At 44.7% G+C, this 72,089-nt stretch overlaps 1 protein-coding gene across 1 annotated transcript; it reads right to left on the reverse strand.

Annotated features, from left to right (window-relative positions):
* Positions 1 to 30,921: 30,921 nt before the first annotated feature.
* BCDIN3D (BCDIN3 domain containing RNA methyltransferase) lies at positions 30,922 to 46,467 on the reverse strand. The gene is made up of 2 exons (XM_069230666.1): positions 46,229 to 46,467; positions 30,922 to 43,228 (listed from the first exon to the last, which is right to left on the reverse strand). The coding sequence occupies exons 1-2, from the start codon at positions 46,448 to 46,450 to the stop codon at positions 42,647 to 42,649; spliced, it is 804 nt and encodes a 267-aa protein (XP_069086767.1). The 5' UTR covers positions 46,451 to 46,467; the 3' UTR covers positions 30,922 to 42,646.
* Positions 46,468 to 72,089: the final 25,622 nt, after the last annotated feature.

Consider the following 72,089-nt stretch of genomic DNA (forward strand, 5'->3'; position numbering starts at 1 on the left):
CAACTCTATGACTATAGACTTTACAACACTCTCCTCCAAGGTACTGTACAAAACTTCGACATAACTCACCACTTGCCACACTGGACTCTATGACATGAAACACATTTTTATTCAAATTTAAGAAAAAATGAAATTTAATTAACAAACCAAAGGTTAAATCTTGGCTATAGTTAGGAAAGCCTATTTTTCCTAAACAAGGTTTAAACTACACAAACTTTTAAAATTCTAAACATATAATTATAACTTTAATTTACAATTTATTCACCACCTTCAAATTATTGTAAGTAGCAGACCTCGTTACATGCTCTTTTCAGCTCACTAACCAGACAACACTAACTATAACTTGCCACTCTACCATGCACTGTGCTCTCACAAATAATGATCCTCCACTGTACAACACTACACTGCAAGACTCTCCGCCAATCTACTGCATGACACTACATGCGACAATTATATGACAATCTACTACACTGAACTGCACTCTATGCCGCTTCACCCTGCAGCTTTCTGCTACACTCTGTGCCACTCTACTTGAGAACACTCCAGTACACTCCATTTCATGGCATTCAAGTCGACTACACTCCACTGTTCGCTACTGCCATGTACTAAACGCTTCTCCACTCAACAATATTTCACTCCACAATACGACAAACCATGCCACTCCACTGTATAACACTTTATTCCACTGTACACTATGCCACTCTACAATACTCCACTCTATTACACTAGACACTACACACTTCCCTTCACTGTACTCCACTTTACGACACTCCAACCAATGACACTCAACACTGACATCTTCAACATATTTTTATAAAAAAATAAAAAACATTAACATACAATGATGAAAACAAAGGTTAAGGATAATTTATAGCTAGAAATGCCTTATGCATTATTTCTATACAAACCCAACTTAAAATACACAAACATTAAAAACATTGCAAAGTTACAGTTATAACTTCAATTCATGATTTACGCACCACTTTCAAATTAGTGTAAGTCGCGCACTTCAGAACAATCTTGTCACATCACTCGTCAGTCTACATTTACTATAACTCATGCCTTTCCATGCACTGTTTACACCCTTGCATACTACATCACTTAAAGCATGTGCTATCGTAGCATTCATAACAACACTTAACTTCTTATCTTTAGGAATTTTAAAGTTTGTGTAGGGCAAACTTGGTTTGAATAGGGAAAATAAGCTTTCTTAACTATAATTAAGCTTTAAGCCTTATTTTTTTCTTTCATTGAATATTGTTTTTTTTAACAAAAAACAGCTTTGCGCTGATTTTTTTCAAGCCTATACCGTTTGTTGTTTTATTATAACTTACAAAAGTAAGGACTTGGTTTAAAGCAAGAACTATCTATATTTACCATGTTTTAGCACCATCTGATGTCCAAAATACAAACTGAGGCATGTGAGGAAAAAATAAATAATCTGTGACTTTTGGTTAAAACTGTTCAGCTGATCGGAGCATCGCCAGGGTTTTCTCATTGGTTTACAACATTTTCCAAAAAGCCTATAAAAACTAATAACCTCCTTACTCAGGTAAAAAAAAAACTCTCTGGTTGTGGTGTTTTTGCATTTAATGTTTCTATTCATCACTGCCAGGTTTTCCTTGGCAGTGACAGGCACAAAAAAAAAAAGACATCACAACGTCTGCTCTAAATAGGGTGGGAAATTTATGCCCATACTCTGATGGAAAGCACTCCGTCAAGGTATCAGAGTAAATTTACTGCTAACAAGGGCACTGCTGATGGAAAGCTGATGGTCAAACCAACTTAATCACATTAGGTCAGGTGGACTGAGAGACTGGCAGACAAGGTACTCCATCACATTTGTGACTGAGTACCCTGTCTGCCAAACTCTAAATCAAGCCTGATGTATACTATGAGGGTTCTCTACAGAGAAATCAGTTTTAGGCTGTTAGACTTTTCATCCTTGGCATGGTCTCCCTTAACTTTTTGCCTCTGTTCCCCAGGTTGTTGATGTGTGCCGGACTCTGATTTTGCTGTTTTTGTTACTCTGGGCACTTAACCACTGCTAACCAGTGCTAACGTGCAAGTGCTCCTTTACAAAATGTGTATGTAATTGGCTTATCCAGGATTGGCATATTTGATTTACTAGTAAGTCCCTAGTAAAGTGCACTGGAGGTGCCAGGGCCTGTAAATCAAATGCTACTAGTCAGCCTGCAGCACTGGTTGTGCCACCCACATAAGTAGCTCTGTAATCATGTTTCAGACCTGCCATTGCAGTGTCTGTGTGTGCAGTTTTAACTGTAAATTCGACTTGGCAAGTGTACCCACTTGCCAGGCCTAAACCATCCCTTTTTGTACACGTCAGACAACCCTAAGGTAGGCCCTAGGTAGCGCAAAGGGCAGGGTGCAGTGTATGGTTAAGGTAGAACATATGGGGCCTGATTTTAACCTTGGCGGACGGCGGAGGCCGTCCGCCAAGGTTCCGCCGCCAAATGACCGCACCGCGGTCACAAGACCGCGGCGGCCATTCTAACATTTCCTCTGGGCCGGCGGGCGCTCTCCAAAAGAGCGCCCGCCGGCCCAGAGGAAATGCCCCTGCAACAAGGACGCCGGCTCAGAATTGAGCCGGCGTAGTTGCAGGGGTGCGACGGGTGCAGTTTGCACCCGTCGCGTATTTCAGTGTCTGCATGGCAGACACTGAAATACTTTGCGGGGCCCTCTTACGGGGGCCCCGCAGCACCCCCTACCGCCATCCTGTTCCTGGCGGGAGACCCGCCAGGAACAGGATGGCGGTAGGGGGTGTCAGAATCCCCATGGCTGCGGAGCGCGCTCCGCAGCCATGGAGGATTCCCCCGAGCGAAAGGAGAAACGATGCAAGGTCCCGCTTTTGAGTGTAATCATCACATCGCAAGCCCTTTTTAATGCGCACTCGCCCGTGCGGGTTATTTTTGACGCACCCAAGGTACTTTTTCACGCTAACAGTGTTAGTGTGTGTTTAAAACCACTTAAAAACTCTTTTTGATTTTTAATTGTTAACTTGACTTGTGTATTGTGGATTTTTGTCATTTTAGTCTTGTTTTGTTTAGATAAATATTTCCTATTTTTCTAAACCTGTGTTGTGTCATTTTGCAGTGTTTTCATTAAGTTACTATGTGTGTTTTGGTACAAATACTTTACACCTAGCACTCTGAAGTTAAGCCTACTGCTCTGCCAAGCTACTAAGGCGGTAAGCAGGGGTTAGCTGAGGGTGTTTCTCTTTTACTCTGACTAGAGTGAGGGTCCTTGCTTGGACAGGGGGTAACCTGACTGCCAACCAAAGACCCAATTTTTAACATTGGTGATCCGCGGTTGGGATTTGGACTTGTTTTTGTACTTGACATACAGTGATTAAGTGTACACTACCATTTTGAGTGCAGACCGCTACGTGACCAGATACTACTGGCTTGGTGATCTTTAGATTTTTTCTCTTTGGGACTGTTTTTTTCTACTTCCATTTTTTCGCTGATTCCTTGATTGACTTTCTTTGGAACTTCATTTGGGAACTTGTTTTTCTGCCTTTGGAACTTTGCACTTGTTTTTGAATATTCATCGTGTCCCAAGCTGGAGATGCATCAGTTGAGCTGACTTTGACCTTGAGAAATTGGAGAGTTATACCAAGGCTCAGCTAAAGCAGTTCTGTAAAAGTTTTGACTGTCCCATTAAGAGCGCATCCAGAAAGGAGGAGCTGCAAAAGGCACTGAGGGCCTTGGTGACAGCCAAGGGCACTGAAGGGCACACAGAGGATGAGGGAGATGAGGAGGAGGAGGAAGAGAGTTCCGTACACAATGGTATTGTGGGTGGGCCTGTTATGTCCAGGGAGAAGGTCTCCAGGGCAGGTAGCAGTGTCTCATCTAAGGGTCTGAGACCTGAGGAGTTATGGGACAGACATGCAGAAAGGGAGTACCAATTGGAGCAGAGAAGGCTAGCCCTTGAGGAGGGGAAGTTAGCAATGGCTCATGAGCTTAGCTTGAGAGAGATGGATCATAAAATCAGTCCAGTAGAGATGGTGGCAGCAACCCTACAGTGCAGCCTGAGAGAAGGGTGCACATTCCTAAAGACCTTGTGAAATATTACAAGAGGGAGAATGACATATACTTGTGGTTCAAGGGGTACGAGTCTGCTCTCCACATGAATCTGGTCCCTGAAGCTCATTGGGGGGCGGGTCTGTGGAAGCACTTTGCGGTAGAGGGGAGGGATACACTGACAGCCTTAGGGGATGCTCAGAATATCACCTACTCTAGCATGAAGGATGCCTTGCTTACAAGGTATGGTCTTACACCTGAGCATTAAAAGGATAAGTTTAGGTCCTACAAGAAGAAAGAAGGAATCCCAAACATGGTTGGAATGTGTTGATTCTTATTGCAGGTCACTGGGTGGTTGGGTGAAGGGCTGTAAGGTAACTACGTATGAGGGGCTTTACAATATGATGGCTTGGGAGCACTTGTACAGTTTATGTTTTCTGGAGCTGCGCCAGCAACTGATTGACAGCAAGCTGACTGACCCCAGGAAGCGGACCGCTGGGAGAGTACCAGGGTCCAGAAGAGGTATGGGGGAGGAAACGCTAAGGGTGGGCAGAGTCCCTCTCAGAAGGGGGGGGGAGGTAAGGGTAAACAGGGGGAGTTTTCTAAAGGGCCCCAAACTGATTGCCAGGGTAAGGATTCCCAACCCCCCCAGTGAAAAGAAGCCATGGTTCTCCAAAGGGAAGCCAGTGGCAGGTGGTCCCCCACGTAAGTGTTATGCATGTGACCAGGTGGGTCATGTGAGAGGGGGGGGGGACCAAATGCCCCAAAAGTACACTGGCACCCACTGGTGAGCCGTCCCAGGGTTTGGTCAGTGTAGCGCTTGGGGAGGAGTTGGTTTCAGGTGGGTGGGAACCAGCGGAGATGACCCTTGTCTCACTAGGGGACAGTGAGATGGTCCAGAGAACCCTAGTGCCTGAAAGCACTAAGAAGTACAAGCAGTGGGTGACCATTAATGGACAGATGGTGGAGGCTCTGAGAGACACAGGAGCCAGCGTGACTTCAGTGAGGAGTCAGCTGGTGTCTGAAGATCAGATAGATCCCCGTGTACTTCACCAAGTAGTTGCAGTGGACAACTCAGAGCGCCTGTGACAAGTGGTGCAGGTTCCCTTTGATTGGGGGGGGGGGGGGAGGGGGGGTCTCAAGTTCCTTGATGGTAGCTGTGAGTCCAACCATGCCTCTTGATTGTTTGCTAGGCAATGACCTGGAGGATTCCCCTTGAAAGGAGGTGGAATACAGGTCTCACTTGGAGATGTTGGGTCTGCCTGGGTGGGTATGCGTATCCACCCAGTCAATGGCAGCCCGTCAGGGTAATCAAGAGCCCCTGGATCCTGAAACCGCCCCCAGAAGTTCCCATGGTCCAGGAGGAGGCAGAGCCTGAGGGTGACGCCTCAGAGCCTACAGGGGAACAGGTGGCTGAACTGGGGGAGGTCCCTGAGCTGTTGCAGTGGCAGCAAGAAGGGGGGCCTACCAGGGAAGCATTCTGTGCAGCAAAGAAGACATGCCCTACTTAGGAGGGTTTGAGGCAGCAGGCTGCAGACCAGGCGGCTGGCAAGGAGCCAGGATCACACCTGATCTATTGGGAGGATGACCTCCTGTATAGCAAGCCTAAGGTTCCTGAGCATGGGTCAGCCTGTGTGCTGGTGGTACCCCAGTGCTTCAGGGCCTTCCTACTGGGGTTGGCTCATGATGTGCCTTTAGCTAGACATTTGGGGCAGGACAAGACCCTTGAGAGGCTTGTCACCTACTTTTACTGGCCCCTAATGCACAGGCACTCAGATGCACATTGCAGGTCTTATCAGACATGTCAGGCAAGTGGCAAGAGTGGGAGGAAATGTAAGGCTCCCCTCCAGCCTTTGCCTGCTGTCAGTACTCCCTTTGAGAGGGTAGGTATTGACATTGTGGGGCCTCTGGATCTCAAGACAGCCATGGGCAACAGGTTTATCCTGGTCTTGGTGGACCATGCCACCCGGTACCCAGAAGCCATTCTGTTGAGATCAATCACTTCCCCTGTGGTGGGTCGTGCTTTGATGGGGGTTTTTACCCGTATGGGGTTTCAAAAGGAAGTGGTATCCGATAAGGCTACCAACTTCATATCCACGTATACGAAGTCTGTGGAAGGAGAGTGGGGTAACCTACAAGTTCACCACCCCTTTCCACCCCCAAAGTAATGGTCTGGTTTAGTGATTCAACCACACCTTGAAAGGCATGATCATGGGCCTGTCAGAGACCTTCAGGCGGAAGTGGGAAGTCCTCTTGCCATGCCTTCTGTTCGCCTACAGGGAGGTGCCTCAAAAGGGACTTGGGTTTAGTCCCTTTGAGCTGATTTATGGCCACCCTGAGAGAGGATCTTTGAGTCTGGTTAAAGAAGCTTTGGAGAAAGCTCCTAGTAAACCCCCCCAGGATGTATTCAGTTACATGCTGCCCGCTTCAGGAGTCTCGCTCAGGAGAAATTGGAAGCAAGCCAGGGGGTCATGAAGCGTTGGTATGACCAGAATGCCACTCTGGTCGAGTTTCAACCTGGATAAAAAGTGTGGGTGATGGCACCAGTGGAGCCTAAGGCGCTCCAGGATAAGTGGACTGTGCCATTTGAGGTGGTGGAGCGCAAGAGTGAAGTCACCTACCTGGTGGACTTACGGTCTCCAAGGAGCCCTTTAAGGGTCTTGCATGTCAACGCATCAAGCCACACTTTGAGCGGACTGAGCTGTCAATGCTCCTTGCAACAGATGATGGTGTAGAGGAGGAGAGCGAGCCTCTTCCTGACCTCCTGTCTGCAGGAGAAAAAGATGGGTCAGTGGAGGGAGTGATCCTCTCACCCTCCACTGACTGAGGAGCAGCAAGGTGACTGTCGCCACGTGTTGGGACAATTTTCCTCACTGTTTTCCCTGATCCCAGGAGTCACATACTTGTGCACACATGATGTGGACACTGCGGACAGTACACATATTAAACAGAAGCTTTACAGGGTGACTGACAGGGTCAGGGCATGCATTAAGGATGAGGTATCGAAAATGCTTGCCCTAGGGGTAATTGAGAACTCCAGCAGTCCTTGGGCCAGCCCAGTGGTATTGGTCCCAAAGGTTGCTGCACACGGTGCCACTCCAGAACTCTGGTTCTGTGTGGACTACCGGGGACTCAATGCGGTCAGCAAGACTGACGCACACCCCATCCCCGAGCTGATGAGCTCATTGACCGGTTGGGAGCTGCCAAGTATCTCAGTACGTTTGATTTAACATCTGTGTACTAGCAGATTGCCTTAACTGAGGGGGCCAAGGAGAGGTCAGCATTCTCGAAGCCAGATGGACACTTTCAATTTAAAGTTATGCCATTTGGGATGAAGAATGCCCCTGCCACCTTTCAGAGGTTGGTCAACCAAGTGTTGGCAGGACTGGATGAATTCAGTGCTGCCTACCTGGATGACATTGCTGTGTTGAGTTCCACATGGGAGGAACACCTGCAACACCTCTGGAGAGTGTTAGAGGCTCTGCAGAAGGCAGGACTCACTATTAAGGCGAGCAAGTGCCAAATAGGGCAGGGGTCAGGTGGGGAGTGGCCAGGTGGCACCCCTACAGCCAAACATTGATACAATTCTGGCTTGGGAGCCTACCAAGACCCAGACTGAAGTGAGAGCCTTTTTAGGTCTCACAGGATATTACAGGAGGTTTGTTAAGGGATATGGTACCATTGTTACCCCCTTAACCAAGTTGACTTCTAAGAAGCAACCCAGGAAAGTGATCTGGACAGAGGCTTGCCAGAACGCTTTTGATGCCCTGAAGGCTGCCATGTGCACAGCACCTGTGCTGAAGGCACCTGACTACTCCAAGGAGTTTGTTGTGCAAACAGACGCCTCAGAGCATGGTATTGGAGCAGTACTCTCACAGCTTAATGAAGAGGGCCAAGATCAACCCGTAGCCTTCATTAGAAGGATGTTACTACCCAGGGAACATAGGTGTAGTGCCATTGAACGTGAATCGTTTGCTGTGGTCTGGGCACTGAAGAAGCTAAGACCCTACTTGTTTGGGACTCACTTCTGAGTTCTGACCGACCACAGGCCCCTAGGATGGTTAATGCAGATGAGGGGGGAGAATCCAAAACTGTTGAGGTGGTCCATTTCCCTACAGGGGATGGACTTTACGGTGGAACACCATCCTGGTACAGAGCACCCAGTGCTGATGGTCTGTCCAGGTTCTTCCACCTTAGTGCTGAAAACTCCCATGAGGTTAGGTAGTTGCTCCCCACTTTCAGCTGGGTGGGACACGTGCTAGACTTTTCTTCCTTGGCGTGGTCTCACTTAACTTTTTGCCTCTGTTCCCCAAGTTGTTGATGTGTGCTGGACTCTGATTTTGCTGTTTTTCTTAATCTGGGCACTGTACCAGTGCTAAAGTGCAAGTGCTACTTTACAAAATGTGTATGTAATTGGCTCATCCATGATTGGCATATTTGATTTACTAGTAAGTCCCTAGTAAAGTGCACTGGAGGTGTCAGGGCCTGTAAATCAAATGCTACTAGTGGGCCTGCAGCACTGGTTGTTCCACCCACATAAGTAGCTCTGTAATCATGTCTCAGACCTGCCATTGCAGTGCCTGTGTGTGCAGTTTTAACTGTAAATTTGACTCGGCAAGTATACCCACTTGCCCTAAACATTCACTTTTCTTACATATCAGACACCCCTAAGATAGGCCCTAGGTAGCCCCAAGGGCAGGGTGCAGTGTATGGTTAAGGTAGGACATATAGTAATGTGTTTTATTTGTCCTGACAGTGAAATATTGCTAAATTCGTTTTTCACTGTTGCAAGGCCTGTCCCTCTCATAGGTTAACATGGGGGCTACCTTTAATCTGATTAAAGTGTATATTCCCTTCGGGAGCGGATGGACATGTAGAGTTTGGGGCCTCTGAGCTCACAATGTAAAAATACATCTTTTAGTAAAGTTGATTTTAAGATTGTGTGTTTGAAAATGCCACTTTTAGCAAGTGAGCATTTTCTTGCTTATACCATTTCTGTGACTCTGCCTGTTTGTGAATTCCCTGTCTGGGTCAGTTTGACACTTGGGCTGGTTGCACCTCACACTAGACAGTGACACAAAGGGAGCTGGGGTGTAGCCTGCATATCCTGATGAGCCATCTGTGCTAGGAGGGAGGGGAGGAGTGGACCCTCACACCTGAAAGGGATGTGCCTGCCCTCACACAATGCAGTCTCCAACCCCCTGGTGAGGGTCTGGGGCCGGGCCTGGGCAAGGCAGGATTTCACATTCTAAAGAGACTTTACTTTGAAGTAGGCCTACTTCACAGGGGAAATTGGGTATAAGAAGGGCACCCAAAACCACAGACTTTAGAAGCGCTTCTGGAAACAAGAGGAACCTCTGCCTGGAGAAAAGCTGAGGAAGAAGAGCTGCCCTGCCTGTGCTTTTTGGAGCTATCCTGCAGTTGCTGCTTCTTCCAGAATAAGAGGGCAAAGACTGGACTTTGTGTGCTTTCCATCTTGAGAAGAATTTTCCAAGGGCTTGATTTAGAGCTTGCCTCCTGTTGTTTGAAGTCTCCGGGACAGCAAAGGCTTCTCTCTGCCAGCACCTGGAGTCTCTGGAGAGACTCCTAATCTGCCCTGTGGTGCCCATCCAGTTCCTGGGACCCTGAAAGGAGAAGCTGGCAGCCTAAAGACAAGGAAATCCACGCACAGAGCGCCGTGCGGGGAAAAGATCGACACAACTCTGACCTGCGCCTGAAGAAACAACGAGCTGCCGGTTCCGCAACTGGAAATTGACGCTCACCAAAAAACGCGACCGAAGAATTGATGCAGAGAGCAGGAGAAATGACGCACAGCATCGCTGACGGAGGATGGGAGTTTGTAACCAGCGCTGCATGGTTTTCGGATCATCCTGCAGCTGGATTTCCGACTCAAGTACCGATGGGTGTGTAAAAACAACGCAAGGCCTGTCCGGACCCGAAAGTGCTGACCGGATTGACGCATCGCTCTCCTGCAGAAAGAAGAAACTACGCGCCCGACCCGGCGAAAGGAGAAACAACACAAGGTCCCGCTTTTGAGTGGAATCAACACATCGCAAGTCCTTTTTGATGTGCACTCGCCCGTGAGGGGTTATTTTTGACGCACCCAAGGTACTTTTTCACGCTAACAGTGTTAGTCTGTGTTTAAAACTACTTAAAGACTCTTTTTGATTTTTAATTGTTAACTTGACTTGTGTATTGTGGATTTTTGTTGTTTTAGTCTTGTTTTGTTTAGATAAATATTTCCTAGTTTTCTAAACATGTGTTGTGTCATTTTGTAGTATTTTCATTATGTTACCATGTGTGTTTTGGTACAAATACTTTATACCTAGCAACCTGAAGTTAAACCTACTGCTCTGCCAAGCTACCAAGGGGGTAAGCAGGGGTTAGCTGAGGGTGATTCTCGTTTACCCTGAATAGAGTGAGGGCCCTTGCGTGGACAGGGGGTAACCTGACTGCCAACCAAAGACCCCATTTCTAACATAGGCTCCCTATTGGAGCAGGCGAGCAGCTTCACTTTACCACAACTTAAGTGAGATTGAATCTTAGCATATAACCCCACTTAAAGAAAACGGTCAAGTAAAGCTCACAGTCAGTGTTTAGTTTCGTCAATGGTTTTACCCTTGATGTCAGGTGCTTATTACACTGAAGCGCGAGCTTGAGGACTGCTGCCTCACAGATGGGTAGACGCATCTACTCTGATCTGGCAGGTCCGGCGCACCCCCAGAGGTATGTTCCTGCCCTGTGGTGGGGTCACGGACTTTGTGTGTAGATGGTAAAGACAGTAATATGTCCATTAGACTCTTCTAATGGTGAATGCTGGAGCATGCACATAGAGGGATTGAAGGGTATAACTCTATGAACAGTCTTGTTATTTTCTTTGTGACAGAGATCTGAAATGTCTCGCAGTTGGTCAGCATTGTGACGCAAGGAGCTTGAGGGACCGCTTCCACAGCGCCTTAGAATGCATGGCGCAGCAACCCTTGTACGTCTTGCATTGTGATTGCACTCCAGACACCAAAGGTCAACCAAGTGTGGGTCAGTCACCGACATCTGACAGTGACAGGCATCACATGGTTTAAAACCTGCCGTTGTTTATCCTCATACCAGGAGACAAAGGGAGTCATTACCAGTGCAGCGTTCTTAAGACTGCCACACTCGTGGTGGCAGTCAGGACCTCCACGGATGATTCGATCCGACTGCCACATTACAACCCTGGCGGTTAGACCACCAGCTCCACCAAAATCATAGATCACAGCGGCCTGGTAGTGGCAGCTTTCCAGACAGTGAATATTGCGAGGGTGCTGGTGCACCCTGCTGGCTACAGCATTGCCGCCAGCTTGATTACGAGCATGAGACAATGTTGTAGTCTGTTGCCCGCTAGGCTAGCAGGCGGAAACTCAGGTTTACGTCCACCGACCAAGTGGGAAACTTATGACTACCGCGGGGGAGGTCGACACATAGGCGTCGGCCACCCTGTCTGGAGTTTGGCAGACAGGCTTCCCCATCTGCCAAATTCAAAATGAGGCCCAAAGGCTTGAAAAAAGTATTTGAGAAAAGGTTGAAAAAGGGTCAGTCAAAAAATTACTAGGGGTTGCTCTCTCCAGATCTGTACTGACTGGCGCAGAAAGAAAATAATTGACTTCAGCACACTGTGGTGGACCCTATATAGGCACCACACACATCATTTCAGTGTAAAAATACTTTTGGTTGCCATGGATCTATGAAGAATTAACATAGTAAGTGGGGGGGGGGGGTTGAGGGATGGTTATGCATGTGACAGATCCAGGCAAACCATGGGTGAGGGTGTGTTTAGATTTCATTGTACCCATGAACTGCTTACAGCATAATTTAAGGTCTGCCTTGGTCGTAGTTGATGTCTTTATGACATGGAAGTTAAGATTATGAGTGTAATAACAAATTTCATGATAAGAGTTCTCAGGAAGATATTTGCAAGGGAAGTCATTCTAACTTATTTGGTTACAGATCACGGTACAGAGTTGACCCCTAAGCAGATTGATGAGTTTTTGATGCATAATGTTGGCAAATAGTGTAAAATGGTGGTCTATAATCCCTATTAAATGGGATGGCAGAAAAAGCAAATCAACTTATTAAAAGAGTCATAGAAATGGCTATGAAAGGTAGATTGGATGCAGCAAAGACAGCCTGCAGGGTGGTCTCAGCACATTGTTCATGTGTGAATAGAGGCACTGGCAGTACACTTTTTTGAGGAGAGGAAGGGAGGGTCAAGGTAAATTCAACCCCTTTCTGGTTGATGAGTTAACAATGAAGCTGTAATAACTGACTGGAAATTGAATGAAGATGTTAAGTGGGTGCAGGAAGGAAATTCAGTAAAAGTGAGACCGGAAAGAGTAAGTAAAGGTGTTCCCAAATTTAGAGGGCCTTTCAAAGTTGTGCCACTGAGACGGAATCATGTCAAATTGCAAAACGGTCAGAGGTCGAATAGAAGAATATCCATTTATCAAAGAGATGGCTCTTTTATAGCTGGTCCCACAAAAAATGGTTGATGAAGGGTGCAGTAGTGCCATGATGATGATGGAGAAGTAATGTGTGAATGGGTAAAGAACAGAAGTACAGATTAAAGTCTTTGAAGCACCTGGTGATGGAAGAGGATTTTTGATAGAACCAGTTGATGAGACGGACGGGGAGAGACCTTATCGCTGTTGGATTTGCGGAGGAATTTTGATGATAAAATTTCAAGAGCTCTGTATTTGTGTCAATGAAGTGTGGAAAAACAAGAAAGTATGCCAGCAACTAAATGGAATCATATATAGCCGATATCCAAGTAGCTGGAGCAGCAATTGGTGTTGTGTGGCACCCTCTGGTGACACTAGTGAGCAGCTGCTGGAGAAAAAATCCTGGATCAATTCTGGCGCTGTAATGAATCTTATTTCATTTTTATTGGGACTCAAGAGGTTAGCTTAGCCTTTGGTTTGAAGGTCTGTGCCTCCCGTCACCTAGTGACCTACTTAGCTTGCTCTGTTTTAGTCCATTTATTTTATTATTTCTTTGAGGATGGCTGCAATTGTTTATAGTTAAATGTTTTGATTTACGTTATCAGTGCCACTCTGAATGAGTCACTATCAGCATCATAATCAAGTGATGTACGTAGGTATTCACATCATGTCCCTTTCTCACTTTCTTGTGACAGGAACATAATGTACACTTGCTGGAGATTGTTTACATAATTGCTGCCACAAGTCTGCCTCCTCATCAATTGTCTGGGAACATGCCTGTGTCAGGGGTCCTACATGTTCTCTATAAATACGCCTCACATGGACAAGGTTATCAGAGGGATTCCTTCCAGATGCCATCTACACTACACATCACCTTGCTGCAGAAATAAGCCTTTGTGTCACCATAGTCTGACCTAGAGACCTCATTCCAAGGTAACAAGGGTTGGGGGGTGCTTCTCATGGACATGGTACTGGCAGATTGGGTTGATCACACCTAGCTCCTATTAAGTTAAAGATTAGGCTCTCTATGCTAGGGATTTTGCGTTTCATGTTTATTACAAGATGTGGGTCTTTGCATTCAAGACTCATCTTCACAATTATGCTTCTTTTATTGTTCATTATCCTAAGCATTGCAACTCATGTATTTTTATCAGAGATTGAAGTCTTTTCAATAAACCTATAAAACTTGTCTGCATCTCCTTCATTGCTTGTGTGTGACTGAGACTTGTTGTTAACCGCTTCTGTGCCTTGGACGAGGTCACCTCGTCCAAGGCACAGGGGAACTTGGGGGAGCGCTAGCGCGCCCCCCCCGTGCAACCCCCTCCCCCCCAAGGCGGGGATGGAAGGGGAAGACCTTCCCTTCCACCCCCGACCCCCCCGGCAATCCGATGACGTCAGCGCACGCACAGTGCGCCGACATCATCTAATGTTGCCGGGCGCGCTGGAAGCCACTAGACACCAGGGATTTTGTTTTGTGTGTGTATTTTGGGGGCGACCCCTTGGGCAAGGGTCACCCCCCCGGGGGGCAATTTCTTTTAGTATTTCACCCCCCCCCCCACCCCCGGGGGGCAGATCGCCTTTTTTTCGGCAGATCTGCCCCCGGGGGGGTGGGGGCAAAATCCACTAGACACCAGGGATTTATTTTTATTGTAAAGTTTCTTTTGGGGGCGACCCCTTGGGCAAGGGTCGCCCCACTCGGGGGGCTATTTTTTTTGTATCCCCCCCCCTCCCCGGGGGAAGATCGCCGATTTTTCGGTGGATCTACCCCAGGGAGGGGCGAAATCCTCTAGACACCAGGGAATTTGTTTTTATTGTGTTTTTTGGGGGTGACCCCTTGGGCAAGGGTCGCCCCCCCGGGTCAATTTTTTTAGTGTTTCACCCCCCTCCCCCCCCCGGGGGCAGATCGCCTTATTTTCGGCAGATCTGTCCCCGGGGGTGGGGCGAAATCCACTAGACACCAGGGATTTATTTTTAAAGAAAAGTTTATTTTGGGGTCGACCCCATGGGCAAGGGTCGCCCCCCTGGGGCTATTTTGTTTTAGTATTTCGCCCCCCCCCCCCCCCGGGGGCAGATTGCCAATTTTTGGGATGATCTGCCACCCAAGGGGAGGGCGAAATCCACTAGACACCAGGGATTTTGTTTTTATTGTTTATTTTGGGGGCAACCCCTTGGGCAAAGGTCGCTCCCCTGGGGGGCTATTTTTTTTTTCTGTTTCGGCCCCCCCAATGGCAGACCAGCCATTTTTTGGACGATCTGGCCCCCGGGGGGGTGGAAGCACACTAGGCGCCAGGGATTGTGTGGTGTGTGTGTGTGGTGTGTGTTTGTGGGCACCCCTTGGGCAACGGTCGCCCCCCTAAAGTGGGGAAAGTTCGTATTGGCCATCTCTGCCCCTATTTTTGTAGGCCCATCTGCCTCCAAGGAGGGCAGAAACCACCAATACGGCAGGGATTTTTTTTTGTGTTGTGCTGGGGGTGCCCCCTTTGGAAGGGTCGCCCCCTAAAGGGGACACAGAGGTGTTGCCCATTTCTGCCCCCCTTGGGGGCAGACTGGCCAATTTTATTACGCCCATCTACCCCCGAGGGGGGCAGGATCCACTTAGGTACCAGGGACAACTTCTAAGTTCTTGGTGGTGGGGTGTTTGTCAACTGGCAAAGTATTTGTATTTGTGATTATAACAATTTATTTCTTCTTTTTCTTCTAGTTCAACGCTTTTGCTTCCTTTGCTGTGGATCTTTGCGGTTTTGGCAGTAGTTGTCCTGCGGTTTGAATAGTTGCATGTTTTAGGTAAGTGAAAGCAATTTACTCCAAAGGAGTATTGTTGACATGCATGAATGACATGTTTGTAGGTGGTGTACTAAATGCAGTATTGTGTGTTTGACATTGTCCTTAGATTTAAGCACAGTGATGTTTGTGTTGTCATATGTCTAATTTGCTTTTTTCTTTTTAGTGGGATATCATTGGTGATTGCTGTGTCTGTGCAGAGTAGTTGCTTGGTGAGTAGCTTTTTAAGGCAAGTGAGTGGTATAGTTTTTTGTAGTACATAACTCTTTGTGATAAAGCTACACTTTGTTTATTACTTATTTTAGTGCTAGTTGTTGTTGGCAATCCATTTGTTGTTAGTGAGGATCATGGCTAGCCGCAAAGTGACCGCTCAGCAGGTTGTTCGCATGCTCTTTGAGTCGTCTTCAGACCATGATTACGACACTGACTCTGCATCTGAGGCAGAGGAGGAAGCAGGAGATTCTGGAAGTGAGTTTACTGTCCGAGAGTATTCTTCTGATGAGGAAGCTACTCTCAGTGCAGATGAAGGGCCGGTGTTAGAGGAGGACATTGATTTGCCAAGAGTGCAGCAGCCTGGGGCTGAAGGGTTTCCCATTAGAAGACCTGACACCTGGATTGCCCCAAACATGGAGCAGCCACAGTTACCTGCATTTACTGGTCTCCCAAGGTGAAGAGTTAATACGGAAAACTTTTTGCCTGTCCATTTCTTTCACTTGTTTATGGACGATGTATTTTTGGAAGAGATTGTGGAGCAGACAAATGTGTATGCAGAGCAATATTTGCGGGACAACGTTGCCAGACTTAAGCCTCAGTCTAGAGCTACTCAGTGGGTTCCCACATATCTGGAAGAGATGAAAAGGCTTTTAGGTTTGTCTTTTTTGATGGGGTTGATCAGGAAGCCGTCACTGGCTTGTTATTGGTCTACTAGTCCCTTGATGGCAACTGCTATATTTTCTGCAACTATGACATGTAATCGGTATTTGCTTCTTCTTCGTATGCTGCATTTTGTAGACAATGCTTTAGCCTTGCCACGAGATCACCCTGATTGTGACAGTCTTTTTAAGATTAGGCCTGTCCTTGATCATTTTGTGGATCGGTTTTCAGAGGTCTATGTTCCAGGCAAAGAGATAAGTGTGGACGAGTCTTTGGTCCTTTTCAAGGGGCGTTTAGTTTTTAAGCAGTACATTCCTAGTAAGAGGGCACGGTATGGGATTAAATTGTATCTGCTGTCAGAAAGCAGTACAGGATATGTGTATAATTTCCGGGTCTACACTGGTAGGGATTCCAGTATTGACACTCATGGTTGTCCGGCCACTTTTGGAGTTAGCGAAAAAATTGTGTGGGAACTTGCTAGACGGCTGTTTAACAAAGGTCACCATTTGTACGTAGATAATTTCTACATTGGAGTGCAGTTGTTCAAGGAGTTGTTTAGGGTGGACACTGTTGCTTGTGGCACAATCCGTTCTAACCGGAAAGGCTATCCAAGGGAGCTTGTCTGTAAAAAATTTGAGAGGGGACAGTGCAGTGCCTTGCGGAATAATGAGCTGCTAGCTCTGAAATTTTCACACAGGAGGGATGTGTACATGCTAACGACCATCCATGATGATAGTACTTCCCATGTGGCTGTTTGGGGTCAGGTTGCAGAAGTGCGCAAACCTGCGTGCATTTTGGACTACAATAGGCACATGGGTGGTGTTGATAGAGTAGATCAGAGGTTGGAACCTTACACTGCTCTTCGTAAGTCTTATGTGTGGTATAAAAAGTTGGCCCTACATTTATTTAATTTGGCAACTTTTAATGCCTTTATTGTATACAAGGATTGTTCACCTGAGTCAAGGATGACATTTGTTAAATTTCAGGAGTCGGTGATAGAAAGCCTTATTGTGGTGGAACCGGCAAGAGTTACTAGAGTAGAAGTGGTGGAGGATGTGGCTAGATTGAAAGATCGGCACTTTCCAGATCACATTCCTCCCACTACCAAAAAAGACTTGCCCACAAAGAAATTTAGAGTATGTGCCCGGAGATTAATCCGGAGGGAGAGCCGGATGTACTGCCCCGAATGCCCTTCAAAGCCTGGGCTGTGTGTGCCCGGCTGTTATAGAAGTTACCATACCAAAAAAAAAATCTGGGAAATACCGTGAGCGTAAGCTGTCTGTTTTATATTTTCATATGTTTCACGGTTGGCATCTCTGTCATGTATTTAGTTAGAGCTTTTGTGTTTGTAGTTTTGTGCTTATTTTATAATTAGTGGTTTCTTTGTTGTTTATAAACAACAAAAGTGATGGCGGTGTGCGTGGGGTGGTGCTTGGCTGGCGGTGTGCGTGGGGTGGTGTGCGTGGGTTGGCGCTTGGCTGGCGGTGTGGGTGGGGTGGCGCTTGGCTGGCGGCGTGGGGTGGGGCTTGGAAGGCGGTGTGCGTGGGGTGGCGCTTGGCTGGCTGTGTGCTTGGGGTGGCGCTTGGCTGGTGGTGTGCGTGGGGTGGCGCTTGGCTGGCGGTGCCAGCCAAACGGCAGTCCACACTCCCATCAGCTGGTGTGATTCTTGTATCAGGCACGTGGGCGTATGTAAGTGATGGGCCCTTGAGTGGCGCGGTCTGTCGATGTGAGTGTTGTAATGTGCTGGGCCCGTGGCTGGCGGTGTGAATGGTCTTGTGCGTGTCATGTATGAAAGGTGTGTGAATGGACTGTAAAGCGGTTGGTGCCTTGTCGCGGCTTTACAGCTCACGAGCTGAGTCATTGGTTCAGTTTTTTGCCTTTCAGTTATTAGCAGTGCATTTCATTTTTGTGAAATCTCTTGTTAATAAAATTTGATCCACTGAACCATCACTCACCCTCGTGCCAAATCCAACCAGCATGTGTGGTAAAAATGACAAAACCTGCTCCGCTGTAATCAGGCGTTGCAGCACACCTGTGACACGCTAGGTGCCTCGGGTGGGACCCCGATTATGAAGCATGCCACCAACTTGGTTGGTGGGTGAGGGGTCTTCTTCACATAACCTAAGTGTGTTTCTTTTCACAATGTTAGTGTTTGGCAAATCACGGACGTATGTGCACACATCAAAATGATATATTACAAAAATACCTGTGTTTGGGGGGGGAGGGCCCACCTATGTTTTTGGTCCTGGGTGCGGCCTTCATCTAGGGAAACCTACAAAACCCAGACATTTTTTAAAACTAGACACCCCAAGGAGTCCAGTGAGGTGTGGCTTGCGTGGCTCCCCCAACATTTTCTTACCCAGACTCCTCTGTAAACCTCAAAATCTGCATAAAAAAGCATATTTTCCTGGCTTTTCTTAGTAGGATCACCGCTCCAGCACAAAATTCCTACTCCCCAGTTTTCCCCTCAGTCTCCCAAGTAAAATGACACCTCACTTATGTGGGTCCCCAAAGCAGAGTCTGTCTAAAGATGTATAAAAGAATATGCCCTTATAAACTTGCTGTGCTATCCCTTCTATCTCTTCAAGTTTTGGGCCTTATTCTGTTGCAGGCACCTGGCCCACCCACACAAGTGAGGTATCATTTTTATCGGGAGACTTGGGGGAACGCTGGGTGGAAGGAAATTTGTGGCTCCTCTCAGATTCCAGAACTTTCTGTCACCGAAATGAGAGGAAAGGGTGTTTTTTTAGCCTAATTTTGAGGTTTGCAAAGGATTCTGGGTAACAGAACCTGGTCCGAGCCCCACAAGTCACCCCGTCTTGGATTCCCTTAGGTCTCTAGTTTTCAGAAATGCACAGGTTTGGTAGGTTTCTCTAGGTGCCGGCTGAGCTAGAGGCCAAAATCTACAGGTAGGCACTTTGCAAAAATCACCTGTTTTCTTTAAAAAAATTGGGTGTGTCCACGTTGCGCTTTGGGGCGTTTCCTGTCGCGGGCGCTAGGCCTACCCACACAAGTGAGGTATCATTTTTATCGGGAGACTTGGTGGAACGCTGGGTGGAAGGAAATTTGTGGCTCCTCTCAGATTCCAGAACTTTCTGCCACAGAAATGTGAGGAACATGTGTTTTTTTAAGCCAAATTTTGAGGTTTGCAAAGGATTCTGGGTAACAGAACCTTGTCCGAGCCCCACAAGTCACCCCATCTTGGATTCCCCTAGGTCTCTAGTTTTCAGAAATGCACAGGTTTGGTAGGTTTCCCTAGGTGCCGGCTGAGCTAGAGGCCAAAATCTACAGGTAGGCACTTTGCAAAAATCACCTCTGTTTTCTTTCAAAAAATTGGATGTGTCCACGTTGCGCTTTGGGGCGTTTCCTGTCGCGGGCGCTAGGCCTACCCACACAAGTGAGGTATCATTTTTATCGGGAGACTTGGGGGAACGCTGGGTGGAAGGAAATTTGTGGCTCCTCTCAGATTCCAGAACTTTCTGCCACAGAAATGTGAGGAACATGTGTTTTTTTAGCCACATTTTGAGGTTTGCAAAGGATTCTGGGTAACAGAACCTGGTCCGAGCCCCACAAGTCACCCCATCTTGGATTTCCCTAGGTCTCTAGTTTTCAGAAATGCACAGGTTTGGTAGGTCTCCCTAGGTGCCGGCTGAGGTAGAGGCCAAAATCTACAGGTAGGCACTTTGCAAAAAACACCTCTGTTTTCTTTCAAAAAAATGGGATGTGTCCACGTTGCGCTTTGGGGCGTTTCCTGTCGCGGGCGCTAGGCCTACCCACACAAGTGAGGTATCATTTTTATCGGGAGACTTGGGGGAACATAGATTACCAAAACAAGTGTTATTGCCCCTTGTCTTTCTCTACATTTTTTCCTTCCAAATATAGGAGAGTGTGTAAAAAAGACATCTATTTGAGAAATGCCCTGTAATTCACATGCTAGTATGGTCCCCCCGGAATTCAGAGATTTGCAAATAACCACTGCTCAACACCTTATCTTGTGCCCTTTTTGGAAATACAAAGGTTTTCTTGATAGCTATTTTTTACTCTTTATATTTCAGCAAATTAATTGCTGTATACCCGGTATAGAATAAAAACCCATTGCAAGGTGCAGCTCATTTATTGGCTCTGGGTTCCTCGGGTTCTTGATGAACCTACAAGCCCTATATATCCCCTCAACCAGAGGAGTCCAGCAGTCGTAACGGTATATTGCATTCGATAATCTGACATTGCAGGGAAAAGTTAGAGTAAAACGTAGAGAAAAATTAATGCTTTTTTCACCTCAATTTCAATATTTTTCTTTTTCAGTTGTTATTTACTGTAGGAAACCCTTGTAGGATCTACACAAATGACCCCTTGCTGAATTCAGAATTTTGTCTACTTTTCAGAAATGTTTAGGTTTCTGGGATCCAGCATTGGTTTCATGCCCATTTCTGTCACTGACTGGAAGGAGGCTGAAAGCACAAAAAATTGCAAAAATGGGGTATGTCCCAGTAAAATGCCAAAATTGTGTTGAAAAATTGGGTTTTCTGATTCAAGTCTGCCTGTTCCTGAAAGCTGGGAAGCTGCTGAGTTTAGCACCGCAAACCCTTTGTTGATGGCATTTTCAGGGGAAAAACCACAAGCCTTCTTCTGCAGCCACTTTTTCCAATTGTTTTGAAAAAAACGAAATTTTCACTGTATTTTGGCAAATTTCTTGGCCTCCTTCAGGGGAACCCACAAAGTCTGGGTACCTCTAGAATCCCTAGGATGTTGGAAAAAAAGGACGTAAATTTGGCTTGGTTAGCTTATGTGGACAAAACGTTATGAGGGCCTAAGCGCGAACTGCCCCAAATAGGCAAAAAAAGGCCTGGCACAGGAGGGGGAAAAGGCCTGGCAGCGAAGGGGTTAAAGTGAGAAAAGGGTAACTTCTGTTCCACCACGACTCCTCTGAGATGTTGCAATCTAGAGTCGATCCGTAAGGATTCCAGAAATCACCTTTTACTGCTTTGGTTTTTTGTGAGGCACTGCTTGTCAGCCAGGAGAGTTGGGTCACATGTGCGACATGTTGGAGGAGTGTATTATTTGCCTACAAAAGTGCTGTCATCCCTAAACCAGCAGTCTCACCTAGGAGTGAGAGTCCAACTACAACAGCGTCTCTGGGCTCTGGAGAGTATCACCTGAAATAGCTGGCCCAGTGTACTTTTAACTCACTTGCTGCTGCTTAGGTGTGTTTTTCAGTAGTTGCTCTCCTGCTCTAGTCACTTTGCGGCCCTCCGCATCTCTCAGGGACTCTGCCATCTCCTTGTGCCTGCACATGCACTTTTGGGAAACAAGCATATGGACCATCACAGGGAACAAGAGCAGCCTCTAATGAGGGGAGAAACAATGGCACCACCTCTCATGAGGAGGCACTTTATATCTCTGTGATCTTTTGACAGAATGGAGCTATCCCAAGAATTCTACCACCCAAAAAGGTGGCAATGAGCCCATCCACAGAGCAGCACGACCTTTGGGAATGGGAGAGGCATATAGGAGCACAAAACAGGACATGATTGAGGGAGCCCTTTAGAGGACTAAAGTTGTCACCAAGTACCAATTCAGAAGAATCCCGGATAGGAACTAATACAGCTCATAGTCCTAAACAGTGCAAAGGGATCCCTGGCACACTCACGGCAAACCATCAGCAAATTCTCTACAGCTCATGTACCAATTTCAGGGAGACTTGATGGGTCAGAGTCATTCTACAAGTGGTTAGCCCACCATGAAACTGGAAGATCTTTGCGGCAGGTGTGAAAAAATGGTACTTAAATAGTAAATTTAAAAAAATAAGAGCAGTTGCCCAAAACTTTTCTGAGGAGGGTGCAACCCACTTTTCCCACTAGTGCAGCCCACTTTCACCACTGGCAGAGCCTTCTGCCACTATAGACAATGGTTAAAGCCGCACTGCCGCTTGCAAGTAAAATGAGGAAGCTGCCTTTCCTGAAGAAGGGTTTGGAGGAGTCTTCACCACCAAACATTTTGCAAAAATAGGACAGTGTATTTTATTGCCCTGTTTTTAGTGCTTTAAATGGGCCAGTACTGTCCGGTACTGAGCACCGGCACTTCTTTATTCTGAGAAAGAGAGTACCTGCGCTTCAAGAAAAACGTAATACTTTTCATTGGAGAGTACCGGCACTTCTCAGAAACAAGCAGGTTCTCTAATATAGAGTACCCGCACTTCTATTTTCCCATTTCAGGCACTGTCTATTTTCACTTAAATTTGCTAAAAAGCATATAGGCGACTCAGTTTGCGCTATACAAGGCTCATCTGCTACATTAAAAATCAAACTTAACAAACACCAGAGAAAAGGCAATATCCTTAGCGGATAGGTGCAACTCACAACATGAAGTAAAACTCGTGCACTGTAAAGGGAGGCTGCATGGCTGGCTTGGAGTACCTTGAGGATACTTAAACTCATTGTTGACAGTGTTTTTTCTTGCAAAGTGTAGGACATGAATGTAGCGCCGGAAAAGGATCTGTTTCAATGTCACTTTTTAAAGCTAAGTGGAAGGGAGGCACATTTGAGGAGCTGTAATTGTCTGACTTTCCGGATTAGATCATCTTCTGAAGTAGACCCATGCTCTCGATAAGCCGGAAAGTCAGACAATAATTTGTATACAGGCTCAGTGTGCCTGGCTAGGTGATGGTGTAGTGTGGTAGGCTTGTATGACCCAAAGAAGGAAAAGGAAAACGGCTAAGGAACTATTTCTTTCTTGAAGTGATAGCTAAATGAAGGCCACATACAGGAGACAGAGGCATTTGGGATTGGAGCAAGGTCCGTGGAAATAAGCCATACTTGTCACGGGCATTTTCTGCTTGAAGTGGCAGGAGTTTGTACACTAAAACATACACTCCACATGCTGAAAAACAGATCACACCTCACAAGGTATCTCTAATGCACAGGAAAAGAGCATGTGCTTCCTATCGCCCCCCGAGTGACGGGCCGATATTTATATGTATCTTTGGCCTCAACCTGGATGTTCTTATCCAGGGCCAACAAAGAGAAGGACAAAAGGCATTCACCTCTCCACTTTGGATTCTGTCACCCCTCACAGATGAGCAGCTGTCGTACGCCTAGTCCTAACAGTGCACTCTGCTCAGCAGCTCCAGTATCTAGATAGTCGGAGTTGCTGGGCAGGCGCACGTTAAATGAGGTAGGCCAAGGCAACACGTTTCCTACTGACTAGTGCAGGCACGCTGTTTCGCTTCATGAAGGTTGAGAGGCAAAGAGCAAGGACATAGCAACACACTCTACGCGTCCTCATAACCAATGAAAAACGTTAAGAGTCCTGACAGCCAATCCCGGGCTGTAACATTTTTTCTGCAGCGAACCGAAGAAGTTTGTTTTACGTGATTGCAAACTGAAATTTCCACAATTGCGGTCACCAGTAAGAGCGCCCGTAATGTGCAACTGGTTTCAGTCCAAATAATGGACGCTGCAAGTTGGATGAGCCCAGAACATTATTATAAGCGGCCTGTAGATCACATCTGTAGGATGGAGCAAAAGAGTGCCGGTTCTCTGAAATATGTGCTGATGGTGTACACTGCCATAAATTAACCACTGTGGCAGGATCCCCCCTCAAACCTCTATCTTAGGGCAGGGGTGCACTCTTCCAAGCCTTGCCCAGGAACAACCCCATCCCAACAACCATTGTATGTAAAATGTACTCAATAGGTGGTCACATTCATCACCAGATATGGTCACCAACTCTCACTGTAACAACAACTGACTGGCTTGTTCATACCCTAACTCTGATTTTAAAGTGGGGTGGGGAAGCACAGTGTACTCTAACACGCAGGGGGAACATTTCCCATGCATAAAGCGTTTTATAAAAACATTTACTGTCTGTGTTTTCCCATCAGCACCAGTCATTTCATCACTTCTCACTGTAACCACCCCGCCCAATAAATGCACTGCGATTTTCCTATTTTCAGTGTTACATTGTTTCATTCATATTTAAAAAAAATAAAAAATAAACCTGGGGGTGGTATTTTAAAACAACAAACAATATTAAACAATAGCATGAAAACTGAAAAGACTTAGAGCCGAGTTCCCCTACACAAACCTTAAGGATCAAGAAGTGGAAGTATTTAGCCGTTACATTTTGACAGAGTTTGGGTTGAGTGTATCCCACAAAACCCAGCCAAGGTGCGAGCAGCTAGAAGAAATTATAAAACATCTATTGCGAATAAAAATACAGAAATTAGAGTTAATATCTGAGATGAATTAGAGCGTGCTGCTGATCTGAAAGACAACAGGGCTTTGTGGGAAGTTGTTAACAGGTCCTTTTTTACTGAAAATAATCCTGCAGGTATAGACTGTCATATAATGATGCTGGAATGGGTTCCCCATTTTCTAATATATTCAGCTTTTATAATATATTCAACTCATCATTGTCTGAACCTATAGTGTCCTCAGTGGAATCTGCGGTTCTGCTACTGCCATCAATAGTATTCAGTAACTATCTCAGCTTGGGAGGTGCGATTGTCTATTTCACGCTCTGCAACAGGAAAGGCACCAGGACCAGATGGGGTCCCGTCTGAATTTTATGAATATAACTTTGATCTTTCGGCTCTTTTGTTTTAGATCTTTAGTAATTTGGGGACCCTTAGAGTCTTGGAAACAACCAGTCATTGTCCCCATTTACAAAAAAGGAGAAAATATTTTTCCCTTTAATTATCGTCCTATTTCTCTGTTTGATTCATCTCTGAAGATTTTTGGCAGGGTCATTTTGAGGAAACTGGAAACCTAGGAGAAAGACTATTTGTTATGAATGTACAATATAGTTTTCGCCCAGGACTACAACAGAGCAAGGATTAAATCTTTCCCTAATCCTTGGCAAATGTCAGGGCCAGGGGAGGTGCCGCACATATGACCAACAGGGACCTCTCCTGTGCTTTTGACCTAGTGGACAGGGGAAACACTGGGAGATTATGGGCTTAGCAGGTGTTCACCCCTCTCCCCCACACCTTTATAGATGTGCTGACAAACTCCATTTAGATAATTATATGAGAGTTTGGTACTCCCAATTGAGTGACCCGATGCCCCAATACCAGTTACTCATGGGGGAGACAGGGCTGCATTTTACACCCTTTTTTAATATTTATTTTATAATAATGCTTTGGATTATTTTTTAATTACATGTACTCCCTATGTGCCCAAAATAGGATCGCGATTAGTTCCCATCCTGCTGTATGTGGACAACGCTGTCCTTTTAGCTCGTACAGCTAATGGTCTGCAGGGACTTTTAGATTAATTTCTCAGCTTCATGCAGGGGATGAAGCTTAAGGTTAATGACAAATCTTACATTTTAATTTGTAGCCCTGTCGTATTTGGACTCTCGCTCCTAAGCAAGACTGGTTTAGGGATAACAGCACTTCTGTTTGTAGGCGACTGAGTCACTCCACACAACAAGTTGCAACTGTCAGCCCATCCCTCCCCGCTCACAAGCAGTACATCACCAAAACTCTGACTCTAGATGGGACCTCTAAGGGAAGTCGTGGTGAAACAGAAGTTACCCTTTTCTCTTGTTAGCAACAAGTCTCATACACACAAAGGCAATAAAGGAGATGCAGGAGAGTTTTCAATACATTTATTGAAAAGACTGCAAATGATGATAAAATCCATGTGCTGCACTGATTAGGATAATGAGCAGTAATAAAGTAGAATTGTGAAGATGAGAGTTGTGAATATGAAAACCCCCACCATCTTACAATAAATGTAAAATATGTAATTCCTAACCAAGAACGCCTAGTCTCTAACCTCATGACAGCTAGGTGTGATAAACCCCGATCTTCCAGAACCATGTCCATGAGAAGCACCGCCCACCCCTTGTTACCTTGGAATGAGGTCTCTAGGTCAGACTTTGTGGTGATACAAAAGCTGAGTTCTGCAGTAACATGCAGCATAGAGGGTATCTGGAAGGAACCCCTATAATGGTCTTGTCCATGGTGTATTTATACAGACCATGTAGGATCCGACGCAGCTATGTTCCTAAACAAATGATGTGACAGGCTTGTGTTAGCAACTGCATAAACAATCCCCAACAAGTGCGTGTGTGCCTGTCGCACCGTAAGTGGGAAAGGGATATTATAACAATACCTACATGTATCACTGATAGTGAAGTCAATAATGACACCGTCTCAGAACTGCACTGATAATGAAAATCAAAACATTTCTTATAAAATATAGGCAATGGCAGCACACTAACAGAAATAATAATATAAATGGAATAAAACAGAGCACACCAAGTGGGTAACAGGTCATGGGGCAACAGGCTTGCAAGCCAAAGGCTAAGCTGACTCACCACAGCCCAAAGAATACCTGCTCTAGAAAATTCCTTAGGGGTGACACACAATCAAATAAATCATGCACTTTAGTTACCTGGGCATGTTATTTGATGCAAACCTGTCCTGGGACCAATTACTCTTACAGTAGTCCCAAATGATGTAGGCAGTGTGGGAAAGGCTTTTTAGGTTTGCAACAAATTTGGCCCATAAACATTAAAAATCATTGATTTCGCTAGATAAAAGTAAATGTCTTTCCGTGGGCACATAAGGGGCTGATGTGTGGGGGTAAATGTCACCAAAACCCCATCAGGTAGTAGAAAATAGGTTAGGAATCCCTAGATCTATATTGAGTTTTATTTCCCATCATGGAGCAGGGTTATGGCTTCTATAAGATTTGGTGGGCTTGGTGCCCATTTTGTTATGGGTCAAAATCTGGCTCTCCCCAGAGCTGATTTTTACCTGTAAAAACCTGGCAGACTGCCTCAAACAAAGCAGGTCATCAGCCATTTCTTGGATTACATATGTAAAGGATACTCTCCCAGACTTAAATCTGAGCCACCTCTCTGAGACCCCAGAGAGGTCTAGCTCAGGCACCAAGGCCTATGTTAATGAACTGTACTTTGTCTACAGGGACAGGCAGACTAGCAAAGATTGATGATTTGGTTTCAGTGCAAAGGTACATACCGATTTCTATATGTAATGGTATGGAACCCTACCTAATGAGAATAAGGAGCTCAGAACATAGGTTTTATCTAACATGGCTCAGAGCACACACAATTCACTTTTTAGTGGCTTTTCGAGTTCTCGTGTCATGGTTTGCTTTATTGCCTTGCTGCCCGTGCGATGGGGTTTCTAAGCAGGCTACTAAGCATGTTGTTTGTTTTGCACAATGCATTGTACTTTTAGAAAGCAGTTTAACATCCTATTTTACAGGTAAACATTTTAAAACACATCAAGAGGGCTTATTGATCGTACAGAATTTAGAGTCACCCAAAAATATGTTTTGCAGTTTGGACCTCTATTATTCAGGCTTTGAGGCTAAGTAGAAGATGTGCGTCATGATCTATGGTGGGGGTTGGTTCAATCATTGCTGTATTTGTTAGCAAATACTTTTATGAGATTGCTGTGGTTTTGTAATACTTTTTTTAAAACTGTTGCTTTTATGGTCATATATGTGACCGAATAAAGTATTTGACTGCTTGAATGGGTTGAGTGAAGATGTTTCCAGGGGCATTCCAACTAAAGGGTCATATCAATTGTGCACTTTACCTCCACTGAAGCATGTTCTTACAATGCAGAGCTATGTAACTACACACCATTTAGTTTGTGTGGTGCTCTGTATTGTCCCATGTATATTTTTTGAGGCTCAACAGTACCTCTACAAGCAATGGTTAGCACACTAAACAGTATTTACTAGCATTACCCTGTCGATGGTGACAGAGAAGATATGGTGAGCGATCACACTAAAGCCAGTACATAAATAAATTAGCTAGACAGTTTACATATAATTATAGGTAATACATTGTTATATTTTTGTCTTTGATCTAGATGCACCTCTGAGTGAAGAAAGGGATTTGCTGACAACCTACTCATTGCCTGACTGAAGGGTAAAAAAAATAGTTTTTATTGTGACAACCCATGTGACCATGACATACAGGTTTAAGGGTAGGTATTAGTTTCATTTAATGGTGATGCACTGTGTACTCAGCAGGTGATATTTTGATAGGTCACCTCAAGAGGAGGCAAGCCAGAGGGTATAGGATCCAGTATCTCCTGCCACCGCAGAGCAGAGCTGAAAAGATCTGCTCTAAGTACACTATGCAGTATCATTTCTAAAGGTGTACAATACAAATGGTGGTTTCTCCATCATGTATCTTACTCTATTACTCTATGTACCACACATTTTGGATTTGAATGAGACATTTTGGCTTCCCCTTATGAGTTCCTTGACAAGTAATGCCCACCTTGAATTTATTTGAATATCTCATTCAATATAATATATATATTTGTAACACTACTTTCTAATTTGAAAGTTTCATATTTTTGGTTCTGTATTTCATTTATAGAAACTTGTTTGCCTAACAAACAAAAGTAATTCTAGCTTGCATTATTACTATCTCCAAATTAATTTGCATCATAACATGCACAGCCATTGTGCATTATTTCCTATTAACTTGTTCACAAACTTGTTTCGCTGTGCATAGTTATTAACAAAAATGACCTATAAAACATTATCCTTTGTATACCAATACATGACTTTGCATTAAGCTGACATGCTCGGCACTCTGAACCCCATACAGGTGGCAGTCTTAGGCGATTAGCTTCAAACCCCACTTTATTATTGCCATCTCATGCTTCGAGTTTCACAGCTTTGAGTCCATCCCATGGTGAAGCACAATGTAGCGCACAAAGGTGGTTGCAGGTCATAAGCTATGCTTAAAGTTACAATGCAACATTTATTTCTAAGAGTTCAGACTTCTGGATCAAGAGGAGCCTCTGCCAAGGAGAAGAGTTGAAGGAGGGGTACTGCCCCTGTGCTGTGTGTTCTTTGCTGGGTTGGTCTGCAGTTGCTGCTTCTGCCTCAAAGAGGGCAAAGACTGGACTTTGCTGTGTATCCTGCTTGTGAATTTTCTCCAAGGGCTTGGAGTAGAGCGTGCCTCCTGTTGAACATCTCAAGGATATCAAAGACTTCAGTTTCATCTGCCTACTGCACTGGGAACTGTGTGTTTTGTGCTGCAACAGAAGACATATCCCCGCAGCGCCATCAATGACGCCACTGACTGCAACGTGAACTGACGACGCCACATGGAGCCATGCCCCACGTCGCGCTGCAACCCTGGTCTCACCAACGCCACCACCTGATGCCATTACAGAGCTGCTGCTTGCACCATGACTTGTGGGCCCAGCACTCCACATTGCCTTGCTCACACCGCAGTCTTGGCATCCCAGAACGATGATGCTCCACAGTGACACCGATGCCGCTACCTGCACGGTGGCTGAGGACACCACCTGTGAGGTACACAACGCACCGTCCCACCCCGCATCGCAGCCCTAGTCAACCAACGGCATCGACTCCAGTGTTGTCAACAGATGCCCCTGTCTGTACCATGACCCGTGGGTGTGGCACGGAGCCCCCCCTGCGCCGCCACCTTGGATCTACTGACAGTGCTTCAGCAACGACAATGCCGCTGACTACACTGTGACCAGGAGACGCTGCACTGCCCGCTTCACAATGCAGCCCTGGTCTCCCCAGCACTGCAGGATGCCGTCACGAGATGCTGCCTCTACCATGACCTGTACACCACATGTCGCATCATCCCGCTCCGCAGCCCTGACACACTCCACGCCAGCGCTCCTGACTTAGTCAGCAACCCAGAGTTCGATCAGCAATGCATGTGACTTCAAGGGCCCAACAACCCCCGCAGCGACCTACAAAACCATCACCGCAGTCTGGATCCCACTGCGACGATCACGACACCCTGCATTTCTAAAATACTGTTTGCAGGTCCTCCCGACACTGTAGCTGGCCTGCGATGCTGCAGCCGACCTGAACTGTTGGATTAGTTGTTCACGACGCTGTGATAGTCCCAGACAGAGTTATCAACTTCAAGGAACTTCATTTTTAAGTAATTCTTGCAAAATTCATATCTTTATTACTGTATGTTAGATTTTTCTCATTTTGGTCTTGTTTTACAAAGATAAATATTTATTTTTCTAAAACTGGTGTGGTGTCCTTTTGTAGTGTTTTCACCTTATTACTGTGTTATGTGCAAATGCTTTACACATTGCTTTTGAGTTAAGCCTAACTGCTCGTGCCAATCTACCAAGGGGGTGAGAAGGGGTTATCTGAGCTGCATATCTCCCTTATCCTGACAAGAGTGAGGGTTCCTACTTGGAGAGCGTGCAAACAGACTGCCTACTAGAGACCCCTTTTTTTAACAGTGACTAATTGGAGGGTCATTGATTTAAATCCTCTGTCGTGCACTGAGGAGTAATGACATCTTGGTTCAAACCACTCGACCACTCCCATTGGCAAGTCTTATTTGATCAGGTTGAGCTATTTTTAATACTTATTTGTCCCTTCTGGTGAGATGACACTGAACAGGTGTTCTGTTGAGTTGAAAAGTGGAAGGGCAATAAAAGATACCTTTAAATCTTGTTCTTATGCCACATTTGCTCTGTGTGTGGGTTGTATTTATGTTTCCTTAATGCAAAGCGTGTATTATTAGGGTGAGCAATCTAAAACATTGCAAGGTCACACTGCACTACTGACAGTAGTTCCAATGAAAAAAATGTGTGTACAAATGTTTTAAAGATTTACCAATATGAGGCTATGTATAATGCTTCAGGAATTCTCTCTGATTAGATGCAAATATTTGCAGAAGCTTGAAAGCAAGACTGATGAGTCTTTGCTTTCAAAATAAAATGCTCAGAAAAAAAATGCAAGAAGGAAAAATGTTTTGTTAAATTACTGTTAAACCGTATGTACTATTTCTTTAGGTGTCATTTAGTAAACTGTGTTGATGCATCCTAGTATTTCCCCCAAAAAAATTCATGATGGAAAATAAGTGTAACTATTTTCAACAAGATTATGGGAAACATGAAAATAAACAAGTGCTGGCAAAGCCAACCAATCCAACATTGGTGGTAAGTCTTTTGGTTTTGCCAATGTATGTCTTGTTTTGACATGGCTTTTGTAACACTTTATAGTTGTGAGAGGTGCCAAACCCTCACCATTGTAACAAACATTGGCAAAAAGCAAAAAAATGTTTTGGTCTCAAAAAGCACACATTGCCACAGTAGTTTCTGGGACTGAACAAAACTACTTTGCGTGCCAATATGCTTCTAGTGGAAGAGCAGAATGCTACCACTCACAGTAAAGTTAGCTCATAGATGGATAGAGATAGAAAAATAATTTCAATCAAAACAAAATGTTTTGGTTAACGTCAGACGTGATTGGGGGTCCAATTTTTAAAGAAAGTCACAAAAGTGTACCAACGGTATATGTCTTTTTATTGGTGGCTTTCATGAATTCACAAGAATTTACAGAAATAAACCAAGAAATCGTACTCCAGGAACAGATTTGTGAACTGTATTTTAGCACAAGCTAATATGGATGTGTAGATTTGCTCATGCGAAAATCTACTGAGCATTTAGAACTTCACTTTCCCACCAACCACATTTTTCCCAACCCTGGAAGAACTTCTACTTCTGCTCGTCAGGAATACATTTCCAAACCTTTCTTTGTATGTAAAAAAAGTCAAGAGTTGAGCTAATGAAACACCTTAAAACATGCATTTTAATAGGTTTGCGCAGACTCAAAAAGGCATTCCAGCTCTCGGACTACTGCTTACTGCTTCCTCTAGCCCCAGTATGAAGATCTGCGCAATGGTGGCAAAATAAGGAAATTGCTATAGTAGGGCATGAAATTGCTAGTATTCAAGCCCTACTACCATATTAGCCATGACACAATCAGAGAGGCTATTATCATAGCTCTTACATAATGAGATTGCTGCCATAATTTGTCACCGCACTACATGGCACCAAAGGGACAAGTAGCGCTTTTTTGTTATTTTTTACAGGACAAGTAGATTTATGAAGTAATCTATCTATGGACAAGTAGATATTTTATTAAATTCCACACCCCTGATTCTACGTGCAATTTACATGCTGTCAAACAAAACATCTAACAATATAATAACACGCAATGAATATCCTGTGTGTTCAAGACCAGTCCAGCCACAAATTACTCCAAAACTTTGTGTATGTCAACATACATTAAACTACTGCAAGCAGGCAAATGCAAATAATACCAACAACAACCTACTTCAACAGTTGCATCTGTCACCATAGGCTACCATACAGGAAAACATGAAAATGTATTTCTCCACTTAACTTCTATTGGGACCTAAGTCAGGTCTATGGGCGAGGATGGGACTTGCAAGAGTGCTGCTGAAAGATCGAAGAATGAAATACAGATATACCTTTTTTTTTTTTTTTTTTTTTTACACCTATCAGGAGGACGGAGAAAGCCCAATGGCAGGCAGAGAGGGTCGGGCAAACATATTGTGCACTGGCCTGCATACTCTGTGTTACATAAGACCAGTCCCTATCGGCTGAATCCAACAAAGGCATCAGGATGTTCTCTCACTGCGGTACACAGGCCAACATACGTGAAACAGCCAAATGTAACCAATGCCAACCATAACCAGCATTGTGGGTCTCAAGAATTAAAGCAGGGTGGCGTAGACGAGCAAGCGCCCTGATGTAAAGAGAGGGGTGGGGCCTCCTGAAGTGGCCGCCGCGCAGATCAAGAGAAACATACAAACACTTATGTCAAGCGATTGTCTTTAACAAAATAATAAATGACTATAAAAAAATACTGTTGTTGCCAATACATGCGTAATTCAAACTTGAGGGGGGTGCAGCCTCCAAGAAGACTCTTCAATGTGGCTGCGGGGGATGGCAGTGACACCCCTAATCTAACGCTTGTGCACAAGACTTCCTGTTTATACTTAACCCAACCCGATACAACCAAATGCCTACTGTGGCATGTGAACGTAATGGGACATGGTGGGTCTCAAGAATTTAAAGCAGGGTGGCTCAGGTAAGGAACCTTGCAGATGTAAAGAAAGGGGCTTGCCTCCCATAGCTGCCACCATTCCCTGGAGAAATAAAGAGAAATAAAAGGGCCTGGCCTGCTAAAGTAGCCACATGCAGAACAAGGACAGTGACTCATGAGCACCATAGGGATACTTTTAATTGAACATGCACCCCTAACTGCTCTAGGTGAAGTGGGTTATTGCACTCTTGTCTGACAAATGGCAAACAAGCTGCCTGACATCATATCTGGCTATACACCCACCCACAGTTTAATACAACCACAAAAGAAATTAAAAAAAAAAAAAAACAGTCTCTCCATGAACAGATGAACACAACAAAGCGTAATGATACTGTGCTTAGTGCCTGCTCCATGGCACAACCAAAGAGGCAGGACTGACCACTAGTAAGCAAGGATTTTAAAATGAGACCGAAAAAAACAAATAAAATGGCTTTCAGCACACACAAGAAGTACACTAAAGTATACAAGAGGTTGTATGCTTATGCTCGACCTAAAAAAGATGTGAAAATGCTGGCCAGAAAAACCCTGCAGCATCCCTATCAGCTTCTTCATTGTTCTGCCTATATTACTCCTGCTTCTGCTACTGTCCTAAACAAAGAGGACATGACAATTTGGCCACTGTGAAGCTATCCAACCAGAAAGAACCAATTTCTTCAGCACCATGTCAAAATACAAAATGCTTTCAAAGAATATTATGCATTAACCACATACAACACATACATTGATGAAAATTCCTCTTTTTTTTTTTCCCCAATAGGCGAGGTCAGGTTGGCAGTGCTTCAATCTCTTTTTGGCAACTGCACTATTCAGATCCATTAACTTAAATTAATTAATTATAATGTGAAGCAGTTGTGCCTTTCAGACACAATAATCAATTATGGCGTCCTCCATAAAATGCCCTACACTACAACCACATGGTGTTTAACAGTCTCAAACCACATTCCACAAAGTTTGCAAGGAATAATAGGGCAGAAGAAAGAGAATTAATAAACCCAAAGAGAAGGACTCAGAGTAATGGAATTACTGGTAAATAAATAAAGCATTACCTCCTTGTGCCTCTTGCTTTAATTAATTTCCTGAGATTTATCCGAGCAAAAAGACCAGGATGCCTGTAAGTCACTACTCAACATATTAAATGTCACTTGTTCTTTTCATATTCACTCGATAGATGAACGAACTTCAGATTTAATAACATCTTGTACATCTATTTCTTGCATTATCCAAATATGTTTAGAAATGTAGAGAGAGTAGACCAAGCAGTTGTCCTGCCAATTTCCACTAATGAGGCTCCCTCCCTCTCTGCTAACATTCCTCTTATTGGCCTGCCCTGAATTCCTAAGGGAGCCGAAATCTGGGTTTAGCAAAGAGCTAATCCATCTACTAAGGGTCTGAACTGCAGCCTTCAATCCCTTCTTATACAGTCCAAATTTGAAAAGAGAGGAGACTACCCTCCATCTCTCTATCCAAATAAATCATCATAGCTCTTCTGAAATCTCAGGTTTGAAGCCTAAATTCCTATTGAGTTTCATCACCAGGATACAAAAATGGAAGAATCACTTCATGCTCCTAACTTTAAGTTCAAAATTACTTTGAGGATAAAGGGAGAACTTAGAAGTAAAGGATTCTGTTCTAGAAAACCCTGAGAAAAGGATATCTACAAGAACAGAGACCAGAGTGCACCTGGCCTTCTGGCAGAGGTTATTGCAACAAAAAAGAAAGTGTTCAGGATTAAACTTGTATTCACTGACTCCAAAGACAGGATTCCTAAGAGTCTGTAGAATCACAGGAACACGAAGAATGAAGAGACAATGTTGTTGAATCCCCCTAAAGAACATCTGAAGCCAGTTCTCTTGTCTGATATGTTTTTCCAGGATCTAAAAGCATATATGACTTGCCACTAGATCTTTAGAGTTGAAACACTGAAACCTAGCATGAACCCATCCTGCAAAAAGATGGAATCTGAACCAACTCTGTGTTCTGAGGCACCAGCTCCCTTGCCAGATACTACTTACTAGATGTTACCGAGAGTTGCATAAAAGCTAAGAGTAGACGTTCTTCTGGAAGACTGGATAGAAATTACCAACTGTCCTGAAAGACATTTATTTCTTAATCCTGCCCTTTCAATTCCCAGACTATTAGTCTAAAGCCTTGTTAAAGTGTTGGAATAGACTGGAGAAAAGGACAGGAGAGACAACAATCAGTAGGAACCACTACTGTTTGGTCATTGCTATCAGGAGACAATTCCACATGAGCTGAGCCAGGCTGGCACAATTAGATTTGCTGCTGCCCTGTCCTTACTTACCCTGACCAGGAACTTGGGTATTAAGGGAAAAGGAGGAAAGACATACCAAACCCTTTAGCCAAGGACAGCAGTGCACCCAGACTCCATGAATGCCTCTCCCTTGCTCTTCTACGAAACAAAGCGGCAGGCAAGAATTCTGAACAGATGCAAACAGGTCTATCACTGGTTCTCCCCTGCTCTAACAAATCTATACAAACACTCAAGGATTCTGACAAAACTCCTGAGAAGTTGGAATGACCTTGCTCAACCTAACAGCTACATTGTTTACTGATCCTTGAATGTACACTATGATCAGAGAACTAATCTTGCTTTCTGCCCAAACAAACATCCAGTCTGATATTTTGGACAATGATGGATATTTTATTCCATTTAATGACGTAAAACTTTGTAGTCATATTGTCCGCTCTGACAAGGACTGAACTGTTTGAAAACAGGGGAGAAAATAACAAAAGAGCTAAGTGAATTGCTCTAACTCCCCCCCATTTGGAAAACCTGACCTGCTGAGTCTGGGACTAACACCCTGAATCTGCTGGGATCCTGTACATGCACCCCACTCCAAAGCACTGGTGTCTGGCATTGAAAGCAATAGTTTTGAAGGGGGACAATGGAACCCACTTTAGGATGTTTGTGGATCCATGCACAATACCATCTTTGTCTCAAAAAACACAGACATCAGAATCCATAGTGACATGATGGGCTGTAATACAGTAGGGCATGTCTCAGTTTAAGGCAATATCTGACCCATGGAGCTTACAACACAGTTGCTGGCCAATCCCCTTGTACCTACAACTATACCGCTAAGGTTTGAGAATCTCTAGTGAAAGAAGTCTCAAAATGTAACACTGAATCTTCTCAACTCTTATCTGGTAGAGTTACCAAACACCAGTCTGTATGGAACCTTGCTCCACTGAACACCGGATCCTGTGATGGTGCAAGCTCAGACTTTTAGATTTACCAAACGTCTGTGTTCGCTTAGTAGAGACAGAACTCAGAATGTGTTATATCCTCTGATGCAGAGAAAACCAGTCAGTCATCCGGGTAGGGTTGAACACATATCCCTTTGTGATGAAGGACCACCATTAGGGTGGTCAAATTTTTGGTAAGGACTAATGAGACGGATTATATCCCAAATGGCAGCACTCAGAACTGACAAACAGGATACAGTGGGTGGCAGGGGAGGTCTTTTCTGGGGGAAACTTGTCATTAACTGATGTGTCCGAGAGGAACAACAGCTTCATGCCGCAATTAAATTAACAGAGAGAAAAAGGAGGGAAAGACCTTATTATTAGTGCCCCTTTGGCACACAGGTTAACTCCGAGGAGTTATGTACCAGCATCATCAGTAACCCAGGGAGGGTAAAATACTTCAGGTCTACGGGGTTGCAGTAGACCTGCCAATTCTTCTGGTACAGACCGCTTTGAATGAAGCAGATCTTCGTAATGCAGCACTAAGTTGCTGCAATCAGCAGAAGAGATCATTTTCACCTAAGTGGCCTTAACAGAATTTAAACTTTCATTCTTAATAGCATGTAAATTGATTAAATTTAGTTTGAACTCAGAAATGCATATTACACAACTTGAAACAGTATTTACCACCAAAAATGCTTTGTGTGGCATAGGTTTAACATAAATCTGCTTAAAACAGAATATGAAAAACAGTCAGGGACCATTTTTGTAATATCTTCCAACCTACAACCCAGGGAAAAAAGCATATATCTACGCCAGCCTCAAGCATCACTTGGCCCAACTATTGTGCCACAGTGGAAGAGGACACTGCATTGAAAGATTTCTAAAGGAATATTGGCAATTGTTGAACTCTCTTAGGTCTAAATTCTGTGGCCATGCCTTGACATGCTCAAAAACACTTCACCATGCAGAGTCCATGGTAACCAGAAAAGACTTAGATAAGATAACTACAGTGTTGGATTATGTCCTCCTAGGAATGCACAGAAAAAAAAGATTGTTCTGAACCTCATAGGCTGAACTGATGCCCAGAAACATAGAGGTACACTGACTGAATGATCGAAGCATCATTTGATAACCTTCTGTGGATCCCGCTGCTCTTTGGAAACAACCTCTAACATACCCATGGCCTCCCATGCTTCTGGATGGCTAAAAGTCGGCAAATTATCAATTACCGTTCCAGCAGTCCCAGTCAGAGAAGCCCTGGAGATTGTCAGTACCTAGTCCCCGAAAACAGCCAAACAAGTGTTTTTCGTCATATCCAGCCCTATAAAAATCACCCAGGTTTAAAACGTTTTTTCATATATGCTTCACCTTGTCCAAAGAAGCAAAAGGTAGTTCCTCAGTTCCTTTGCAACGGGGCTCCCGAAGAGCCTCCCTTGTAGTACAGGACTCGGTCCGGATATGGCCACGCTAAGTTAGGATCGATTTATTTTCGAAAGACTGCCTTCTTTCTGCCATTTAACAATTAGCATGGCCTAACATGCAGGTCACTTGTTTAATCCACCCTGAAAGAACGCCTGGATTAGGAAGGTCCCTTCCTCCTCAGCACATTTCACCTTGTCTATTATGTTTGTTAAAGGCTTCTAACATCGAACAATTTGTCCTGGCACATCTACCAGAATTTTCATCACCTTTCTAAGGATTAATAAAAGATGCACCTCAGATCATCATCTCATGATCAAATTCTAGAGCCAGCAACACCATTACCTCCACAGAGGGGCATGCCACTCTAAAGCAGTTATGCAAATCTTTATCCATCCGTTTCCTAAGTCATTTTCTCCTATTGAAACCACTCAATTGAGCTTGGAAGGTAAAGAAAATTATGGTAAAAAAAGTACCTCTATAAGAGTATTTAATTGTCTAGCTCCTGGAAAGACTAGTCTTCTAACTCACTCTTGACTCATGGGACCATTTTCTGGCCAGGTGCTGTGGCTGCTCGTAGTAAGCATTTTCAAAGCATGCCTCAGATGCACCAATGGGCCCTTCATCGTTGCAATTTTATCCCTTTGGATCAAGGGTTCCTGTGGTGTCTGTTTAGCAGTTTCTGATGTGCTTTTTCCTTACCGGACGTAAAGTGGATTTGTTTCAATATAATTGCTTTATTAGGCTGCTGAAGGCATCAATTCGGACAGATGAGCTTCTCCCGTTTCTAATACACTTGTTCTTTCAGTAGCTTTTCTTACCCTTGGCCCCAGTGTCCTGATAACCAATGCCCCGCTTTCATTTTCCATCAATGAGGGGGCAGGAGGGGGGTGTGATGCTATTAATGGTGTTTGACCAATGACTTTGTGTTTCACCACTGCGCATATTAGTTGCTCAATGTTCACCAGTAGCACATTATATGTTTTGTTCAGTCTAGCCGCCTATTGGCTTTGACATGGCATTAGCCATTACTTTCTGTATTCAGTTCAGCCGCCTATTGGCTTTGACATTGCATTAGCCATTACATTCTGTATTCTGCCTATTGGCTTTGACATGCTGTATTTAGTTTAGCTGCCTATTGGCTTTGACATGATATTAGACATCACATTTGGTATTCAGCTCAGCTGCCTATTGGATTTGACATGACATTAGACATTACATTTGATATTTAGGTTAGCTGCCTATTGCCTTTAACGTGGAGTTAGACATTGCAGTTGAGAATCCAAGCTGTATTTTTCCAAGCTATGTTTTTCCACAAGATGAACCAAGCTGTTTTCTTCGCACAGCAGACTAGACCTGATAAGAGAGAGTACATTTGGTGTTTTCCTTTCTGCTCAGGCTGGGGAAGAGGAGAAGTCTGGGAGATCTGGCCAGTCTCCAAAGGCTTACGTAGTTTTCCCCGAGTCTGAGAGGAGGGGGCACGCTTTTGTAAGGATGACTCGGGGCTTCAGAGATTTAGATTCGAAACTGCTGGACTTCGGACTGGAACTTGGCGCCAGTTGCCAGTCTCCCGTGTGGGTAGATAATCTCTTTCTCACAGTTGACCGGAGTCATCAACTTGCAGACCCCAGAAAGATGAAGCTGTATATAGGCCTTACACGGTTAAGTATTTGATTGTATATGCTTTGCATTAAATATCTAACCTGCTGTGTACACTGCAACTGAGAAGTACTGTGATATATTTTGTTTTCATTGTTGCGATACTTTTACTCATTTGAACGTGTGCTTGAAATCTATTAATTCGTCTCTCAAGAACTTGTGGGTGGGGAAGAATTAACAACAATAAAGGTCTTCTTTGAACTCAGAAGTGCATTCCAGAGATGTTCTGAAGCTCTGATACGAGATAAGTAGGAAAGCAGAACAGGAGGTGGAGTAAGAGCTTATTTATTCACTGACCCAGGGGTCATCAAAGTGGAATTCTTTGCTCTTTATGCAGATTGATCTATTTGGAGAGGCATTCAAGCATTACGAATTAGTGCTCTTACAATCGCCCCTTATCTCACAGCGATTTTGATGACCTCCTGCATCACACTGGGACTGACCTTACTAACAATCTCAATTCTAACAGGAATGGAACTTTCTAACCTCATGCCATTTTGGCAACTGGAGCAATCAGGATAAACCCTTTAATGATTATTACACCCCCTCTGTAAGAATTTGGGTTACTGTATGAGGGGAAGTGGGAACCCTACTCAAGCAGCAACCACAATCCATGTCAGGGTGAAGTCATAAGCAACTCCCAAATTAAGCTATGCTCAACCCACTGGTACCCTGGCACACACCACCCAGGCTTAATTTAGAGGCAATGTATTAAGTATTTATGCAGCACTTCAAACAGTAATAGGGGGAAAACACAACAGAAGGAAAATTCCACACAAAATTAGAAACACAGAATAATCAGAAGAACTGGAGATATGCAAGTTTAACTATTTAAGCGAAAATAGCAATATAAAAAAGAACCAACTGTGGATATCTGGTTGCACTAGACTGGGACAAAGTCACAAGCACAGGCCAACTGCACTGGAGGGCAGGCTGGTTACAGGGACCCAGTTAGATCTGCTGAAAAGGAGTATCTTAAATCTTGTTTGCAGAGCGCTGAGGCATCCTGCATCAAGAATGCATCACACAGTGATGGTTCCTAGGAGCAGCGAAGCGAGGTCATGTGTCGTCATTTAGAATGCCATCGATATGGGGCTTGTGATGTAAAGTCCGGCATAAAGATATGTCATGCACCAAGCGTTTCTGGGAGGGTGCAGGCAGCAATGTGAATTCCTTGCGTCAGGGAAATACATGCAGTAGAGGTGATGCGTCTTTTGTTTGGGTTGTGCCAAGCAGCAGAGAAGACGTGGCGATCTGCTGGAACTACAGATAGGCTAGTGGAGCATCTTCTGGTCCACTTCCAAGGGCCCAGGTTTGTGGTGGCCACACCTGGAAGGTTGGGACAGAAGGATGGCAGAGTCTAGATGGTGGGTTCAAGGTTTCTGGAGCCTTCTGCCCCTGAGGATCAAGTGAGAAGGCCAGCCAACTGCCCCTGGAATCACTCTGGGGTACTGGGTTCAGCTGATGTCGGTACAGTCCTTTACAGAGCGGCAAGAGGGCAGCAGTCTAGCATAGCAGAATGGTAATCCTTTAAGTAGCACAGCAGTCCTTCTTCCTCGCAGAGTCCACAGGTCCAGAAGCATACTGAAGAGTTGATGTCTGAGGTCCAACACTTAAACCTGGTGCCCACTTTGAAGTGGAGGAAGTTTCTAGAGGTTTCGGCCCTCTTCAGGTGTTAGGCATTCCCTTCCTCCCTGCCATGGCCCCAGCTTGTCTGGTATCACAATACCAGTGTCAAACACTTTGTGAGAGTACTCCGGAACAGCCTTTGTGATGTTCAAGTGTGGTAAGTGATAGCTCTTTCCCCATCTTACCTCAGAGAGGCCTATCCTGCCAACACCCATCTTCTTTTTGTCTCACTGTCTAGGACAAATACACAAACAGCCAGCTACACCTAGTAATTTGACCCAGGATCAGGCTGCAGGAACCAAATGGTTAGGATATCAAAATGCTAACTTTCTAAAAGTAGTATTTTCAGAATTGTGATTAAAAATCAGAGTTTACCATTAAGAAGGACTTTTAATTACAATTCTTTAGACACCAAACTACACTTGTCCACAGCCCTCTGGGCTGTTCAGGGCCTACTTAGGGGTGACCAATCTATATTGAAAAGGAAGGTTTAGGCCTGGCAAAAGGTTTATAATGCCAGTTCAAAATGGCTGGGTAAAATTACACACAGGCCGCAATGGCAGGGCTGAGACATGTTTAAAGGGCTACTCAAATGGGTGCTACAATCAGTGCTGCAGGCACACTAGTAGCATTTAATTTACAGGTCCTGTGCACCAGTATTATCATTTTACTAAGGACTTGCATTTAAAGTAAATAAATGTGCCAATTGGATGAAAGCCAATTTTTCCATGTTTTAAGGAGAAAGCACAAACACATTAGCAGAGGTAAGATATGCAGAGGCAAAACGTTAGGGGAGAACCACTCCAAGGATGCCAGACCTAACATCCCCTCCCTCCAAATAAATGTCTGGGAAAAAAATAATAATCTTATAAGCACTTCCCGGTCACTAAACTGAGACCCTACTCCTCCTGTTATAATCACCTCCTTTGCAAACGATTAAAAACAGAATACTGCACAGCAGCACAATGCATGACCTGTTACCAAAGTGATGTTCCACTCTATTGGCAGACTATGCTCTCCCAAAACACACCTCAAAATGACATAGAAGAGACAGCTCAAGCAGTTACCTCATTACAGAATTACCCAAAAAGGAGACTACTGGATAAAGAGAAGGAAGGCTACTTATTTCAGATGTAGATCAGGAGAGAATGAAGTTTGTGGATGTCTGCAGTCCTTTTGTTCTAACTGCTAAAGCACAATCCTCGCCTCCGACCCTGACCTTGAATTTCAAGATGTCACGGAGATTTGTAGCAAAATTTATTAAAAATAAACATTTAAAAAAAACTCAAATAAAACTCAAACAGACGCCAGGCCTTGGACTGAACCCTGCCGTTCCTTGACTATTACAACAAGTTGACTATGTGCCAACTCCATGTCACTTGATTCACGGGTGCGCGCATGAAAACGAATTCCCTTGACAGTCCGATTTACACCGAGGCCCTTCTGCAACTTATGTAAACATCGCCTGATGGAGCCGCACTTTTTTTTTTTAGGTATTCCCTTGTGTCACAGTACAGTTTGGGTGCACACCTTAATTTGGTGGCCTACGTTACACAAAAGTACCTCATGTTAAACAGAGAATCTTAAAAGTTTCCTCTTGCACGTCACTTACAACACCATTTCAATAGGCTTATAGTTTGTTTGATTTAAAAAGGAGAATGCTTCGGTCCCAGCTGGTGTTCCCGAAAGAGCAGATCAGCTCTGTGGCTCCATCACTGGTCAAAATCTTCGTTATCTGCTTGGTCATGTCGCCAGTAATAGTCAAAGACCGAAAGTGGTCAAAGTCATTTCTGCCTAGCTTACGTAGACGCCGGGCAGCAGATCGGTAACACTTCCAAGGCTGGGGCTCTATCAGCAGGTACTTACAGAGAGATGCGAGGCAGCCTAAAAATTCCACCAGACCTCTGTCCCCATGGTGCAGGTGAATCCACATAGTCACAGACATACAAAAAACAAGATCAAAGGACGAGCGATCAAACCTAGCTAGGAAGGAGTCAAAGACCCCTTGGCGAGCAACTGCATCCATAATATTGAGACAAGAGTAGGAAATTGAGTCTGGAAAGGGGTTTGTTTCCTTTGCCCTCTGAATCAACGTGGCATCGATGTCACAACAGAGTAGTTGGACATTTCCGAGATCATCTACGGAAAGGGCACGTGCTGTTTCGTTGTCTTGAAAGCCCATGAGAAGACGATACAGAGCAACACTCAGGTCCTGGGAAAGAAAAAAAACATCTGTGTACTGCAATTTAAAACATCTTTAATAGATAGCCTGTGTGTATCAGAATGACCTCTTTTACAATAAGTTCGATAGCTGATAAATAGGATCGTTTCTACTCTTTAAGAATGCCTATGTTTCATTCTGTTCCACGAACCATTCCCCCTTAAGTTTTTCCCTCAATCAAAAGGCTCATTCTTTTTTATGCTACTCAACCCTGAGATTTTCAAAGCAGCCCTTCTCCTGACTTCCAGGGTGTATTGCCAATACCTCAATTTCAAAAGATTTCCTTGGTTGCATAGGTGCCCAGGGTGCATATACAAATTCTCTACATCTTTTCACTGTTGCCAGCCTATCTGCTCTCAAAGAAGCACTTATAGTTTTGTTTTGCGTTCAACACCAATTTTTACTGTTCGGATCCCGTGATCACAAGGATTACTAGGAAACTTAATCAGTGTAATTATCACAATCCCTTTATTAGTCACTACAGGGTGCCAACCCACCTCGATTCGAAGCTCTTTGCCTTAATACTTCTTCAGGTTGCTGTTTTTCCTTGTGGTCTCTCTTCTCCAACCACCCAATCCCCACGACTCGACTTCCCCCTAGTTGAGACAATTACTCATTCTAGTTTTCCTCACCATTATGCTCTCCAAAAGTCTAAACTCACGAACTATGCTCTCACTTAGATTTTCAGTCTGCCTTAAGACATTATAAGTACATTAGCCTTTTACTTCCATGTGCAGTTTGTCTTGTACGTCCTTAATCCCTTCCCTAGGTACACCCGTTAACACTTCATGATTTGCATTTCTATACTGAGTACATCAACCGGAAATAATTACATACTGTGCGTTAGTCATAAGAGCAGACATGATTTTTTTCGTTATGGCTTTCCAATTCAACACCCATTTTCCACAACCCCTCTCCTGCTCCGCATCACTTGCTTTCTCCTTGATCCCGCCTTCTTACATTAGAAAAGGGAGAACACATTCCCTATAGACCTCTGTTTTTTCCCACTTCAGCTTTCGTCCGCTGCCCACACTGTTGCATTTCTCCTTACCTAAATTAAGCACCTTTTCTGTGCCCTCTGCTCCTTTCTTTGAACCGCTTTTTATCTCTGTTGTTCAACTAATCTCTTCACCGGCCAGGTGTTTCAGTCTCATCCATGTCCCTCTTTCCTTTAACCACACTTACCTGCCCCTCTCCCTCTTCAAACCATCACCTCTGACATGCCACTGTTAATAGTTCACATACATCTACCAATACCCTTCTTCATTACTGCTCATGTTTCACACCCTCAGCCCTTGCTGTGGTCACACTTTACAGTTGCCCCTTTCTGTCTTAACTGTCTGGGTCCACCTGTTGCTCCCTTTTTCACCGCCTAACACATTTGTGAGCTTCTGCCTCGTCCCTCTCCTAACACTATTCTCTTAACTACTGTCTCATCTACTCCTTATCCCCGCCTACGGTTAAAATTGTCATCTGGTCGTTTTTTTTGTTTTTTTTAACTGTCTGGTCTGTATTTTTAGTCCCAGGTTGGCATAAAAAATAGTGGGAGACGGAGCGAAATCTAGAATTTCCCTTCTGAAATATGAAACTAACAAGCACTGTCAATTCCAAATGTTCTGGGTTTAAAGGAATGCATTATGGTACTGTGAATAATTACAAGTAGATAGCATGGGGATGGATGTGTGTTTGTGTGGAAGAAAATAACTGTAGGCTAATATCGGTGTAGGTTAAAAGGCTAAGTGACAGTTACACTGTCAAGCCCCAAATCTAAAAATCTATGAAGGTTAGAGACTTCCCTCATTTCATCTATACTGCTGCCAGCGAACAACACCATAAATCATGTAGCTAACTAAGGCACTTTATTAGTTTTACAATCTCCTCTGTATTGCCCTTGAAATTTCAGGCAGCTAGATAAACAAAATCATCACTGCTGTGTGGAGGGCAACACGTTTTTTGTGGGTGCAAAGCCCTTTTGTGAAAGACTGCTGCCCAATCAACACATGTACTCCTAACCTCCCAAAATAGATGGAGCCAAAGCTCCTCTCCAGTGATTCTCTCAGTTGTCTGGCGACACCTGCACTGTTCAGCCAGATCATAAAATCAAACATAGAGAATTCAGTAAAAAGTTTTCCAGAGCTGTCCAAATCATTTTAAAATGCTTATTTGAGCAGAGAGATCGTTGATATATTAGAAAACAATCCTGGCAACTTTAAACAACCTTGTTTTGCCCTACCAGCTCTTGGCTATTCTAGAATAGCAAAATGTAAATAAATGGCCGGGGTTTGTTTCTAAGAAAGGTGGCAACCCTACCTGCACCCCAGCCCCTTCTCACCCGTTGGCTCTCTCAAGGGTGTCGTTCTCCAGCCTTACTCTCATTTTCTCTCGTCACTGTCCCCATCCTCTCCGCTTATGACGGCCCCTCACTTTTATTCTTCCCTTTTCACCCACAGCCCACTCTTCTCGCCCTTGTTGGGCAGCTGCGCTTTAGTTCAAGTGTCCCCAGTTCCTGCTTCGCACCTCCAAGAGTCCGATCTACCCCTGCTAATCCGCTACTTAAAGGTCCTCTGTATCTTCTCTACTATACTCGCCACTGTTCCTTCTACTTTCACCAGCTGTATCCCTTTTATCCATAGCAATGCTTCTGTGCTCACCCCTTACCACTCTCTCACTCTATAGCCCTCCCTCTCCATAACCTCATCGCCCTCCGCCACCACCCCCGTCTCTCAAGACTCATTCCACCGGTGAGCTCCTTAACTGTCGGGTGGTGTTGTACTATAGCATTTCAACGGACGAGTAGCTTGCACAGTCCATTTTTTCTTTGCACTGTGACGCAAATAATTTTAATTCGTGATGGGTTAACGCCCCGGCAAAGGCCAAAATGCAAAGAAAACAATTAGACTAAATAAGTTTCTCCCATATAGAAATGAGGAAACACGAGAGTTCTTGCACCGCGGACTGTTACTTCTTTTCCCCTTTGTCATGTTTCCTCACCCCACTATTGCATCCCACGTCCAGGCACAGTAGCGGTCTCGCCCACTCGGCTTCGGGAAGCCTAGCTTTCAGCTCCGGGCTCAGGAGTCGGAGCCGGTCTCCCGGAGGGTGGAAGCGGTAATAATGCGGGAAATTGCCAAAAGGAGCGGCGCCTGGATCCCCGAAAGAAATTGATTCTGTTGAACCCAAAGCATCCGACTCCTCCAAAGAGGACGCCGCCATGACACCAACTCACTCACACTGACAGAATAGAAACCAAAGAAAGACTTGATTAAGATCCTTCAACGAATGGAAGTAGAAGAGAGACTTGAGAGGCAGCTTTGGAAAAGCAAAAGCAGGATGTGTCCTAAACGTCTAAGCAGTGACAAAGCCCATAGTTCGCGGCTCTGTGAGGCCGAGTTATAGTTTTGTTCTAGCGCTTTCATTTTGGTTGCATGTGAATGCCTGCGGGGGTTGCCACCTCTCCCAGAGAAAAATACTGGTGATTTGTTCAAGTTCCAAGTGTCTGCGAACGCCCAGACATGATTCTTAAACAGTACTTTAAATAAAATAGTCTGGTTTCATTTTTATCATGGCCTTTCTGTCTATATTTAATTAAATCAACTATCAAACAGGGGTAATTAAAGCAGCTCCAGAACACATTTTAAATTGCTTTGTTCTTATAATTACCGTTCTAAGTATGTAGTGATACAAGGGGGAAAAGTGGCTTTGTGTGGTTTACCTAACTCTCGGCCCCACTAGGACATTCAAATAACTGCCATGTCGATAAGAAATGGCCAGGTGGCAACTCGCTGCCTGAGCCATAATACATGCATGACTGGTGATAGAGCGGTCCGTAGTAATAATTTACCTGTGTTCGGACGCTCTTTAGGCCGATGAATCTTTTGACTAGGTGGGAACTCTCCGTACTCTTATATCGATCAGTCGCATCAAATCAATAATCAATAACGAACATAAGCAATACCTTGATCAACATAACACTTAACAATTAATCCAGAATACATTTCGGCGAACCCTGACCTTTCAGTCAGGAATAACCACACCAGTTTATTGCAAAGTTAGTGAATTTATTTCCCTATATTAACAAAGCTAGCACAATATATATGTGTCTCAACACCAAATGATAAACATAAATGAACATTCATAGCTCTCCATAACGGCGAAACAAGTGTAATCTATGTAGCATTTGAATCACAAGGCATTCGATAATGGCAATGCAAAGCACTAATACGATAATCTGTAATGAACTAATTGCATACATTTAGTCAGCATAACAAGATCTCAAATTGCATCGTGCGACATATGGAATCCTCATCTAACCTCAAATTAGCATCGGCATGTGGGACTTCATGCAAAAATAATTTAGCAACATTAATTTAGAAAAACTCCTAGCTAGGGCTCTTATCAAAATCAGCAGTTGGTTACCTAAAAGAAACACTATGCAATTTTACAATTTCCTTTCATATTTACCAATTACGATCAGCATACAAGGAAGTCTTCGTCTCACAGGTACCGTTGCTCAATCAGCATGGGACGGGGCAAAGGGGCAGGGGTGAACGGGGCAATTGCCTCACGGCGGCAAGGTAAAACTACTACTTCATGCAAAGGGACAAATCAAAGTTAAAGTCTCTAGGGCCAGAATCATTTAAAGTCTCTTTCTCTCGATTAGAGAAAGCATCAAAGTCTCTCAAAATGGCGTCGCAGCAAAGTGGGCCATAATAGCTACGAAGTCTGCAAAATGGCGGGTATCGAGCTGGTAATGGCTACTTTCTTCTCGTGCACCTGGTTTTTATAGACAACAGTTCGAATCCAGTAGGGTCTCCATTGGAGGGTTCATAGGATAGCTTCAAATTGTCCAATCAAAAACGACAGTTCTCAAGCTTTTACTTAAGCATACATTATCCTTGGAGATGGGTACGCAAGTTGCAACATTGTCTACCAATTAGCTCACTTTCAGAGCCTCCATTGTCCGCACCTGCAAGTCGACCTTGAAGTAAAGAGAAAATATGCCAGGCTGGCACGAAACTTTAAGATAAGCATGTGAACAGTTTCTGTGGAAAAGTACAGCTTCAAGCAGAAATACACGTTTAATAGCACATTGGAAAAATACGAGCATCTAAACCGTGAGACCAGGCCACTAGGCCAAAGCCTCCGCTAAAGTAATGCTAAGCTAACGCATTTCAAACAAGCAAATCGTAGCACACGTTTATGATTATGTCGGATTAGTACAATTCTAATACACCACGTTACATAAAGCACGCTTATAAATGTTGGCAAACTACTCTAAGGGCACATTTTGTCCCCGTACAATCTTTATTAGTTCGGTTAAAGTCACACATGATTATTTCACACTACGTTTATGCGTTAATAAGTCAAAACCTTCATTTTCTGCTTCATCAATCCCTCCTCTGATGACTACTTGTCATCACACAAATTAAGCCCACAAATTTTATTCCATTAAAATTCTGTCAGTTCTCTTTTCCTTTTAGTTCCCCTAGTTTGCGCTTTGTATTCTTCTGCCATTCTTTTCATAATTTTCTCCTCCTTTCTTCTTTTTATTCTTTCCATAATCATTATTATTCCCCTTTTTATTCCCCAAATTCCAAATACACAAATTATCACTATTAAAATTCCCTCTATTATTTTTAGCAATATTCCATTCCAAATTCCCCCAATCCAATGTCCCACTGAAGCAAGTCCTTTTCCAACCTTCTCCCACACTCCTGGTTCTTTCAGTTCCTTCAAATCTGCACTTTCTTTTGTTAGATTAGCAAGCATAGTTTTAATTTTCACACTATTGTCAGGTATATAGGTACAACAGTGTCGTGCACCAAGCATTTTGCAAACACCACCATCCTTTGCTAAAAGAATGTCTAAAGCAAGTAGTTCAGTGACAGTAACAGGAGCAAAAGTAGAAGCCTCAATTCTCTCATTCTCAGTTTTACCACGTATTCCAAGCACAATTGCCATTACTATTAGTACACATGTAATTACCAAGCCTATACACACATATTTACAACATTTCTTTCTATTGTTTTGCGTCATGATCTGTATAGAATCAGAGAGCTAGAAGCACTTATAAATGAAAATTATTTAGCAATTCAGTTACAAAGCTGAGCGAGCGCAATGTTCACACCGTCTTCTTCAAGAGGCCAGTCACTTATCGGTTAGCAGCATTTGTCTCAATTCGGCAATAACTCAGTCTTTATCGGTTTAGCAAATGTCTCATCCGGTTTAGCAATGTCTCAGCTGGTTGTCTATTTCACGTTAGATTGTAGCAAGCAATATCATTTATCACCCCTTCAATCAACACTGTCCATAAAACTTTTCTTTTCTATTGGTATCTCTTCCTCTTCTTCGTTCTCGATGCTTAGAGATACAAACTCGTCAGTCCAATCGTCATTGACTGCATATGCCCATTCTGGACCGGAATACCTTCTGTTCGGTATCCTTTTCCTTTTCAATTTTGCTTCTCTTTTCGATTCTGCCTCGCTGGTACTTTCCTCTTTTGTCAAGTCTTTTTCTTCACTCGAGGTTGGTACCACGACAGACACTTCTTTTCTTTTCTCTTTTACTTTTGGCCTTTCTCCGTCGTTCAAACCTTCTCCAGACCTTTGTTTTACTGGTGATATACTTAGTCTCCTCTTTGCACCATGTCCATTTGATGGACCTGCGACCTTTTCTGTAGAGGTTTGAACTTTTTCATTCTGCTCTGCCTTGTCCCCTCCTTCAGGGGAATCGATCACGTTCTCTTTTTCTTTTTCTGTATCGTCTGTTTCTGGGAAAGCCCTCCTCTGATCAGGCTCTCCTGCTTTTTCACCTTTTTCGAGCCCTTCGTCACCGTTACTTTCGCCAGGCTCTGTATCACTTTCAGCTGCTTCAGGTTCTTTGTCAGCTTCAGCTGCTTCAGGCTTTTTGCTACCCTCAGCTGCTTCAGGTTCTTTGTCACCTGTAGCTTCTTCGTCGCTGTCTGAACTTTCTCCTTGGTCTTCCCCAAGTGAGTCGGACTCTTCGCCCTCCAATAATATCTCTTTCTCTCCTGCTTCTGCCTGTTCGCTTTCAGTTCGGTTTTGTTCTGTCTCAGCACTCAGCACTGTTTTATCAGGCACTGGCAGTTTCAGCGCTTCAACCTCCTCATCTGTGGGACACAACACCTTCTTTGTGTGACTGGCGTGAATCCAGTTGGGAACCCCCGCACACTTCACAGCGGTAGTTGTCGTCAGGATCACTTGGAAAGGGCCTTTCCAACGGGGTTCCAGACACGACTTCCTCACGTGCTTCTTCACCACGACCCAGTCACCTGCTTTCAGTGCGTGTCCTGGACCTTGGATCGGTGGCAAGGTGGTCGCTTCCACCTGGTGAGAGAAAGAGCGAACCACGTCAGCCAGTCCTTTGCAGTAGTCTAACACCATATCATCTGTAATATTCAAAAGCGCGTTTGCGGGAACTGCAGGAAGTCTCATAGCCCTGCCCATGAGAATTTCGTGCGGAGACAATCCAGTCTTTCTATCAGGGGTGTTTCTCATTGACATTAGCACCAAGGGCAATGCGTCAGGCCATTTCAAATTTGTCGATGCACATATTTTCGCCATTCTTGATTTTAGTGTACCATTCATCTGCTCCACCAGTCCTGATGCTTCAGGGCGATAGCTACAATGCAGTTTCTGCTCAATGTTCAGCGCTTCGCAGAGTAACTTTATCACCTCGTTATTGAAGTGACTTCCCCTATCTGATTCTAAAGAGATCGGGAATCCGAAACGTGGTATCAACTCTCTCAACAGTAGCTTTGCAACTGTAAGGCTGTCATTTCTACGTGTGGGGTACGCCTCAATCCAGTGACTAAAAATGCACACAATCACCAACACATACTTCAGACCTCCATGTACAGTCATCTCAATGAAGTCCATCTGCATTCGACTAAAAGGCCCGCTTGCTCTACCAATGTGACTCGCGTTCACAACTGTTCCCTTTCCTGGGTTCATCTGCTGGCAAGTGACACATCGATGGCAAACTGCTTCTGCAGCTTGACGAAATCTGGGGTTAAACCAATCAATTTTGAACAATCTTATCATGGCGTCTCTCCCTAGGTGAGCTTGCCCATGATAGAACCGCGCAAGCTGTGATAAGAGACTATTTGGCAAAACAAATTTTCCCTCATGTGAAACCCATAACTCGTCTTGTCTCTTTATACATTGTGATTTAATCCAGGAATCTCTTTCATCCTCCCTGACATTATTTTGTAATGCTTTTAATTCATCTATTGTATCTACGACCTTCAAGGCAAATGCTTCAGCTGGTTCGAGTTCTGGCTCACTTATTGAATTCCATTCATCTCTGAGTAATATACAGTTCAGGGCACAAAATCTTGCGACCTGATCCGCATATGCATTTCCCAGAGAAACATAGTCCTGTCCTTTCGTGTGAGCACTACACTTTACCACTGCAACTTCGGCTGGCACTTGAATGGCGTGTAACAATTCCCTTATCCTCTCCCCGTTCTTCACTGGGGATCCTGAAGAAGTCAGGAACCCTCTCTGTGACCATAGTTGTCCAAAGTCATGCACAATCCCAAATCCATATTGACTATCAGTGTAAATGGTGACTTTCATCAATGCAGACAGTTGACATGCTCTGGTAAGGGCTACAAGTTCTGCTACTTGTGCAGAATAGACTCCTTGAAGCCATCCCGCTTCCAAGACCCCTGTTACAGTGCATACAGCGTATCCTGCTTTCAAAATCCCCATCCCGTCTCTTAGGCATGAACCATCAACAAAAATAATTTGGTCATTTTCATCAAGCTTAGTATCTTTAATGTCCGGTCGGGGTTTTGTGCAAAATTCAGTCACCTGAAGGCAGTCATGCTCGACGTCTTCAGCGTTCTCAATTTCAGCATTTTCTCCAGGAAGCAAGGTTGCTGGATTCAACGTAGTGCACCTTTTCAGCTGCACATTCGGTGAGCCCAGAATAATCGTTTCATACCTTGTGAGTCTTGCTCCAGTCATGTGTTGCGTTCGGGAGCGGGTCAAAAGTATCTCAACTGAGTGAGGGACCATGACTGTTACTGGGTGTCCCATCACTATTCCTTCACTCTGATTGAGGCTGATACCAACTGCTGCTACGGCGCGCAAACACCCTGGAAGTGCTGCTGCGACCGGATCCAAAGTAGCTGAAAAATACGCTACTGGTCTGTTTACGCCACCATGGGCTTGAGTCAAGACAGACAAAGAACATGCATCACGTTCATGGCAAAACAATGTGAAAGGCTTTGTGTAATCAGGCATACCTAAAGCTGGAGCCCTGCACATGCACTCTTTCAATTAGACAAAAGCATCCATCTCATCTCCTTTCAGTTCAATTTGATCCAAGGCATCCTTCTGGGTCAGTTTCAGTAAAGGCTTTGCTAGAGTCGAGAAGTTGGGAATCCACTGGCGACAGTAGCCCACCATTCCCAAAAACTTCCTCACTTCCTTTCTCGTCTTGGGCGGACTCATTTGAAGTACACTCGTTATTCTCTCCTTCATTATTCTCCGTGACCCCTTCTCTATCTGGTGACCCAAGTATTTCACTTTCTTCTGACAGAACTGCAATTTGGAAGGAGACACCTTGTGTCCATTCCTTCCCAAATGGTTCAACAGAGCAATGGTATCGGCCGTGCAGTCGCTTTCTGTCTTTGATGCAACCAGTAAGTCGTCAATGTACTGTACTAGGGTTGACTCGAACGGCAATTCTAATGCTTCCAAATCTTTCTTTAGAATCTGATTGAATATTGACGGTGACTCAGAAAACCCTTGAGGAATTCGACACCAACTGTACACTCTGTCTAGGAATTTGAAACAAAAGAGAAATTGGCTGTCCTCATGAAGAGGCACAGAAAAGAATGCTTGTGACAAATCGATGACCGAGAACCATTCGGCATCGCAAGGGATTTGAAACATTATCACAGCTGGATTCGGTACTACTGGGCAGCATTTGACTATGATGTCATTTATTTTCCTCAAGTCTTGCACAAGTCGGACCTTTCCACTCGGCTTTATTAGTCCCATTATTGGTGAATTACATGGACTACTTAACACTTCTTTCAGTACTCCTTGTTTTACAAATTCGTCAATAAGTTGAGCAACTTTCATGAGGGTGTCTTGTGCCATGTGGTATTGTGGGGTCTGGGGAAAGATTGCATTGGACTTTACAGTCACTTTCACTGGTTCCACTCCTTTCATCAATCCCACCTCTTTCCCTGTCATGTCCCACACTTCCTTTCCGACTGTCTCCCGTAATTCAGCTGGAATATCTTCTTCAGTTATCATCGGGAAAAGACAAATCAGAGGATACTCTTCATCTACCGTTTCCATTTCATCCCCCTCTACACTGTCCTCTTCTTCCCCATCACTGCTCGTCTGGATTGTTATTCCTTCGTTCGAACACATGATCGAACAACCCAATTTGCACAATAGGTCTCTCCCTAACAGTGCTATCGGGCTTGAGTCACATATCACAAACTGATGCACCCCTTGATAGTTACCGATGCTGACTGGTACCGGATCTGTTATTGGGTTCGTCAGGTGCCTGTTTGCTACTCCCACCACTTGAACTGTCCTCCCTGAGAGTGGCAAATTTGGTACTTCACTGCTCTTAACAGTTGAACGTGTGGCTCCTGTGTCAACCAAGAACGAGACACGATGACCCATTACTCTTCCCTCTACGTACGGACCCTTTTGATCAACTTCTAAGGATGCTGCAAGCACACAATCTCCTTCCTCTTCTGAGCTCTCACTCTCCCATACATTGTTTATTCCACTCTCACTGTGTAATGGGAACTGTTGTACGGTGCCATTTGTACTCATTACCTGACCCGAGACCTGTGGAGGAACCATCACTTGCTGCTGACTCATTGGTGCCAAAGGTATTTGCATTTGCTGATTAGGTACCATGGGTAACTGCTGTTGCATCGGCTGCATTTGCGTCATCTGCATACGAGGCATCTGCATCTGCTGCGGCTGCATAGGTTGTAATCCCTGCAATTGATTTATGGTCTGAAAATTTTGGTTTGGACCTCTCATTTTCGGTCCCCTCATTGTCTGAAAGGCATTGACATCATTGTTTTGCTGACCAACACCTACACCTGCACCTGCACCTTCCTGCACCACCATCGGGCACTCGCGTTTCCATTGACCGACAATTCCGCACACGTGACACGGCATCACCTTCTTCATTGCCTGCACACCCGTCACAACAGTGTTTAAATCCGGACCGTTATTCACAAAACCTCCTCTGCCTCTGCCTCTGGCTTGTGGCTGAAACAACATGTTTCCCTGCAACTGCGGCTGCGGTTGCGGCACCTGCTGTTGGAACCCTTGCATCCCTTGCAAACCTTGCAGACCTGTCTGAGCTGCTTTAAGTTGCATCATCATCACCTTCTCTTTCAGCTTTTTCTGTTTCACCTCAATCTCGTCGCTACAGTATTTCGCATAATTCAAGACCTCATCAATCGGTTTCGACTGCCAGCAAATCAAATGCGACTTTATCATCTGGCTTATCTCTGGTCTCAACCCTTCCACAAATCTAAACACAAAATGAAGCATATCCTTCGCCTCGATTGTTTCCGTGCCACTGTAATTCTTGAACGCCTTCAACAACCTCTCATAGTAACTATGAATCGATTCTTTTGCCTCTTGGGCAGTTCGATCAATCTTCTGCCAATCCACATTTTTCGCGGCAACCTTCGTCTTCAAATGCTCAATCACCTTATAGTACAAGCTCATCACCATGGGTGATGGTGCACCCGTCTCCCTGTCTCTCTCTGGTTCACTTGTCGGCCAACCTACAGCTCTTTTGCAATCCTCCCACAAATCTGCCGGAACCACAATCTCAAAGAGAGTGTTTAGATCTTCCCAAAGACATTTTGCAAGCTTCACAAACCTATCAGTCTGTTGATACCATTCAATTGGCTTCTCTCTCAGTTTGGGAAAATCATCCGTAAAAGACTGAATATCGCTTCTGTGCCATGGTACATGTATTAATTTTCCCCCTGCTGTCTCCCTCATTGGTAACATGGTTACTGTCTCGCTGCTCTGTGGTCTTTTCTCATTATGCTCTGTAGCACTGTCCCTCCTCTTTTCCTTCCTCTTTACCCATCTGCTTTCCCACTTGTCTAAGCACCTCCACACTTGTGCACTCTGTAGCAATTCTCTAAGGTGTGTCTTCATGCCTGCTGACCTCATGTGTTCAAAATCTGTGGTCCCAAAATCCAACCTGTAGCTTCTGCTCAAGTGTTTCATCTTGTCTATGTCAACCCCGTTTCTGTCAGCTGCTTCCTGCAAGCTCTTATGTACCTTGTTCACTTCCTTCGTAATCCTGGGACATAGATACCTCAGTTCTTCTTCCGTGTAGGACTCTAACCTATTTACACCCATAGTCCCTTCCACCAATTCTTGTGCTTCCATGTTCAACCTGACCCTATTCATATAGTCTTCTCCTTTCCCACTGGCTGAACTTTGTGTGGAATTTAGACTGTTGAACCACTGTGTCAGCTGTTGCGCATTTACCCCCATCAGTGTAGCATTCACATCGACTGCCATTGATGGTTGCGGCAACTTTTCAGTATTCGATGTTAAAGGTATTATCAGTGGGGGACTCGACCTCACCAGTGTAGACTGAGCACATATGGGACTAAACTCCATCAAGGATCCAGATCCATTTGGCTGAGCCGCTATAGGAGTTATCCCTGGAGTGTTCTCTATGCACCTCCTTTCTGTCCCGTTCTGCAGCATTGATCCCTGACCGCTCATACCTAAATTAGGCTAACTGTACAGAGGTACCGGTGGACCTACAGTAATGGGTAGTGATATCGCGTCTGGGTTCTGTCCATTTCCCATGTTCTGAGGCATGTTCATTCCCATACTATGGGTCATCATTGCCGGCATGCCCATCTGACTCCCCGTCATCTGAGCATGTGCGTTTCCTCCCTGCATCTGCTTTTGAGGCATCATAAACTGAGTTGATTCAGCCTGTATCATTGTTGGATTGTGACCATTCTGTACTCCCCTTACTGTTTGTTCTAGAACCATTCCTCCACTATTGTCACTGCTGTAGTACCCTGGCATCTGCGGTTGATAATTTTCTGCTGGTTTCAACATGGGCACATCTGGATATATTCTCCTAACCTGCGGTATCTGCGGGGTAAACAGTAAACTCGGGTCCCTAGACCCCGATGACGCTCCTGGTGGTGGACGGTCGTTCAGCAATTGCATTATTAACTCCTCATCCTCTAACTCCTCTTCTCTTCTCAACTTTTCCTCGTCCTCTCTATCCTTGGAACACTTCCTGTCTGTCTTACAGGTAGCTTTCTTACCTGTCTCCTCTTCTTCCTTAGTAATTGCTGGAGACAATTTTATCCCCTGCAATACATCTGACCTCCACACCTTCTGCGCATTATCCCACCTAGCATCTGCTAGTGTCTTTTCTACCTTCCTCATCCTTGTTTCAAACTTATTTTTCTGTTGCTGTCTAGCCATTAATTCCCAGATTGCTAGAGCCTCAAACTGTGCTGGCCTTGGAGGCACCTTCATGTCATACATCGTGAATCTCAAATTCTCTAGGATCCTTATATTGAATGTCCCATGTATCGGGAACGCTACGCTCCCATGTTTCTCTGTCAGTTTGTGCCATTGCTTTAGCCAAAGACACGGAGCTACCCCTTTTTCCTCCATTACAATGTAAGCTGGTGTGCCCTCAGGCGGCGTCTCCTCTCCTACGCTCGCTTTGATGTAAGACTCCCCTTTCATCGCGCTCCTAAATGCTTTAAGGAATTTCATTTTCTCGTCTTTTATTTCACAAAGTTTATGATCAATAGGTCACTTTTATTCCACAAAATTTGTAATCAATAGGTGACTTTAATTCCCGGAATACTCTTCGCCTGCCTTTCCCCTTGCAATCGAGCCCCACGGACTGCGTCCAATCCGTGCGTGACCCTTCTCTCCAACCAACCTATCCCAGCGCGGCTCCTAGTGACGTCACACTCACACACACTGCGGCTGACAAAGCCTCGCGGCTAGCCTTCCTTCACTCAGCTCCTCTCGTAACAACTTCTTGCATGTATCGCGAGCTACCAAAAACTAAAACAGATCTGTCGGTTTACTACAGGAAGGGTAACGCAGTCGCTTCAGGACCTTAGGGACCTTTCACTAGCCTCGGCCGCTATTCCGTCTTTCTCGGACCCCACGTTCGCAAGCAAATCTGACCCGCAGACTAACTCTCAACTTGTCAATGATCTATTCTAGTGCACTTAGAATCTTGTCAAAGCCCGAAGTCGAAGTTTCTTTCACTCCCTAACACACGTACCGACTCGTTGACCACGCCCGATCAACCTACTAAACCGCCCAGATCACAACATGGATCAACATACTCCGGAGTCTCTTGACCTCGCAGGGCCCGTCTCAACAACAACAACCACGTGGACCTTTTTATGCACAAAGCGCCACACGCACATGAAGTTCGACGACTTCCCTACTCTCACACTCGGAGCCGCACCTCCGCTATCTCTATGAAGTTCGACGACTTCTCTACTTCTACACTCGGAGTCGCACCTCCGCTATCCTTTAAAAGAAAAAAAAATCCTCGCAACCTTTTCACACACCCTGCGGCAATAAGCTGTGCAAGCGCAAAACCCTTACTTCACTCATACCATCACTAGTACCGCCAACGCTGTTTCCACACCTCCGTTCTCTCCATTCGCAAGCTCCGAGATCCCGGGAAAGTCGCGGTGGACCTAGCCCATCATCATTCTGTCAATCAGTTTTATCCAAAAAATCTAATTCAACTTCTCGAGTGGGGTCTCAAAATGCGTAACCGTTAATTCAACACCATGTACTTTAAGAGTACAGGGTCCCAAAAGACGTAACCGTCCTCTGCTACCATCTACTGATAGAGCGGTCCGTAGTAATAATTTACCTGTGTTCGGACGCTCTTTAGGCCGATGAATCTTTTGACTAAGTGGGAACTCTCCGTACTCTTATATCGATCAGTCGCATCAAATCAATAATCAATAACGAACATAAGCAATACCTTGATCAACATAACACTTAACAATTAATCTAGAATACATTTCGGCGAACCCTGACCTTTCAGTCAGGAATAACCACACCAGTTTATTGCAAAGTTAGTGAATTTATTTCCCTATATTAACAAAGCTAGCACAATATATATGTGTCTCAACACCAAATGATAAACATAAATGAACATTGATAGCTGTCCATAATGGCGAAACAAGTGTAATCTATGTAGCATTTGAATCACAAGGCATTCGATAATGGCAATGCAAAGCACTAATACGATAATCTGTAATGAACTAATTGCATACATTTAGTCAGCATAACAAGATCTCAAATTGCATCGTGCGACATATGGAATCCTCATCTAACCTCAAATTAGCATCGGCATGTGGGACTTCATGCAAAAATAATTTAGCAACATTAATTTAGAAAAACTCCTAGCTAGGGCTCTTATCAAAATCAGCAGTTGGTTACCTAAAAGAAACACAATGCAATTTTACAATTTCCTTTCATATTTACCAATTACGATCAGCATACAAGGAAGTCTTCGTCTCACAGGTACCGTTGCTCGATCAGCATGGGACGGGGCAAAGGGGCAGGGGTGAACGGGGCAATTGCCTCACGGCGGCAAGGTAAAACTACTACTTCATGCAAAGGGACAAATCAAAGTTAAAGTCTCTAGGGCCAGAATCATTTAAAGTCTCTTTCTCTCGATTAGAGAAAGCATCAAAGTCTCTCAAAATGGCGTCGCAGCAAAGTGGGCCATAATAGCTACGAAGTCTGCAAAATGGCGGGTATCGAGCTGGTAATGGCTACTTTCTTCTCGTGCACCTGGTTTTTATAGACAACAGTTCGAATCCAGTAGGGTCTCCATTGGAGGGTTCATAGGTTAGCTTCAAATTGTCCAATCAAAAATGACAGTTCTCAAGCTTTTACTTAAGCATACATTATCCTTGGAGATGGGTACGCAAGTTGCAACATTGTCTACCAATTAGCTCACTTTCAGAGCCTCCATTGTCCGCACCTGCAAGTCGACCTTGAAGTAAAGAGAAAATATGCCAGGCTGGCACGAAACTTTAAGATAAGCATGTGAACAGTTTCTGTGGAAAAGTACAGCTTCAAGCAGAAATACACGTTTAATAGCACATTGGAAAAATACGAGCATCTAAACCGTGAGACCAGGCCACTAGGCCAAAGCCTCCGCTAAAGTAATGCTAAGCTAACGCATTTCAAACAAGCAAATCGTAGCACACGTTTATGATTATGTCGGATTAGTACAATTCTAATACACCACGTTACATAAAGCACGCTTATAAATGTTGGCAAACTACTCTAAGGGCACATTTTGTCCCCGTACAATCTTTATTAGTTCGGTTAAAGTCACACATGATTATTTCACACTACGTTTATGCGTTAATAAGTCAAAACCTTCATTTTCTGCTTCATCACTGGCAATTTTGTTATGGGGGTTTCGAATAAAGAAAATGCATTATAAGATGACCGCCTGCACATCCTTGAGCAATGACTCATGGTGCATTTGTTTTTTAAATCTTTGATCTTTAGTGGCAGAGAACCACGTTAGAGCCATACATAAAAAAGAAAAGAAATAGTACACGTGAGCGCAAACAAAAAAAAAGAGGCGGGGCGGTAAAACGTTGCAGCTGCTGGGCTGCTTAACAAAAACAAATCAAAACTAGCATTTGCAATACAATAGGTCTCGCATTTGCGAGAGTTAGGGCTATAGGCGTTGTAAATGAAAATGGGGGTCATTACAACATTGGCGGTGAAAGCTGCTTACCGCCGTGCAGAAGACCGCCAATACACCGCCACACCAAAGGTCAGTGTTAAACTGGCGAAAACAATTCCTCCACCGTCACGCCAACAGAAACACGCCCATGCTATCACGACCCACGAATCCACGCGGCGGTCTTTCAACCGCGGTATTCCATTGGCGGTACACACCGCCACGCTCAAAATACACACACATCTCCAAAACACCGCCACATTGGACAATTCCAAATACACACACCTGATACACATACAAACACCACTCCCACACTCCCAATTCAATATAAAACACACACCCACATCACCCTCAAACTCCTACGACCAGAAATTTTGAGGAAGCCGAGAGACAGAGAGCACAGCAATTGAGAACCCCACCACACAGAGGCACACAACACCATCACCCATACAACATTCCACGCACAAAACACCACACACCACTACACATCACCACACACATCAACACTTACACCACCCCACACATCACCCACACCACCCCATGTCACGCCAAAGACACCCCAGGTTTTCTGAGGAGGAGCTCAGGGTCATGGTGGAGAAAATCCTACGGGTAGAGCCACAGCTATTTGGCTCACAGGTGCAGCACACCTCCATAGCCAGGATGATGGAGCTATGGCGCAGAATCGTGGACAGGGTCAACGCTGTGGGTCAGCATTCAAGAAATCGGGAGGACATCAGGAAGAGGTGGAACGACCTACGGGGGAAGGTGCGTTCCGTGGTCTCCAGGCACAACATCGCGGTACAGCGGACTGGCGGCGGACCCCCACCTCCTCCCCCACAACTAACAACATGGGAGGAGCAAGTCTTGACCATCATGCATCCTGAGGGCCTCGGAGGAGTCGGTGGAGGAATGGAAACTGGTAAGTCAAATCTTAACTATCATATCCCCCACCCTACCTGCATGCTATCACACCCCCCCTCCCTCACCCCCTCCCCTATCACTCCAACTCCTCACTAATGTACTAATAACACCAACCACTCATCCCAACACCAAGCCCTGCATGACACAACTAAGCATGGTTACCCCTCACCAAAGCATGCTCACTGCACATACCCATAACAACCCCCTAACCATCATTACACAAACCCACTCACAGGAATGCTTGCACTGGGGTACACGCACACCCACCCATTGCACACCATTACACACACAGATGCAATAATCATGCTCTTATATCCCTGCAGGACCACTATGGAACGTCACCACACAGGAGGGTCCAGACATCTCCACTCCACCCACAGAAGAGGCCCACAGTGACGACAGCAGCTCTGCCCTACTGGATCCTGATGACCAGCCCGGACCATCGTGGGCCTCGGGACAGTCGGTTCCCCTTGCACAGGCACAGCCCAATACTGACCTTCCACCCTCTGGTAACACCAGCACAGCACCCACCCAGCGGGCCCATACCTCCGTACCCAGGACACGTCAATCAGCGGTGTGTCCACCACTACAGGGAACCCAGGATAACCCACCACCCCAACAACAACAGGGACCTGGGGGCAGTGGTAGTGGGCACACGGTCCAGGGGACGGAGGCACAGGAACACAGGGGAACTGGGAGGGCTGCTGTGCGACGGGGGGGGACAGGCCCAGGAAACCCACCCTCCACGAGGCCCTCTCCTCCATCATGGGAGCATACCACCACTCCCAGGAGACGATGGCGACGGTCCTGGACAAGTTTCAGGAGACCCAGCGCCTGCAGGAGGAGCAGTATTTGGGGTTCAGGGAGGAGCTCAGAACCATCATCTCCGCCCTGGGCACCATCGTAGGGGTGCTGAAGGACATACAGAAGACCATGAGGGACACCGTGGCATTCCAAGGGGCCCCAGACACTAGCCTGGACGATGAACTGCCCACCACCTCCGCCGGTGCTAGTGGACAGGAGGCACCGCCACAGGACCACCACACCAGCACCCCACCCCCTGCAGACGGATAACCACCCGCAAGCCGTCCCTGAGATCCAGGAACAGGACAGAGCAAAATGGCAAGACCCCCGCCAGGAAATGAGACCACCCTGATTGTCCTCCCACTGTCCCACTTTGTTACCCTGTCCATACTTAAACTGCCCCAGCTCCACTTCCTATGCCCATATGGTCAGTGCACCTGTGTGACCAATAGACTGGACTCTGCCATGGACATTCCTCCATCATCACCATTTTACAACCCCCCTCCATTTTTGAGCACTTAAATAAACACCCTTGAAGCACAAAACAATGTGGAGTCAGTATGTGATTTGGTAAATTTGTATTATCGATGACAGTGTCAAAATGCGTTTTCAACTGTAATGCCAACATACCTATGTCACACATCACAACGCCATGAAGGATGCAAGCAGATGACACACGTTGTTAACCACACCTGTGAAACCGTAATGGAAAGGTACAACTCAGTTACCAAATACTGCTACTAAATGACAGACAGGATAGAGGTAGAAGTGTGAAAGTGAATGTAATTGTAAAATAAAATGTTCTCACCTGTGTGTCACTGGAAATATTGCTGTATGACTGACTCCCTGTTGTCTATGTCTTCTTCCTCAGATTCCTCCTCATCACTGTCCACAGGCTCCACAGCTGCCACACACCGCCATCTGGACCATCCTCCTGCAGAAAAGGCACCTGGCGTCGCAAAGCAAGATTGTGAAGCATGGAGCAGGCGATGATGGTCTGGCACACCTTCTTCGGTGAGTAGAATAGGGAACCATCTGTCATATGTAGGCACCTTAATCTGGCCTCCAGGAGGCCGAAGGTGCGTTCGATCACCCTCCTAGTCCGCCCATGGGCCTCATTGTAGCGTTCCTCTGCCCTGGTCCTGGGATTCCTCACTGGGGTCAATAGCCAGGACAGGTTAGGGTAACCAGAGTCCCCTAATAGCCACACACGGAGTTGTGGAGGTCTGGAGTTGACCCATCACATACAGGATACTGCTATTCCGCAGGATGTAGGCGTCATGCACAGAGCCAGGGAACATAGCATTGACCTGGGAGATGTACTAGTCTGCCAAACATACCATCTGTACATTCATAGAATGATACCTCTTCCGGTTCCTGTACACCTGTTCACTCCTGTGGGGGGGGACCAGAGCTACATGGGTGCCATCAATAGCACCTATGATGTTGGGGATATGTCCAAGGGCATAGAAGTCACCTTTAACTGTAGCCCAATCCTCCACCTGAGGGAAAACAATGTATCTCCTTACGTGTTTCAGCAGGGCAGACAACACTCTGGACAACACATTGGAAAACATAGGCTGGGACATCTCTGATGCCATGGCCACTGTTGTCTGAAAAGACCCACTTGAAAGAAAATGGAGCACTGACAGCACCTGCACGTCAGGGGGGATTCCAGTGGGATGGCGGATTGGTGACATGTTTCTTGGGTGCTGTCCCACAGCATTGACCCTGTCGACTATTCTGCGCCATAGCTCCATCTTCCTGGCTATGGATGTGTGCTGCATCTGTGAGCCAAATAGCTGTGGCTCTACCCATACGATTTCCTCCACCATGAACCTGAGCTCCTCCTCGGAAAGGTTGTCTTTGGTCTGCCATGGGGTGGTGTGTGTGATGTGTGGGGTGGTGTATGTGGTGATGAGTGTAGTGATGTGTAGTGGTGTTTGGTGTTTTATGCGTGGATGTTGTGTGGGTGATGGTGTTGTGTGCCTCTGTGTGGTGGGATTGTCTAATCAGTGCTGTCTTTCTGGCCTTCTTTCTGAATTTTTGATCGTAGGGGTTTGTGGGTGATGTGGGTTTGTGTTTTATATTGTGTTGGGTGTGTGGGAGTGGTGTGTGTATGTGTATCAGGTGTGTGTATTTGGAATTGTCCAATGTGGCGGTGTTTTGGAGATGTGTGTGTATTTTGAGCGCAGTGGTGTGTACTGCCAATGGAATACCGCGGTTGAAAGACCGCCGCGTGGATTCGTGGGTCGTGATAGCATGGACGTGTTTCTGTTGGCGTGGAGGTGGAGGTTTTGTTTTCGCCAGTTTAACACTGACCTTTGGTGTGGCGGACTTGTGTGGGTGTCTGAATTTCGGCGGATTCCGTGATGTGTGTCATAATAGCTGTGGCGGAATTCCACGGCCGTGGCGGTGTATTGGCGGTCTTCTGCACGGCGGTAAGCGGCTTTTACCGCCAATGTTGTAATGACCCCCAATGTCTTTTACCTACGTGTTTTGTTTGGGAGTGTAGGGGATGTATGTGCTGTGGATTAGAAATTTATGGTTTGTGTTTGTATTTTAATTGTTATCTGTGGAATTGTGAGGTACAGTGTGTATTTGGGTAGTGGAATTATGTGGAATGGTGATTATATATGGTTGAGTTGTGGTGCTCTCCAGGGGCTGTCTTGAGTATTACAGTCTAATGTCAAAAATGTATTTTTGATAAAGGTTTTTATTGGGTTTACATGATGATTGTATATGTGTTATTAATCTCTTCCTATTGCAGTTATGACCATGATTTAGGCCAACGTAACATCCTTATTATACTATGACTGTTTGAACACTCTTGATATATTTGCGTAACCCTTCTAGTTTATTTCTCTCGTTACTTCTCAGCGGCTGTCTTGTGTCTTCTTTTGGGGAATTGTGTTAGCCAGCCAGCAGTACTGATGGTGGGGTGGTGAAAGTGGTATTCTATTAGAATTAGCATGGCAGATTTAAATTAGGATGCTAAATGGCAACATTTTAAGTTCTTTGCCGCAGACAGAGGACGAAGGAAAGTGGAAGTGCTTTAGTTATATGCAGGGCCACTGGAATTATGTGGCAGGAAAGGGCCAAATTATGAGGCAAGGTTGAACTATTTATCTCTAACTTTCGCAAATGTGAGACCTATTGCATTGCAAAATGCTTGTTTTATGTTTCTTACTAGAGAGTGCTTTTGCACATTTCCAGTTAGTGTACGTTGTATTTGCACTTTCTTGGACCTCTGCCAGGGCACGTTCATTTTGACCTTGGGTACCACCACCCACGCAGAAGCCCCTAAAATAGCTAGGTCTGTGCACATTAAGCCTGACCTGCAGCATCTAGGCCCTTAAACTGCTCCGTCTTAACATGTTCTACATGCAACGTAATACAGATCAACAGCATTTTAGACACTTCCTAATCCCTTCAAAGCTGCTCCACAATTACCGTAAAATAAGTTTTGAAAGGTGGAAAGCCTGGTGTATAGAAACTATTTCGTTTTGAATCGTGCTTAATATGGGGCTTGAGCTATTGCCGTCTCTGTAGTTTTGGGAACTGTGGCACATCGTTTGTCTCAATCTAGTTAGCCTATGAGGGGGTGTTGGTTCACTATAGGGAAGTCAGACAACTAGAGAGAACTGGTAATGAGGCAGAGAGTCAAAGGGGGAGTGGAGAGAGACCACACAAGAGAGTGGGCGAGGGAGAGATGGCAAAGGAGGATGAAGATTCAAGGAGAGAAAGAGCCACAGAGAGAGAAATCTAAACAGAGAAAGGGAGAGAGGGAGAAAGGCGAGAAAACAGCAAGATGAGACGAAAAGAGAGCACGATGGAGGAGAGACTCAACTTGAAACATAATTTGTTGCTGTTTTCCAGCACTTTCAGCCTTTTTTGCATATATGCTTTCTTTCCAATGTAATTATAGGAATTTACATTACTTTGTCTGCTCACTCATGGTACTAAAGCCTGGTAAAGATATATACATGTATACAATCCTGTCAATACACCGTGCCTTGGCCACAATCAACATACTTTATGGCTCTTGTCTTGTCTTGCTGCCTGCCTGGTTATTTAGCCATAGCAGGTTTGTAGTCACCATCTCCCTGCTGCTATGTTGTGCTGCTCTGCTTTAAATTAAGAGGAAACAATGCCAAAGAATACAGCACATTTAGACTGATTAATGAACTAATTACGGCACTTCTCAGATATCAAACAAAAGCACACCAATATATGAACATAAACATTTAACTCACATTCAGTGAAAACACATGCATAAACCAAAACACTCACAGCAGTTAAACAATGATAGGCAAAAAAGGTGGAATACATCAACAGCGAATATATATATATATATATATATATATATATATATATATATATATATATATTCAAGCAAAACAGTTAAGAATTAAAATTCATCACCATAGGGGTTAAATCCATCATCCTTGCCAGCACCAAGGTGAGGAACCCTGAATGGCTGAGGTAGGAGAATGTCCCGGAATGGGATTTTCCTGAGCAGTGCGCCCACTCTCAGGGGAGCTCCTTCCTCAGTGCCACGTTTCCCCGTCTTATATACCCTAAACAACTCAAGAGGAAGATTCTAGTAACCCCCCTCCCTTCAGATATGAAATTCAAACACTGGCTGTGCTCCGTCTGTGTTGAAAACACGCAAAGGAATAGGCCCTGACCCAATGCGCAATCCAAAGACAGAGCTCTACTTTTTCTTGAGGAAAACTTTCCCAGCCTAAAACCCTGTTATCATGTCTACCTTGCACATCCCCCAGATTATGTTCCAGCACGGTGTAACCCTGTACTGGTGAGAAGAGTGAAAACATGTTCAGTGTGGAAAACAAGCTTTGTGTGGAAAAAAACCTGCACCGTCGCTATGGCGGCACCTGAAGTTAAGCACAAAATGGAGCCAATGGTCATGATGGAGTCGGTGGCCAAAAACACACATGATCATGATCGTGCTCCAGAATTCCTTTTTTAGTGCCTCGTATATCTAATAATAGCTCTGCTAAAGCAATATATGGGTGGTTAATGTTTTTGACCGTCAAGCATGCTAGTTTGTTAATAACTCTAGTGTTATAAACAGCTAATCCTGGAACTCCTACCATAGAAAGACCTAAGCTTACATATTCTGATCTAGATAATAAATGAACTTCAGAGTCACAGTCTTCGCTTAATTGAACTGTTTCCCTTGTCTTTTGAGTATGTGAGATGGAGTGAAATGGAAACATCATGAGCACTAGCCATGTAAACGCACATGGTCCTCCAGGTATATTTGCAGGAATGTAGGTATATGTGGTATTTCCACAAGAAAATAACCATCCAACAGGTAATTTAACATGCTTGATGTTACAAGGAGCCGTCACTATGTTCTTACAGGACATACTGTTGTTTACATTTCTACACGTTTTATTGCTTCTTCATTGACATAGTACTCGTTCCCACAGGATCTCCTGAGAAGACTCCGTTGTTGCTTCATTGAGCATTTGAGGACACTTTCTGATTTTGTAGGTGTCACATGTTAAGTTGTAGCACACATCACCAGCAGTAATAGTGTAAGTGATCACTTGTGTCAGATTATCCCATTTTTCATCCGTTCTCTCTTGGCAAGACCGGCAGTAATAGTAAAGTGTGTCAACACACCACTTTCTTCCACCCCTCCATCCTTGTTGGTGGCATTAAAGATTTGCAGCAGAACACTGGTAGGAGTTGGAATCGCCACCAGGAAAGTGGAAATGACATCAGTGGTACTTTTCATATTTGTCATGCAGAAATCTGACTTGTTCAGCATGCTTTGTGCCAGATAAATCCATACATTACCTGGATGGTGCAGCAGAGATGTTGATCACCGCTGTCGGTCAGTCATTTCGGAGCTTGGGGCTTTCGGCTCATCCCGACCCCACTTGGAAGGGTCCGAAGGGAGACCTCTCAGAACAGCTAGCACAAAGACACCTCAAACTGTGATCTTGAAAAGACAAGTATGATCAATCTTGCAAATAACATTTATCAGCTGGTATGTGTTCTCACTTCTCCTGTCCTGGTTTCATGATTAACAAAACATTGTCTTTGCCTTTGGCTATAATTTCTGGTGGCTTAGGAGGACGACTTGGGGATTCTACCCATACCTTAGCACCAGGATGTTTGTCAGTTGAACCAAAACCTCCCTCCCCACGCACTGTAAGAAGGGCGGGGCAGTCTTTTGAACTGTTCCTCCCTACACTGGAATGATCACAATCTGGGCAATTCTGTCTCCAGGTTGTATTGTCAAATTGACATCCCGACTGTTCAGTAAAATTGTATTGATTTCTCTTGGTAGTCTGCATTGATCATTCCCCCCAAGACCTGGTTACCTTTGAGTGCCAACCCAGATCGAGGAGCACTCAACCTGAAATTCTCTGGGGGGATCTGTATCTCAACACCTGTTTCAATAAGCACAGTGTCTTTTGGTTTCAATCTGTACATGTTCAAAGAATGCAATCAAGAATTGCAGAGTCTGGTGTTGCTTGGTATAGAGCTAAGGTTCCTGTTTTTGTCTCCCATTACATGATGGCATTTGTTGCTACATGGGCTTGTATCTATAATGCTGGGGTTAACATTTGCATTAATGACGTTTCTGCATTTGTGAAGGGTCTATTATTATCACAAGAGCCTCATTCAAATGATCTCTCCAATTTCTCCGGGTGTGGTCAGCTAGTTTTCATAATTGGACTTTTAGTAAGCCGTTCATTCTCTCAGTCAATCCTGCTGCTTGTGGGTAATATGAAATATGATAAATCCATTCTATGTTGTGTTGTGAACAATAATCTTGGACCAATTTACCTCTAAAATGTAACCCATTGTCGCTCTGGACCTGTAGTGGGACTCCGTAATACAACACTAACAAGTTCAGTGTTTTTATGGTGTTAAACTGAGTAGCACGTTTACTTGAGAATGCAATCAGATATCCATAATAATTGTCCATCACTGTGCAGGTGTATTGACACCCGAAACTATTTGGTAGTGGCCCAATGTAATCAATCTGCCATATCTGCCCTGGCAATTTTCCTCTCCCTAACATACCTCTGACAGTATGCAGAACAGATCTTTGTTGTGTGTGTGGACAAATAGGACACAGAAGGATAACTGTTTTAATCGCATCTAGTGGAATGTCCATCCTTCTAATCTCTGCCCACCTGTTAGTGGCCATCTCTCCCAGGTGTCTGCATTTTTTATGCACCCACTTAGCCATCCCCACCAAGTCAGAATCCGGCGTTGCCACTTCTGTCTCTGATATTTTGGCTTTGTCATCTGCAAGGGAATTAAACAATTGTTCTAGTGAGTCGGTGGGACAGTGGACATCTACTCGATATACAGTAACATTCCTTTGCTCTATCATTTCCCAATTTCCTGCCACAACACTTTGCCCCACACCTCCTTGGAATGTATTTGCCAGTTATGTGCATGCCACGTGTGAAGCCAGGTAGCTAGCCAATTGGCAGTAGACCAAGAACCAGTAAAAATGTGACATTTCCCAGGTAATTCTTGCTTTAATACTTGATATATGGTGTACAATTCTGCGTATTGACTACTCTTCCCTGCTCCTATAGTGGAAAGGAGCTTCTTAGTTACAGGATTATATGACTCTGCCTTCTAATGTCTCTAGGCTCCCACATACTTGCCTGAACCATCAGTGAATCCTATATGCTTCCTATCCTCAGAAGACAAGGATTCCAATGGCTCACCCCACCTCACGGGTGACTCTTTTACCTTGGGCACCTCCTGCAACACCTCCTCATCCTGCATGGGGGCCTGTGCCACCTGTTCATACAAGGCCGCTGTTCCTGCTGGTCCCACTTGGGCCCTGTCCTGTATGTACCATTTCCACTTAATGACACTTGTTTCCTGCGCATGTCCTATCCAGTGAGTTTTGGGTGAACTCATCACCCACTGCATTTTCGGGATCTCTGGTCTCAGAATCGCATTATGCCCTATGGTCATTTAATCAGTGTCCACTAGAGCCGAGTAACACATGTGTGACTGTTTCTCAAAGAGAATATATCGCTCCCCAGCATCTGGTAACTTTGTGGTCTAGTAGTCCAGGGGCACACCCTTTCTTCCGTGTTTTTGCCATATACTCCAATTTGCATATTGTCCCTGAATGGTTACATGTAATTCAATGTCTCCTTTCTGTACTTGCCATAAATCTAAAGCCTGTTGAATTGCTTCCTTTGCCAATTCAAATGGGCACTGCTGCTGCTCTCCCCATTCAAACTCATGTTTCTTTGAAATCACTTTGTACAAATGGGCCAAAATCTGACTCAAGTGAGGGATAGGATGTCTCCCAAAACCAAACAATCCAATGAATTACTGAGTCTCCTGCTTATGGCAGTGTGTGGCAAATTCTATTATCTTTTCTCTTACCTGTGGCAACACCTGCCTATGTCCCTGATTCCATTGAATTCCTAGAAACCTCACATTTTGACAGGGTCCTTGGGTTTTATCTGGATTGATCATCTGCCCTTTACTTTGCAAAAGTTCCACAAGCCTGCCCAATTGAGTCTGCACCTGCTCTTGTGTTTCTCCCTGAATCATCCAATCATCAATATAATGAGACAACTGCACCCTGGAATTACAGGTACTTCATCAAGCTGTTCTGCCACCAGCTGGTGTAAGATGGTGGGACTGTGTATATACCCCCCAGGCAAACATAACAAATTTAAATTGTCTTCCAGTGTGAAAAAAAAATGCTCCTGGCTCTCAGGGGTCAACGGTATGGAAAAGAAAGCATTAGTAATATCAATGGTTGCATACCAGGTTCCCTTATGTTTTTTGTATCCTTTTAATCAAAGTGATGGTGTCGGGGACTGCAGCAGCCAAAGGGGGTGTATATTTGTTCAGTTCTTGATAATCTATCGTCATTCTATAGCCCCCATCCTGTTTGGGCACAGGCCACAAAGGATTGTTCCACTCAGTGGTGACGGGCCACCCCACCCGCCTCTATCAGATCCTGTATGGTCTTACTTATCTCCTCATGTCCTCCCAGGATTCATTACTGTTTCCAATGAACCACGTTGGTTGCTGGGGGTATCTTCAGGTGACCCACACACACTGCTGCCACTAAAATGTATCTCTTTGCTCCAAACTGATAACACCCATCCTCAAAATATAAAGTAATTCCCTTCAAAATGTTGATTCCAAGAATATACTCTAAGAGGGGCACAATCAAAACAGTGTATTCTCTTTTTGACATTCTCCATATTTTTATTTGAACATTAGTCTGCACTGCAGGGGTTTGCTTTCCACCCAACTCTGTGATGGTATAGTGCTGACCTGTGAACTTTTCAGATTTTCATAAATTAAAGAGGACTCTGCTCCAGTGTCTACTGAGGCCCGAACCTTTTGAACATTTGTATGTTTCCAGTGAATTCTAAATCAACATGGGGTTTATTATCTTTGTGAGCCCATCCTTGTACTAGAGTTTTGACTATTTCCTAATCTAATTTAAACCTGTCAACTTTTGCCCAAGTCAAGTCCTGATATATGCTCTCATATTTGCGGGATTCCTCTCCTTCTCTGTTTTCCTCAGTTAACCAGTCAGTATTCAAATCTTCCTCCTCCTTCCCCCTTTGAGAAAAACTTTCTCCCTTTCTTTTCCTTCCTCCTGTATCTGTGACTTGCCCTGATTCACTCATTTGTTATCCTGCTTATTCACCTTTCTGCTCCCCTCCTTTCTGTACAGCCCTCACTTGCAATACATCTCTCACAGACTCTTGGTATCTATCCCATTTATCTGTTCTTTGCTGACACCATCCATCAGCAATGCCATAAACATATCTCTCCTACATACTTTGTTATTATGCAGCATTCAGCTCCCGAGGCTTTCTCAGTTTTCATCTAGTCTCCCATCTCTCCCAGCTCATGGACAGCCTCTGGTACATCCTTTAAAGGATTACCTGTCTGATTGATTAAAAGGGTAATTATCACATGTTTGTAGACTGAAGGAGTGAAGCAAATTATTTTGTTCACACTAACACAGATAGCGGTCCGTCCAGTAGATGGTGAGCATACCCCAGAAAATGGCAGTCTTCACACCCTCTTCCTTAATTCTCTGCATTGCACCTCATAATATATACCAGGGTTTATCATTTTGTGGCCTGTTTGACTCTGTAGGATACTTATGATTACACCTCATGACTGCAAGCTGCAATAGGGTGATCTGTTGGTTACCCTGATAACCCCTATACTGCTCCTGTAGAGTGGGATCAGTCCTAAGTATACAAAACTTCGGGGTGTCTCCTACATCTAGCATCACTCTAGATGATCCTGTGTCAAATAATTGTAGCATCCATGTAAG

Source organism: Pleurodeles waltl, chromosome 4_2, assembly GCF_031143425.1.
Source record: "Pleurodeles waltl isolate 20211129_DDA chromosome 4_2, aPleWal1.hap1.20221129, whole genome shotgun sequence".
Classification (NCBI taxonomy): Eukaryota; Metazoa; Chordata; class Amphibia; order Caudata; family Salamandridae; genus Pleurodeles; species Pleurodeles waltl.

Coding starts and splice junctions, on each gene's coding strand:
- BCDIN3D (XM_069230666.1), bottom strand. CDS start 46,450: ATGGCGGCGTCCTCTTTGGAGGAGTCGGATGCTTTGGGTTCAACAGAA. Junction 43,229..46,228: donor ACGTGGGATGCAATAGTGGG/GTGAGGAAACAT, acceptor TTTCTTTCCCAG/GACCTGAGTGTTGCTCTGTA.